The sequence below is a fragment of the Nannobrachium achirus genome (genome assembly GCF_963921795.1).
Source record: "Nannobrachium achirus genome assembly, chromosome: 4".
Lineage (NCBI taxonomy): Eukaryota > Metazoa > Chordata > Actinopteri > Myctophiformes > Myctophidae > Nannobrachium > Nannobrachium achirus.
This window is the reverse complement of record NC_137813.1, coordinates 69,771,571-69,843,659: the sequence shown is the minus strand read 5'-3', so window position 1 is coordinate 69,843,659 and position 72,089 is coordinate 69,771,571. Positions and strand designations below refer to the sequence as shown.

The 72,089-nt window shown below is 40.3% G+C and overlaps 1 protein-coding gene and 1 pseudogene across 2 annotated transcripts; both read right to left on the bottom strand.

Annotated features, from left to right (window-relative positions):
- Positions 1-6,227: 6,227 nt before the first annotated feature.
- On the bottom strand, positions 6,228-7,401 carry LOC308283165 (zinc-binding protein A33-like; annotated as a pseudogene). The gene has a single exon. The product of its transcript is annotated as a zinc-binding protein A33-like (transcript).
- A 13,603-nt stretch (positions 7,402-21,004) lies between these two features.
- Positions 21,005-47,032, bottom strand: LOC308283164 (fibronectin type III domain-containing protein 7-like; the record flags this gene model as incomplete). The annotated part of the gene is made up of 14 exons (XM_080723544.1): positions 21,005-21,012; positions 21,874-21,930; positions 22,210-22,272; positions 22,566-22,628; positions 23,143-23,205; positions 24,797-25,063; positions 25,547-25,807; positions 25,960-26,223; positions 26,656-26,916; positions 37,409-37,669; positions 38,132-38,401; positions 43,386-43,646; positions 46,126-46,386; positions 46,798-47,032. 14 exons carry the CDS (start codon positions 47,030-47,032, stop codon positions 21,005-21,007), a joined length of 2,595 nt encoding a protein of 864 aa, XP_080579670.1.
- Between the last annotated feature and the right edge of the window lie 25,057 nt (positions 47,033-72,089).

The window sequence follows — 72,089 nt, the reverse complement described above, 5'->3', positions numbered from 1 at the left end:
GATTAAACCCACTTAAAGTCCCCTAACAGTCCTATAAACATGTATTGCTGTGTGTAGATATTATGTTTACACTATTTCTTTCAGCAGTTTCAGAAAAATGTAAATGTTCTGTAACACAAGTTTCTATGAAGCCCATAACTATATTACAGTCACAACATATATGCTTTATAATCTGCTTATATCACTGTATGTTAGATACTCATCATGATCCATGATAATAATTATTAACACATTATAAAGCATTTCATAATGAGTTATGGACCAGTAATATTATTATGTAATAATAGCTAAACGCTCCCAGATATCTTTTGGTAAATATGTATTGTTTATATAATTGTTATTAGTGTGATTAAAAGTGACTTTATGTGGTCAATGTGTGCTTTAATTCAAGTAATTTCTGAGGATGTAGGTAGCCTTTGTGTATTTATTTATTTATTTATTTGTTTTACCTTACTTAAAACACCCAATGACCATTACAGTGAAATACTATCACACTATAAGGCAATATAAGTATGATGCATAGTGAAATTATTATAATGGGTTATGGCTATGGTAATTATAACACACAAAACCCATAATAAACAGTAAGTGACCAGTAAAGTACTTGATAGTCTACTTGAAATTCTTTATAATTCTATCATTTTTTTGTTATAAAGCCTTCTTCAGTGCTCAACTTTTCATGCAGATCATAATGCATTATTAGTATTTTTTACTGTTTAAGGCATTATAAACAAGGGCTTCATAAGTATATCACAGGTCATCACTACATGTCACTAAAATACAAGAGGTCTCAGATATCTTACCTGCTTCAGTGTTGAAATCCTGGTGTAGGTCTGGAGAGACTGAGGAAGTATGAAGACAGGCTATACAGTTTCATCAACAAGGACCAGCTCACTGACACATCTCTGATGTCTGCCTGCCTTGTATATTTCTGTAATCCCTTCAATGGAGAGAGTCAGAGATCTATCTCTATTAGCCCTATTCATGGCCCGCCCACTCAGCAACTTCCTGGTGATGACGTCACGGTTGAAGGGTAAACCCTACTAAAAGTCCATTAACACAGAAATTGCAAATTTAATGCAATTTCCGAATATTAAAGTAGGCTATAAAATACGGCTAGCATGATCAAGAACACAAGATAGTAAAAGGCACAAAGCATTATAATTTACTTTACCATTCGAACTAATGATTTGTTGGCTTTAAGTCCAGCTATTTCTGTTATAGTTTCCCCTTCAAAACTGACGTCAGCACCAGGAAGTTGCTGGGAAATTTGCAGAGTGGGCGGGCCGTGAATAGGGCAAATTGTTTACATGAAGTGAGGCCATTCATTATAAATAGAGTGAAGTGATCACTGACCTGATTAATCAAAGTTCAGTCTGCGCCACTGAGAGAAGGGATTGATTGATTGATTGATTGATTGATTGATTGATTGATTGATTGATTGATTGATTGAATAATTCATTAGAAGTTTGCATGGGAAAGGTACAGTTTCATGACAGTACAGTTCACTGGTACAAGGTCAACTAAAAGTAATTTTACATTGAGATCTTTTTTGTAATACAACATTCATATAACATTGGATGACAGACAGATGGAACACAGTACTATGCAGAAAAGAAGAGGAAAAACTGTTGTGAAAACACGAGGCAAACATAAATGGTATTTACAATATAAGGTCAGGGAAGATAACAGCACAGTAACAAAATCAACAATTGAAGCAATCAAGCTTCAGTGCTTGTTTTGTACCCGATGGTTAGAACAATCAGTGTGCAATGAAAGACTCCCCATCACGACAAGGGAGATCCTGATTTATTTTAAAGAGTTCCAACCAATTAGTATGTAACATGATTTTTAAGATAACATTATATAGTTTCCATTGAGCATTTTAGTGTGATGAGGATCTTTAAAGTGTCTTGATATAAGGCATCTTTAATCCACTTCAGACTGGGGTACGTGTGCTTGTTTGTTGAGGTTGTGGAGTGTTCACGGTTTTAAAGTCCCCAGAGAATTAATCAAGACCCACAACAAATGTGGACTCCAGTGGTAAATCAGAATGGGAAGAATATGTATAATATAATTTTTCTAAGTAAACTGCAATTTGTTTGAGGAATATGACAAGTATACAACGTCAGCCACCGCAGCTATAGTGTCATTGACTTGGCAGAGAAGCCCCCAGGACATCAGACATGGCATGGAGGATGCAGTTGGAGGGCTTCGTATCGGCACTAAACAGCTAGAGAGCCTGGTGATCCAGACATACTGTTGGCCCAGCAGTGAGCAGGACCTGGAGGTGAACTGTGGCCAAGGGCCTCAACACTCAGTGAGGAGAAAGCAGAATCAAGTTGGGAGATGAATGTAAAAAAACAACATGAAAAGATATCTCAAAGCCACATGACAATGTTTCCTTAAATAAAATAAAAAAATATATACAGAATTTTAGATTAAATGCAGAATGGCCCAATGTTTTCCCCCCGGCATTTGATAATCTATCCTGCCTGCCTGCCTCCCAGCAGAAAAGAAAAATTGGAGCTGTGTTGTTTTTTGAGAATTAGACGATCTACAAGCTCACAACATGTCAAATGCAATGCATTATGAGCTTGCAGATTTACTATTTTCCCTATTGTTGTGCAACAAATGAAGTCTGTGCCAAATGCAATGCATTATGAGCTTGCAGATTTACTATTTTCCCTATTTTTGTGCAACAAATGAAGTCTGTGCCTAGGACATTCATTTACTGAGAAAACAAAAACATAAAGAACAAATTCACCACTTTTCAACCTATCTTCATATAATTGTTCTTCACTAATGTTCATGATAAAATATTACAGTTCTTTCCTACTCGGTCTGTGTCTCTTAGGAGGGCTGTGGGCAGTTCAGAAACCCGCCTACTAAATATGGTCAGAACAACAACAAAACAAAACTAAAACAAGCTATAATTTAATAAAACAATGGTTTATTGTGTTCCCTATTTTGGACATGTCTCTAACAGCGAAAAGTGTCTATGGGGTTGTGTGTCGATTTTGATATAAGATGTCACTTTGCACAACTCACAGCAGGTTACAAGCTGTTGAGTACAGTCCACTAGAGGGCGCTATCACACAGGAGAAAACAAACAGTATGGCAGATTGAAGCTTAGACTGACCTACAGTCAGTTTATTAGTAGGGGTTCGTGCCATTGTCTCTATCAAATGAATGCTGGTGTTGACAACACTGAGCTAGCTTCTCGTTGGCTTCCTTTCACTCTTTTCCAGAGTCATCCTTCTGTTTTCGCTCACTTATTCGCTCATTTCTTCTGCATGTCACTCTTTCTATTTGATATTATTTGTTTCGGTTTGGGTTTCTTCTGTATGATAATCATCATAATCATAATTATAAAGTTCTGATTAAATGTGTCCTGATGTTAACAATAACATTTCATGTTACCGGTACATATTAAACAGATGTTTCATATTGTGTGTCCTTACAAGTGATGAGGCTCAGGCTGCCAGCCTGCATGCCACACACAATATTGCCACGCTCAATATTCTTTTCAAGCCTTTATTTCATGTTTCATTTTAGAAGAAGTCATTCTTTTTTCAAAGTTGTCCATTCAAGCCCAAAGATGTATATGTAAATGTAAAACATTTACAATCCAAGCCTGAAATCGATCAAAACACATGAGTAGAACCCATTGAAATATGTACAACCCTACACATTCCAGGAATATTACACATTACAAGAATAACTCAACATGAAAGCTAAATATCTGTTATAATATTACATCAATATGATAGTTCGGTTGTACAGTAGATTCCTACAACATTGTAGTTAATGTCCTGATAAAATATAGAGATAGGCTACTTGTGATAAGTAACACAATATTCTCACCAGCTGAATGAAGCTGCTTTACAAGGTTTGAATTTTGTGTTGAATGTAAATATTTAATTTGTTTTTCTTTCTGGCAAATTGTTTCAAACGTAAAAGTTCAGTTCATTTTGTGAATGAAAACAAACTCAACTTCAGTTCATTCAAACAAAAACTACAAACAAACAGTTTATGACACACAGTCAATAGATCAGTCAGTCCGTCAGTGTGAGAATCCAGTCCAGGTGTTTGTGTTGGTAAACAGTGAGCAGAGTGGATATCAAGATGATTTGATCATAGATGACTGTCAGTGATGATGAATGAACACTTTGATAAACAGTGGCGGCTCCAGGCAATTTTTAAAGGGGGTGCTGGAAGGGAGCTTGGCTATTAATGGAGGTGATAAGTTAGTAGTTGTGGTCGTGGATATAGCCTACCAATTTGAATATACAAGAGCCTCAACAAACACAAAACCATGCACATTATGTAGGGACCAACAATGGCATCTTTAAACAACATATTTGTATTTTATTTGTATTTATTTTGCTGGGCTCCACTAGCCTACATAAAGCCAAAAATCTTAATAAACAGCAGTGCAAAATCCACTATTCTGCTAAACAAAACAAACAAAAAAATAAATAAATAGCATAGTGTACTATTATTGAAAAGAAAAAGTCTTTAGTGAAATCACTGTTCAGTCAAGAAATGGCCATCAACAAAGGACCCCATGATATAGGTCCAGGCACAGACAATTTCTGTTATTTTCTCCTAGAACTAAGCAGGAACTGTTATCCCTGTGCCAAACTTACTGTATTACAAAACAAATGTATTTTACGACAATTTCTGACAACTCTTTTTCCTAGAACTAAGCAGGAACCCTTATCCCTGTGCCAAACTTACTGTATTACAAAACAAATTTCCCTTTTATTTATTTTTTACATCAAGGTACACAATATAGGTACAGGCCCGTATAACCAATTTCTGACACAACTTTTTCTCCTAGAACTAAGCAGGAACCATTATCCCTGTGCCACACTTACTGTATTACAAAACAAATATAGTTAGGCTGTGCTGCGGGGGGTTGTGTGATTCCAGCTTTCAGGCTCAGCTCATTTGCTCGCTTCCTAATATCGTTCCATTCAACCTCAGTGCGTTTTTCGGAGATGGAACTGATAACGGACTCGGCCAGGTCTCCTGCTGCTGCTAGATCGAGACTGGGGGACTGCAACTGATCAGACATGAATTTTGTCAGTTTGAATAAATCTTAGAAGAGAGTCAGGTGCAAAACAAACGTCTCGTCTATGATAGCGGATAAAGCCCTGGCCTCAGCATTCCTGCGTAGGTTTGGCTGGCTGGTCGGAAAAAAAAAATGCCTGCATGCAAAACAAAAGGCTGCGTCCCGGGTGACACTGTATTCCAGCCAGACGTAATCATCATACCAGTGCTTATTGACGCTCATTTTCTGATTTCCAAACGTCTCAGCTCGGTATGATTTCAACATTGGACGCCTTGGTCCTTCATTTGGCTGTTGGCTGACATCCAGGGTATCAACACTGTCACTGGCAGCCGCCGTGTTGTTGTTGATCATGTCATCATCGCTGAATGTAGCAGCACCACCACCGAGCTCCCCCTCCTCCTCCTCCTCCTCGTCTTCGATATTGATATTGTCGTCTTCTTCTAACGGAGCTTGAGACTTCTCCGCCTCCATAGGATTGGCATTTTCATCCACATTTTCCAAAACGCGAGGCCGCCTGACCAAGAAACGATCCATTTTCTGTGTGCTCTGTGTTGTGTAGCATCAACAAACCGCCCGCCGCGTGCAATTACTTCCGCTTCCCAGCTTCAAAGCTTGTCAGGTGCTACCGATCAGGTACCGTAAATAATGTAATATAGACTGTGTCAAGTCAGTCAGTCAGTCAGTCGATAATACATTCAAGAGCGCCAAACCTTCGCCTATTAATACATAGGATATTAATAATATGACCAGTAAATAATAAATAATGATAAATAATGTCACAGATTTTAACAAAGATTATTTTATTTGATGACAGTGAATGAGTGAAAATATATATATTTTGCTTGAGCATTTCTTGGGGGTGCTACAGGGGTGCTATGGGCTTTTTTGGAGGTGCTGAAGCACCTGCAGGCCCCCCCCCAGCGCCGCCAATGTTGATAAAGGAGCTTATGTACAGTATATAACTCTAATGAGCTGCTGCTGCTGTATTAAATATCTGACCGTTTTGCTGCACTAATGAGAGAGTTGCTCCACTGATCCTCTCTATTGCTAAACTGAAATACTGAATGACAGATAAACTTTATTTTGTTACTTAAAGTCATACTAGTGTAATGCGGCTGTTTTTGTTCTGTACATCACCTCAATGCAATCACTTTAACATCCCAAAGAGAGATGCATCAACTTGAAAGACTTTGATATCAGTAGTTGTGTTACCACCTGTATTTCCAACAGAGATATATGGGTACAGTTTCTCATTGAAAGTCTTTATGAGTATAGATGTGAGTCATAACTTCAGGGTTGTAGAAGGACACCTCCCCCCTGTCATAGTCCAGCTGGACTTATCTTCAATGCGAGGGTTTTTCTAAGCCCATTAGTGTACTTCCCACTTCTCTGCCATAAACACCAAAATCCATATTTTGGTGAGACATTGGGTATCTCTCCCTTCCTGTCAACTGACTCTTTAGCCAAACCTATATTCCAGTCAGAATTCTCTCCCACCTCGACCTCCCAGCTGTGTTTTCCTGAACTGAAGCCCTCTGAACCCAGAACAGTGGCATACTTAGTGAACCTCTTTGGGTTGTCTGGATGCTGCTGCCTTGTGTCTGCAGACTTTGCACGTCTCACACTGAGCAGGTTTTCAGACAAATAGAGCCAGCGGTTTGCTGTGTCTGGGTCCAGAATGACAGGAGTTAACTTGACCTTCTCCTTCATCTTCTCCCACACTCTGAAGGTCAGGTTTTCCAGGTGTTTGGCCACGTCTATCAGCGCTCCAGAGACCAGCTGTGGTTTTGACAGTGTACACTGGATTCTGGCGTTGGTCTGAATGCGTTTATAACTGCTGAGAAATGACACACTGGGTTTCTGCAGCTCCTTTTCTACAGCAGAGATGCTGTCTGAGAGAGAGGAGATCTGATAATAAATGATCATCAACTCTCTTCTGACAATCTCCCCCTTCTGCTTCTCTTCCTCCCTCAGAGCAGCCAGTCTGGTCTTCTCTTCCTCTCTCAGGAACTGGTGCATCTTTTCAAACTCTGCTATGATCTGCTTCTCTGTGGTCACCACATGCTTCTTGTTGTGTTGAACCACTTCATTGTATGTCTGTTCAAACTCTTTATATCTGTTCCTCTTGTCCTGTAGAGACAGAGGTCAGGCCTCAGTTGGTCCTTCAGGTTATTGACTGCTTGTCCAATAGGAAGCAGCTTGTGACCACGGTGGTGAGGGAAGTCACAGAAATGACACACAGCTCTCTGTTCTTCCTCACAGAACAGCTTAGCTTCCTCTCGATGTTCACAACGCAACACCTTGACTGTTTTCTCTGCCATTTCCTTTGGTGTGCAAAGTGTCTTATATAACAAGACTGGCCAGTTTCACATCCAACCTCAACTCAGTGATCAGTGATGTTGCCAAACAGCGCTGTAGAGAAAACAAATGTTTGTCAGGTTTTCTCAAGTGTTCAATAAGTGTGATTATCTCATTTGCTTCAATATCTTTCAATGAATGACCAGATTAAACCCGCTTAAAGTCCCCTAACAGTCCTATAAACCTGTATTGCTGTGTGTAAATCTTACTGCTTACAATTGCATCACAGCGAAGTTTAACAATGATAACACTAACGTTAAAGTTATCTTTAACCACGTACATCCTATAGGCTTACAGTAGCTGATCATATCCCCATGGGCTACAATAACTATCTTGTCCCCCCCAGATTATAGGGCTGCCAGGTCTCAAGTTTTTATGGGCTCAATATTTGTCATTTATGTACACAATAAAGTATGTAGCGGTATATCAATTATTATACATAATTTCATGTCTTACAGATACTTAGATTACATTTTAATTCACTAATTAATCAAATCATTGGCAATGGCAAGATATTATTCTTACACTATTTCTTTCATCAAGTTCATACAAATGTAAATGTTCTGTAACACAAGTTTCTATGAAGCCCATAACTATAATACAGTCACAACATAATATATGCTTTATAATCTGCTTATATCACTGTATCTTAGATACTCATCATGATTTATGATAATAATCATAACAGATTATAAAGCATTTTATAATGACGTATGCACCAGTAATATTATGTAATAATAGCTAAACGCTCCCAGATATTATTTTGGTAAATATGTATTGTTTATATAATTGTTATTGTGTATTATAGTGTGATTAAAAGTGACTTTATGTGGTCAATGTGTGCTTTAATTGAAGTAATTTCTGAGGATGTAGGCAGAAAGCCTTTGTGTATGTATTTAATATTTCTTTACCTTACTTAAAACACCCAATGATCATTACAGTGAAATATCACACTAAGGCAAAATAAGTATGATGCATAGTGAAATTATTATAATGGATTATGGCTATGATCATTATAATACACAATTATACTATCCATAATAAACAGTAAGTGACCAGTAAAGTACTTGATAGTCTACATGTTATTATTTTTTGTTATAAAGCCTTATGAGTTCTCATACAGATTATAATGTTGTATATGTATTCCTTACTGTTTATAATGAATTGCATTTTTATAGCGCTTTTCCAAGTGCTCAAAGCGCTTTATAATGGTTCATTCATTCATACATTGGGAAGTGAAGCGTCCTCACTTCCCACATTCACACACCAATGGTGGCAAGCTTGCACCAACCAACTCATTGGGGGCAATGTGGGGTTCAGTGTCTTGCCCAAGGACACTTTGACATGTTGAGTGGAGGAGGCAGGATTTGAACCTCCGACCATCTGATCATTGGCCAACCCGTTCTACCTCCTGAGCTACAGCCGCCCCCTTAAATGTTTAAGGCATTATAGACAAGGGCTTCATAAGTATATCACCTATCAGTTCACACTACAAGTCACTAAAATGCAAGAGGTCTCAGTGTCTTACCTGCTTCAGTGTTGAAATCCTGGTGTAGGTCTGGAGAGACTGAGGAAGTATGAAGACAGGCTATGAAGTTTCATCAACAAGGACCAGCTCACTGACCCATCTCTGGTGTCTCCCTGCCTTATATATTTCTGTAATCCCTTCAGTGGAGAGAGTCAGAGATCTATCTCTATTGTTTACATGAAGTGAGGCCATTCATTATAAATACAGCGAAGTGATCACTGACCTGATTAATCAAAGTTCAGTCTGCATCACATAGAGAAGGGATTGATTGATTGATTGATTGATTGATTGATTGATTGATTGATTGATTGATTGATTGATTGATTGATTGAATAATTCATTAGAAGTTTGCATTGGAAAAGGTACAGTTTCATGACAGTACAGTTCACTGGTACAAGGTCAACTAAAAGTTATTTTACAATGAGATACTTTTTGTAATACAACATTCATATAACATTGGATGACAGACAGATGGAACACAGTACAATGCAGAAAAAAAGAGAAAAGCTGTTGTGAAAACACGAGGGAAACATAAATGGTATTTACAATATAAGGTCAGGGAAGATAACAGTAACACAATCAACAATTGAAGTAATCAAGCTTCAGTGCTTGTTTAGTACCCGATGGTTAGAACAATCAGTGTGCAATGAAATACTCCCCATCACGGCAAGGGAGCTCCTGATTTATTTTTAAAGAGTTCCAACCAATTAGTACTGTAACATGATTTTTAAAATAACATTATGGTTTCCATTGAGCATTTTAGTGTGATGAGGAACTTTAAAGTTTCTTGATATAAGGCATCTTTTATCCACTTCAGACTGGGGTAAGTGTGCTTGTTTGTTGAGGTTGTGGAGAGTTGGTTTTAATGTCCCCAGGGAATTAATCAGGACCCAGAACAAATGTGGACTCCAGTGGTAAATCAGAATGGGAAGAATTTGTATCACATATCACAATTCTTTCCTACTCGGTCTGTGTCTCTTAGGAGGGCTGTGGGCAGTTCAGAAACCCGCCGACTAAATATGGTCAGAACAACAACAAAAACAAAACTAAAACAAGCTATAATTTTATAAAATAATGGTTTATTTTGTTCCCTATTTTCGTCGTTAACAGTGAAAAGTGTCTATGGGGTTGTGTGTCGATTTTGATAGAAAAGATGAAGATCACTTTGCACAACTCAACTCACACAGCAGACTACAAGCTGTTGAATGCAGTCCACTAGAGGGCGCTATCACACAGGAGAAAACAAACAGTATGGCAGAATGAAGCTTCCACTGACATGCAGTCGGTTTATCAGTCAGAGGATACATTACAGAGAACACATAGATTCATGTTTTAACCCTTAAGTTCTGTTCAGATTCACTACACCTTCGTTCTGTTCGGGTCATTTTGACCCGGGGGATATTTGGTTTATAAAAAACAACACTAATATAAATTTTAACTTAACAAATCATCATGATACATTGACTTTGACTCAATACCAAACAATTCATATGATATATATGGTAAATGTTTGCATTTCTGCTTTGCTATATCACATTAAACACTGAATGAGCTAGGCGTTTTTACTGATTTAGCTGGAATTCATGTAAAAAAACTAATTTATTTAATACTGGGCAATATTGCTCATGCTTATAGGAAAAAATGAAAATCAGACAGGGGGGCTTCGGAAGGGGGGTGTTAGAAGGGGGGGGGGGGCTGTGTGTCTGTGTTTTGGCACAATAATGTGTATTTCTGTGCATAATTATGTGCTTCCGGGTCAAAATGACCCGAACAGCACTTAAGGTTCAAAAAATATGAGGGGGGTGTAGCTAGGGTGACCAGATGTCCCCCTTTGGGTGGGACAGTCCCACATTTCCCTGACTTTTCAGGCGTCCCCCAAATCCCACATTGTGACTGTCAGGCTCTAATAAATCAAGCTAGTCTGGACACATTTATTTTGTTGAGAGACAAACTTCAAATGACACGCTGCAGCATCGTTGATCTAAACAAAGGCGAAATATGTGGTGTAATAAGTAGTGTACTATAGAATCAAGTTAGAACACATTTAGGTCTACATGTTAGTTTTAAAAATTAAACAATGTAATTGTTGTATTTTTCCTACACGATATGTTTTAAACCAGTAAAAATAACATTAGAAATATCCTCAGGCTATAGCAGGTTAATACAAAAAAATTATAGGCAGTAGGTATATTAGGCCTATGGACGGTCGACTATAGCCTATGACATCAAGGAATTTAATAGCAACTTAAGTAATAAGTTGCTATAACCCCATCGCCCGCCCGTCCCACATTGTCCCACACAAGCGGTACTTCTGTCCCTCAAATGAACAATTTGGATCTGGTCACCCTAGGTGTAGCATGGGTGTAGTGCAAAAATATTTTTTGTACACGTTCATCTCAGAAGAATCTTTAAGGCCAGTGAGTTTCAGGTGGAAAAGATTGAAACTTCTACCTTTTTTTTCAAATGAAAATGTAAAACGGGTCAAAATGACCCGAACAGAACTTAAGGGTTAAAGTCTATTCCGACCTGCAGTCAGTTTATTAGTAGGGCGTTCATGCCATTTTCTCACACTGAGCTAGCTTCTCGTTGGCTTGATTTCACTCTTTTCCAGAGTCATCCCTCTGTTTCTACACTTATTCACTCATTTCTTCTGCATATCACTCTTTTTATTTGATATTATTTGTTTCGGTCGGTTTGGGTTTCTTCTGTATAATAATAATCATCATAATCATAATTATAAAGTTGACTTATAAAGTGTGACTTGACTGTTCAATAAATGTGTCCGGGTGTTATCATTACATTTCATATTACATATCAGATGTGTCTATATTTCAGAATGTTGTCCTTACAAGTGCTCAGGCTGCCACACATGTTTATTTTACAGTAACAGAATGAATCAATGACATGTTCAAAATTCTCTTCAAGCCTTTATTTCATGTTTCATTTTAGAAGAATCATTCTTTTTTTAAGTTATCCATTCAAGCCCAAAGATGTAGACCTACATGTGTAAAACATTTACAATCCAAGCCTGCAATCGATCAAAACAGATCTACTATTTCAACAGATCCGAGACAAAAATAACGACTAAAGTATAATTCTACCACTTTCCTTTCAACAACAAAGAGAATATCATGTCCTGAACAGGTAGAGAACCCTTGGTCTACAGCAGGGGTTCCCAAACTTTTTTGTCTCAGGGCATCCCATACATATTCTTTTTAATCCGAGGCACCCCTACATTATAATTTTCACTCCCAGCACCTTATATTTATAGCATATTGTTGTTGTCGGGTGGAAACCTTGTATGTCCAAAACTTTCTTTTTGTATTTATCATCTATAAAATGTACTAAACTAGTGAAAACAGCCGATCTACAAGCACACAACGCCTCGTATCGCGAGGCATTGTGTGCTTGTAGATCGGCTGTTTTGACAATATTTTAGTGATTATGTTGCGAGGAAAACATTGAGATAATAGCCATTTTGGTTAGAACTGACTGAAAATAATGTTGTACTTTAAAATGATACTAAATATTTCTTTAAGTGTCCAAATAAATTCCAAATATTATCAAATGATCTTGCGGCACCCCTGGACTGCCGTCACCCACTTTGAAAACCCCTGGTCTACAGTACAGAACGTCTACAGTGGGAAGAGCAGGACGCCACAGAAAGTGACGCGGTGGACAATATAGTCAGATATTTGATAACCGGGCCCCAAAGTGTTCAGATTCACTCTGTCTCTGGCATTGAGTGACAGAATCATTGCTCCGCTGGTGGTGCCGTCGTCCTTGTATTGATAGATGCTGACTTGATGCCGACCGTTCTTCATCAGCTGGGCGCCTGAGGGGGTATGATCCCAGCCGAACGTGGTGAAGGTGAACTGGTACGCCCCCTTCCGGGGTGCAGTGAATATGCCTGAGACACACAATATGGAATCATTAGAGCCCTGTCTGTCCTAGGGCATTAACGAAAAAGTCGACAAGTCGACTCATTCGACTTCATTACACAAGTCGACTCCCACCAGAGAAAGTCGAAAGTCGAAGTCCTTTTTTATTTAATATTACAGTGTTTCTCAACCTTTTCAGGCTGCGACCCCCAGAATAATCATATTTTAACTAGGGACCCCCACCCTGACAAGCACTAAGAATTGAGGCGTTACATTTGGTATAACACGGTTCTATTGTGTATAGCAGATCTACATGCTCACATCGCCTCGCATCTAAAAATGTCAGTTCTACAAGCTCTCAAGGAGTTCTTTTTTTTGAGGTTTGGTTTGAAGGGAATAAAGAGCAAACCAAGGAGAGAGACAAAGGTGATGTTTACTAAATATTGACGGTTTAAGTGGTTAAATGACATGAATCCATTCATGACAGTTATTTCAAACCAGTCTATTAAACCATCTATGACAGAGTTTAATATATGTATATTAATTTATATTTAATATATATGTATATTTAATGTCCCTGCTTCATCTCCCTCTCAGCTAAGGGGGGGGGGGGGGGGGGGGGGGGGTCCCTGCTGCTTCATCTCCCTCTCAGCTAAGGGGGGGTCCCTGCTTCATCTCCCTCTCAGCTAAGGGGGGGTCCCTGCTCATCTCTCTCTCAGCTAGGGGGTCCTTGGTGTGAAAACATTAAAGAGCAGTTCTCTGAGGCTCTCAGTACCCAGGGGTGTCACACCACATTCTGGGCCCTGGGTACAAGGATTCACTGCGGGCCCCCCATGAATGTTCTTCATAGGGGGAGGGGGTTTAACCCATTTAGACTGGGAACGCAATGTTACGCATTATTTTGTGCTCTAACTATTGAAAAAAATAGCAGATCTACAAGCTCACAGCGCGGCACAGAGTATTTCTCAATAGCTGAAGTATAAAATAATTATACCCCCCCCCTTGTGACACCCCTGTACCTGTGCCAGGGTTGTAGTGGTTGCCGTAGTTGAAGAATACATCCTTGAACACGATGGTTTCGGATGGACCAAGTCCCACGTACACACTAGTCCTCCTATCTGACATTGCTGCTGAAAAGGCCACTTTGGGACCAACTGAGAACAAAAGAGAAAGAAAGCAGGGATGTGAACGGCTTCTGAAGAACACGATATGACTATATAAACTGGGGAATGAAAACGGAATAGAAACTGATATGGATTGGGTGACAGGATCGCTCTTAAAATAAAGTGACTAAACGGCGGCTGTGATATGATATTAAGTCACACAATCCTATGATTTGCTCCTTCCTTTTCTTTTTCTTTTGTTTTTTGTTTTACTTTCCCTGTATTGACTTTCTCTCCCTGTATTGACTTTCCCTCTCCCCCCTCTCTCTCTCTATCTCCGAGCAATGGTGTTTTAGTTTTTTTTTTTTTTTTTTGTAACTTTTTGCTCTTTTTGAAAAGATTAGGAAAATATATATATTAAAATTGGGGCGGGCTTTTGGAAACCCAGGTCACACTTTAATTGCTCCTCGGGTATCTGAGGATCAACGGTCCTTGTGTCTTATACGTAGGGGGAGGGGGGAAAGCTTATGGGGTTGATAGGGGAAGTGGGTCTTTGTGTGTTCTTGTTGTGTGCGTGGATGAGTGAGTGTGTGTGTGTGGATGAAGAAAGGAAGCCACCTGCAATGCTTTCTGTTGTTGTTTATTCTCAGTATATATATATATATTTTTTTCTGTTTTGTTTCCATAGGTTTACAAGTTCATAATGATGAAAAATTTCGGATATTAAAATTACAAGCTGGAATGTTCGGGGAATGGGAAAATTGGCTAAACTAAAACAAGTAATAAATAGGGATGTGAAAAAAAATCAAAAATCGACTCGAAAATCGACTAATGCTGACCGTGACTGAGAAAATGCGAGTCGTGAGTTGATCGTTTTTTGTATTTTTTTTTTTTTTTTTTGTATTTTTTTTTTTAATGGCTTACATCTTTGGTCAAATGTTTTCCAAATCATTTTACAGGCGGAACTGTACGAGTGTGTCTGCTGAGCTAGTCCATCTCTGTGCTGCTCTAGTAGGGTCTATGTCTCGTGTGCACGGTATGCTATGCGCTGCTGTTGTGTTTATTTCCTGCTTGTGGTGGAAGCTGGATGGTGGTAACATGGCATCTGCACAGAGGAGCAGCGTTTGGGATCACTTTGTAAAGATTGACGACCACACTGTGAGATGCACAATTTGCAACAAAAAGTATGCATATCACTCTTCAACAACGACGATGTCAAATCACATAAAAGGTAAACATCCACAGTGTCAGCAGCGACCATCAAATCAAACCCGCATGGACAACTTCGCCGTGGGCAACCGTCATTGTGATGACCTGCGGGCTGAAAAAATCACAGCGTTGATTGCCAAGATGATAACGGGAGATATCATGCCAATTTCTGTTGTGGAGGGGCAAGGCTTCAAAGATCTGATCGCATTTCTCGAGCCAGAGTATGTCCTGCCTTGTCGCCAAACGATGACAACACGATTGGAGGACATGTACACTGAGGCCGCCGCTAAACTAACTGACGAGCTGTCGAAAGCCGACAAAGTGTCTCTCACCACTGACGCGTGGACTGGGTTGATGACAGAGTCCTATGTGACTATAACAGCTCACTACTTTGACGGCTGGGAATTGAGGAGTGTCATTCTACAGACACAAGCGATGCCAGAGAGGCATACAGCAGAAAACCTGGCCAACGTCCTGCGGGTTGCAGCTGAGAGATGGGGCATAGCTGACAAAGTCGATGTCTGCGTCCACGACAACACAACTAATATCGTGTTGGCAAACTCGCAGTACCTGGGGTGGGAGTCGCATCGGTGCTTTGCGCACACACTCCAGCTCGCCATCAATGATGGCTTCAAAGTGGTAGCAATCGACAGGGCTATCGGGGCCGCAGCTCGCCTTGTTACCCATTTTCATCACAGCACAGTGGCGACGGAGGCGCTGAAGAGGAAGCAGCGGGACCAAAATCTCCCCCAACACAAACTCATCCAACACGTCAAAACTAGGTGGAATTCCATCTACGACATGTTCGAGCGCCTGCTGGAGCAGCGATGGGCCGTGGCTGCAGTACTATCGGACCGTGATGTCACTAAACTCACAGATGCCCCGTACCCTGGAGCTTGCGGATGGAAACTGGCACATTATGGAGGAGTTGTTGCCCGTCCTACATCAGCTAAAGTACGCCACAACAGCAGTGTGCGGGGAAAAAGAGGTGTCGATCTCAACGGTCTATCCAATCACAAACACGCTGCTCTCAAGGTAAAATATATATATATATATATATAATAATAATAATAATAATAATAATCATAGGCTACTAAAACCCTGTTACCATTATTTTGTATATTATGTATCTGTGCCACCGTGTTTTTTTGCAAACTGTTAATAAAGTATTTAATTTAATCAAACAGGGATCTACAGCTGGCAGATGGAGAGTCTGCGAAAGTGGCGGAGTTCAAGAGAAAGGTGTCGGAGTCTCTCAGCACTCGCATGCAGCTTGACAAGGCCGAGGAGGTGGTAAAGAAGGCGGCTATTATCGCTTCATTTTTGGATCCACGGCACAAGCATGTCAAAGTCTCCACCGACCACATGAGAGAAGCTGTACAGGAAAAGGTTACTGCTCTGCTGTCAGCTCTCCCTGCCTTGGAGACCGAGTTGGATGCTGAAACGGTGGACGAGCCCGACGAGGACGAGGAGGATGCGGTGATCGCTCAGCCAGCGCAACCAGAAAAACAAGCGAAACGTGCTGATGCAATGATTGACTTCTTCGGGGGTGATTATTTCGCCGAGGAGCCTTTAACCATTCAGGGCGAAATGGAGCGCTACCTGCGTGAAGAAGTCATCTCGCCTGCATCTGACCCAGCTGCGTGGTGGGAACTTCACCAGGACAGGTACAAGAATCTCTCACGCTTGGCAAAAGGCTACCTATGCATCCCCGCAACATCTGTGCCAGCAGAGAGAGTTTTCTCTGCCGCGGGATTGATTGTTAATAGACTTCGCACTCGCCTTACCAGTGCAGGACTTATCAACGGGCTTAGGGTGCTGCAGCACGGGGCATCAACCACAAGGGGGCACCATCCTCAAGGCTCAAGCATGCTTTTTTCCCCCACAATGTTTTTTTTTTCTCCCCCCATCAGCATAGAGGTCTAGAGGTTTGTGTGTGTACGAGTGGTTTTCCCAGTGCCCCCCTTCTTTCCTTCTTTTCCCCTGGTTGATTCATTGTATTTCATAGTATTTGTATAGTGAAGAGAATCGGCTAGTAATGCCTGTAATGACCTACTCTGAGATGGACTCCAGTCTTCTATGCTACAGACCATTGCATGAGAGAATACATCTGTGTTGTTCCATACACTCTTCTGGTAAATATGTGGAGAATACATAATGGTTCATGCTATGCCCAGCAGTCTGTGTTTTAAGTACTTTGGAGAGGAAATTACATTATTATTGTTTGTAGTGTTTTCTCACTGTGAACACAAAATATTCACATGAGCTAAGCTAAGCTAACGTAGCTGTCTGTAATGACTGGTTAGTGGTTACACTTAAGGGTTTTGAGGAAACGTTTGGTGGATAGAGTAGTATGCACAACTCTAAAATAACTGGTTGGAGCGCCTCAGTGTGCTGCAGAGTTAAGGTGCTAGCTATAAGTTTGCATAGGAAAAGGTACAGTTTCAAAGTTCACTGGTACAAGGTCAACTAAAAGGAGACCCTAAAGCTTTTTGGCTTATTTGCACAGGAAACCTTAATATAACAACTGAGACCACACAATTAAGTAATTATGCGAATGTATGGACAGAATATAAGAAATGGGAAACATTGTAATGAGTTGGAGTTTAAAAGTAGTAATAATTCATGATGTATTTGTATTGATACAAAATGCAATTAATGAAAAAGTAAAAATTATGAATATGAATACATGCTTGTATTGCCTGGCGGTTCTGGAATGGAAGTTACTGTATGTTTACACACTTACCTGGTTCTGGTCCTGTACCTGTAATGATAATACGTACCTGGTTGTTCTGTGATGATGAAGATACTTGTTATGCAATTGCTTCAAACAAACCTTTGAATGGAAGGAGAGACGTCTCTGTTGTTTCATACACCATCTTCGGGCATATTCTACACTATTGTTGTAATTGTATTTAGCTTGACCTTGATACGTGTGGCTACCTGATTGATTGATGTTTTTGTGGGATAGGGAAAACTTAGACACTGCTGTGCTGTTGAAACAATCTATAAGCTAGCTATGTGGTATGTTGTTGGTAGGGGGGGAGGCCAGGGCTTGTAGTTACTGGACTGTAGAAATTGTAGCTACCTGATACTGTATGCAGCTGGTGGAGAAGGGGGGAAAAATCAAACCAACTTTGAAGTGAGCAGTGGTGTGTGTGTGTGTGTGTGTGTGTGTGTGTGTGTGTGTGTGTGTGTGTGTGTGTGTGTGTGTGTGTGTGCGCGCGCGCGCGCGCGTGTGTGTGTGTGTGTGTGTGTGTGTGTGTGTGTGTGTGTGTGTGTGTGTGTGTGTGTGTGTGTGTGTGTGTGTGTCCTCATAATGACTATCTGTTCCTATCTATGGGGGGGGGGGGGGGGGGGGGGCACCAAACCAGGTCCAAGCACCGGGCACCATGAAGGGTAAATCCGGCCCTGCGCCTTACCCCCGAACATGTGGACATGCTTTTGTTTTTGAACAAGAACAAGTCATTGGTTTGGGCCTATGTCTAGAATGATAATTTGGTAAAGGATATTTGACACAACTTAAGCTGCTTTTTCTTTTCATTGGTTAAAAATCTACAGGCTATAGGCCTAGCGTATAACTAACTTGGAGTGTTGGGCTGTTGGCCTTGCAGCGCAGCCTTGGGCTGTCTGTCAGAGTTGAGTTAATTTAATTTAATTTATTTTATTTTGTTGTGCAGTGCTTGTTGGTCTAACGATTTATTTGATAATCATTATTTTCTGAACTTTGAAGTCTGCTATAGGCCTATTTGATTGTTATGTCAGTATTTAGGGCTAAATGGCTAATAATGTCCAAGAAGTGATGTTTTGGCCTCGCAATATATAGTCATGTTAATGATAATTAGGCCCATTAGGCCTATAGAATTTGGATGCTATCTATGTGTCCATTTATTTTGGAACGGCGGCACCGCCGGCAAGTGCAGCTACGTTTTATAATAGGCCTACATGTTTAATTGTACACGTTTCATTTGTTTTATAATAGGCCTACAACATGTTTAATTGTATGTATCCAGGCCATATTTGCAACATATTGTTGAAGGTACTCTGGAGTCTGACACTGTTCTATTTGTCAAATGTCGGCTTTGTTTGATAGCCTGCTGTAGCCTATGGCTTAACTGTTCCGTGTTTAATAAACACATGTTTACAAAATAAAGTCTCATTTATTATTAGGGCTTTGATGCAAGTTCTAAACATGATGGGTGCAGCTGCATAAGTAGTTTTGCTTAAAGTAATTAGCCGTTGTGTTCTCTCAGAAGCTGCTTTTTGATTTTCGGCCGCGACGCGTCGACTCGCCAATAATGCGTCGATTAACATCCCTACTAGGATAAAATATCTTAAATCAAAAATAGTTTTTCTACAGGAATCACATTTGATAGCATCAGATATAAATAACTTGAAAAAAAATTGGACAGGTCAGATATTTTATGCATCTTACAATAGTCATGCAAGAGGTGTAATTATACTTATACAAACATACATCAATACCATTTAAAATAATAAAAACTATACAAGATCCAGGTGGGAGATTATTCTGAAAAAAACCTATTTGAAAACCTATTTATAACAATATCAGCCTTGGGGGGTCATTATGTGATCGGGGGAGATTTTAATATTGCCCCTGTACCGGAGATTGATAGATCAACACAAGTAAACACAACTCATGTATAAACTAGGAAAATATTGTTTAATTACATGAAAGAACTAAGACTAATTGACGTTTGGAGATCCCAAAACCCAGATAAAAAGGAGTACTCTTGTTATTCAAGTACGTATACAACCCAATCACAAATTGACTTCTTTCTTATCTCTAGTGCTGTGCCTTGTTGCAACACGCACGCAGCGCACACACACATACAAACAAACACATTGTGTCATCCACTCACTCAACACAACCTCACGCAAACAAAAAAAAGCTCCAATATGGTAGGCTAGTTGTGTCCCATTCTGATGATAATATGAGTTCACTTTGACACGTTTCATGTCCACCCATGGATAAACTCTGACATTCCCCCTCTCTCTCCACTGCTAGTCAAGTGCTGCGTGATTTATAATTAGTCTATGTGTAGCGCACAGAACATATCAGATCTCCAAGACCAAACTGTGTCTAGATATACTGTATGGTCTGTATTTTCTATCTGTCCCCCGCTGCTGCTGTTCCAGACCTGTAGTGATCCCAGAAAAAATATCAAACATTTTTGAAAAGAGTCGGGCTGGTCCTGATCGCCCTCCGAGCCACTCTGCAGGGCTCAGATTGGATCTGTGAGCCCTCACGCTAGACGACATTTACGATAATCAGGCCCGTTTCAGTCGGAGGCAGCCCGATTGTCGGGAGGGTAATTAAATGCCCCAGTTATCGGCTAGTGTACGGCCAGCTTAAGGTGAAAAAATGCTGGTATAATAGTATAGTAATCAGTGACCATGCTGCTGTATCATTGGAGATCAATTTGGGCCAGCTAGAATATTGTCCAAGATGGAGACTACAGGTTGACCTGCTACAAGATACAGCTTTTGTCAGTTTTGTTGAAAGTCGCATTGATACATATTTTGAATTAAATACAGGCGAAACCTCAGCCAGTATTAGATTGGAAGCATTTAAAGCGTATATAAGAGGAGAAATTATAAGTTATTCAAGTTCTAGAAATAAACAGCAGAAACAAGATCTACAAACATTGGAAAAGCAAATCAAAGAGGCTGAGAAAGAAGTGTATAATAACAATGATCCTGGGAAATTACATAATCTATCGATTCTGAGAGCAAAATTTGATAAGTTAACAACTGACAAAGTAGCAAAAAGTTTAATGAAGACTAAGCAGTTATACTATGATCAAGGGAGAAAGCGGGGAAATTACTGGCCTGGAGGATAAAGAAAATGCAATATGAAAAAGCAATTGATAGTATAAAGTTAAAATCCGGTGACATATCAATGGATCCAACAGAGATTAACAATTAATTTAGAGACTTTTATAAAGTATTATATAAATCAGAATATACCATAAATAAACAAGCACAAACTACATTTCACTATCGGTTACAATTTCAGACTATATCAGAGGAAGAAAAAATAGAATTGGATAGCCCATTGACGATGAATGACCTTAGTGAAATTATAGGGGGAATAAATAGTGGTAAAGAACCCGGACCTGACGGGATACCAAATACCAATAGAGTTTTACAAAATTTTAAAAGACAACTGGTAAAACCACTTTTGGATATTACGAAGAATCATTTAATAAAGTAACACTTCCAGACTCCTTGAGATTAGCCACAGTAATAGTGATACAAAAACCACATAAAACCTCAATAGAATGCTAGTCATACAGACCAATTAGTTTAATGGGATGTGATATGAACATTTTATGTAAAGCCCTCTCTACAAGACTATACAAATACCTACCCCAATTAATTAATGAGGATCGACAAGGCTTTATACAAAAAAGACAAGGATATCATAATATTAGAAGAGTTTTGAATATCTTACATGAGAAACATAATGAAAAAGACACAGCAATGTTATCAGTTGATGCTAGCCAGGCTTTTGATAGGTGTGTGTGTGTGTGTGCGTGCGTGCGTGCGTGCGTGCGTGCGTGCGTGCGCTTTGGGTCACAAGCTGAAAAGTTTGCTCTATCATCATGTCACCAAGACAGACCCGTCCAATTTGTCACATTTCTGGCCTGGCTGGCTCCATTTAATTATTTGTATCAAGGCATAACTTACCATATGTCTTGAGGAGTCCGAGGTCTCTGTTGAAGGTGGTCAGATGTGACGTGAGATCTGTGAACACATTAAGACATATGCAGTAAATAAAGGCTTCACTGAATGCTTTTGTTAAAGCCCCACTGCAGTCTGCACAGCGAGCACAAAATTATCTACAGTTTAGCATTACAACTAAGATAACATTCTCCAGGGCTGACCAATCTTTCTTCAAGGCTGTAAACACATGAATTTAAACTTAAACATTCAATTAAATAATATATTTATTTAATAAAAATAAATAGATCGAGGTCACATGTCAAAAAGACTGTTATCCGCAGACACATTTTATGAACTCACCTGAGTTCTGTGTCTTCAGAGCTGACACATCATTCTCCAGTGCGGACAGATCCTTCCTCAAGGCTGTAAACACATGAATTCAAACTTTTAAAGATTTATTTTTGTGGGGCCTTTATTTTGATGCCTTTATTTGACAGGATAGTAGACTGACAGGAAATGGGGAGAGACGGGGAGTGACACGCGGCAAAGGTCGTCCGGAACGGGAATCGAACCGGCGACGCCACCAGGCTACACAAAGCCTATGTGGTATGCGCCCAGACAAGTAGGCCAGCGGGCGCCCCGAATTCAAACTTTTACAATACATTTATTTAGTAAAAAGAAATAGATTAACATCATAAGTCAAAAAGGTTGGTTACACATAATGGCCATCTTCAGAGTTGACACGACATACTCTAGGGCTGAGTCATCATTCTTCAAGGCTGTAAACACATGAATTAAAACTTTTAAATTCATTTAGGCAAAATAATACATTTATTTAGTAAAAATGAATAGATGGAGGACACACGTCAAAACTCTGGAGACACAGCAGAACCATCTGTGATGAGTATGGATGAACACAGGCGCACTGATATCTGACGCACTGATTGACGCTGTCGCAGTGGTAGAAAGCGTACTTCACTTAAAGGGACAGGACACCCCAAATCAATTTCCTTATATTTTAACAAGTATAAATGTGTTGCTTGTGATAGGGAGCAATGATATATAGCCTATTCACAGCACGGCAGGAGAAAGTTGGCTTGTTTGTAGAAGACTTTTACATTTTAGCAATATTAAGCCATTCAGTCTAAATTGGCTCCCAGGGGGACCAACTGTAGCAGTGCAACCTAAATTTGAAATTATTAATCTTTTTAAATAAACAAAGGATGCACTCTAGAGGTCAAAAGTAGCATTACATTGTCTTTGTCTTACAGTAGGCTATGTTCTCTGTCTTACCAGAGCTGAATGTCAGGGTCTCACTCGGGGCACTGGAGCAGTTTCCATTAATAGCCTTCACCGCTACATTGTAGTTGGAGCCACAGGTGATGCTAAGAGTACAGTTGAGATCAGAGGACAGGCAGGTGGCATTGCCTTGACTACCCCAGCTAGAAACAGAGTACTGTCCAGCCCCCTTGCTGGCAGACCAGGACACAACAGCAGTGCTGCTGATACAGTCAGGAGATACCGAGACGTTGGTAGGAACACATGGCACTACAAAGAGAGGATGGATACAGAGTTAAACTTTACACAGCAATAATATGATAAACTAACAGAGCAAGGTGTTGTAAAAAAAAAAGGAAAAAAGAAAAACAATATAATTCTCAAAGGATTTTGCATTGTGGGTAACTAACTTATCTTTGCCTTCCATGCTCGTATCCACATCTAAATATTAAGCCATTCAGTCTAAATTGGCTCCCAGGGGGACAAAAAAATCTAAAGCAGAGATACAGTGTCTTTGGTGACCATCTTCTCACCTGTTGTCAGTACCACAGCTGAACTTGGCTTACTGTGACAACCTCTATCAACGGCTACAGCAGTGACAGTGTAGTTTTCACCACAGTGTAGATCAGTGAAAGAGCAGGAGTTTGCAGAGCTTGAGCTACAGGTCTGGGTGTGTCCATCAGGTGCTGTTGCTGTTGCTATGTATGATTCTGCTCCTGGAACAGGGGACCAGGACACTGTGCTTGCCCCACATGCTGTAGAAACATGAACATTACTGGGAGGGCAGGGACCTGGAGAGATGGAGGGAAGAAGTGGAGAGAAAGAAATATTATTCTATTTCATGTTTCATAGAACTAATCAAATAAAAGATACAGTGTGTTGAGCTTGAGAGTGGAGACTGTTCAGATTCATAGATGGGTTTCATATTGTGTGTATCGCTGCGTACCTGCAGCGAAGTGATAAGGACTGCTGGGATTCCCAGCACAAAAGTCAGCATACGGTGTCACTGTGATGTTATAGTTCTGTCCACAGGGCATGTTGGGTATCTGACAGCTGGTACTGTTGGCGTAGCAGTAATGTATGTGTCCATTCTGATCCACTGCTGTCACATTGTAAGCTGTGGCACTGGAGCTTCCTACCCAGGTCACATTGGCTGAGTTGGGACACGCCAGACTGGCACTAACACTCTCTGGGGCACACAGGACTGAATGGGACATCAAATAAGGAGAAATGATCGGTTAAGTTATTTAAAATTAATTGCTTCTCGCATAGTTATTTACAATTAATTGCTTCTAGCATTTAGGGAGCAGACTACATCCTACCTTAAGTACAGTACTCATATCTGCAAATTAATCATAGCCTACTTGTGAATCTCAACATACATTGATCTTAATAAAGTTAAGCAATCAATAACAATCACATTCTCATGTGTCTTTTACCTACATTTTCCATTGTGAGATCCATGCATTTATTCTTTCAGACAGACATTCCGAACAGTGCTATCTTTTTGTTAAACATTATCTCATACGTAAAAAAAGGAAAGAAAAAAATGTAAATGAAAAAGAATGTCTGAATGATATTGAAACAATTTAAATAGAGACTGAAATGTTGTGTACAAGGGAACTGCTCAATCACAGGCGCCCGTCCTTAAGCAAGCCGACTCCAGTACCTGAGTTCAGTTTGATCGGCGTTGAGGCGGGGGAACACGATCCATCAGTGTAGGTGACAGTGACGTTATACGTCTTCCCACAGGGCACCGAAAGGATTTCACATGTGTTGACCGTGTTGGAGGTGCAGCTGAGTTGAGCGCTGCTGTGGTCCTGTATGACTGCCGTGTAGCTGCCTGTGGGCTGTTCTCCCAGGTTCTCCCAGCTTATATCGACGTGATTGGACGTACAGTTTGCGACTGCTTGAACGCTGCTTGGAGCGCAGGGTCCTGGGGAGGAGGCAGGAAGAATTAAGAATAGTTATGTGACATTGGATTGCTTTAAAAAAATGTATAAGGCAAATGGTATGTATGGCAAAAGGAGTTTTTGTTGTGCAATTGCTTTGTAGCAAAACCTCTTTCAGATATTCCAGAGTAAAAAGATACATCATTCTTAACCATATAGCATTTTCCTCATGTCACAATCAATCCAACTCTTCTATGCCAACATTTTAGTTCAGGAGACCCTGACTATGAAGGTTGTTCACTGAAATTCATGGACTTTGCATGAGGATATGCTCTTCTTTGGGTGTGTGCGACAATGTGACACTTTGAAGGCATGAATATGAATGGGTATATATATACAGTATACATGTTGGATGGATGTTTTGACATGGTACGATGACATTGTCATGATTTTTGGAGCATGTGATGCAAGACACATTTCCATGTATTCGGACAATCATTTATAATCTTATCTTCCTTCTGGCCTACCTGTTGTAAACGGCACCGTCTCATTAACGGTGCTGTTGCACCTGAAGTTAGTGCCGATGACGGTGCCATTGTAAGTTGTCCCGCACTCAAGGCCCTCAACGATACAATTTGTTAATGCTGAATTGCAGCTGCGCACGATGCCGTTCGCATTCTGAGCCAGGGCCATGTAGAACACAGCTCCCTTGCTTATTGTCCAGTTAAATGTTGCAGAATTCTGGTTACAGCCCACTGCCAGGGACACGTTTGTGGGTTGACAGGGTGCTGGAAGAGAGAGAGATATTCGTCAACATCATCACAATATAGCAGTAAACAATTTTGCAAAGTAGAAGCCCACCAAAAGCCTCAGCACCCATGCATGATGTTAAATGGTTGACAGTATTGGACATGGTGCAGTCGTATTTTCCAGTGCCTACCAGTCACAGCCACTTGTCCCAGCACCCTGTTGGCACATTCACCGGCATCGTCAAAGGCGGTGACCCACACGCTGAGGTGTTCACCGCATGGAACACCTGCCACTATACAGGTGGTGCCAGTAGTGCTACAATTATATTCATCTCCTCTGTTCCCATAAACCTCCACCAGGTAAGATCCTGCACCGGCCGCAACATCCCAGCTTAAGGTCAGGTTGTCAGACTGGCAGTCGGATGATGTAATCACATTTGTTGGTCTGCATGGAGCTAGAGGAGAGACAAGGGGAGGAGGAACAAAAAACGTCAGATTTAATCTGAACATCCATCATTCTGTGTAAGGAGGATAATAAGTTAGAGAGTTTACTAAAAGTGAATTTTGAATTTGATCACCAAACCTTTTTAGGCCTAGAATTATTGAATGCTTTAACCAGTGAAAAATAGCAGATATACAAGCTCACAGCTGACATAGAAACATAGGTTTGTCCAAAAAACCTTAGAAGGATTCAAAAGACACTTATAGAATCAGGTCAAAATTCGAATTTTCACAACTTTTAAAAAATAGCAGATCTACAAGCTCGCAGCGCGGCACTCGGTGCCGTGCTGTGAGCTTGTATATATGCTATTTTTCAATAGTTAAAGCACAAAATAATAATACACTATAATGTGTACCTGTTCTAAATGGGTTAAATGGATACTCACTGGCAGGTACTGTTAATATGGCGCTGACTTCACTGTCACACTCTGTGCTTTTGGCGTACACAGTGTAATTGTAGGATAGACCACAGTGAGTGTCGGTGAAGTAACATGCCGTTTCGGTGGTCCTGCACTCAACAGTCTCCCCACTGCTGCTCACAGATTTGGCCACGTAGTAGATGGTGTTGTTGGTGGCCTCCCAGCTGTAGACGACCACTTTGCTGGCACATTCTCTGTATGCCGTGCGATTCGCCGGTGAACAGGGAACTGAACAACAGAGAAGAGAGAAAATGTGTTACCACAGCGAGTGTGTGTTCTTTGTGACCTGGGAGTTGTGGAGGATGAGTTTAATTTAGTTTTTCAATGTCTACTGTACAATGGGGAAAAATCCAGGATAAATATGTTAAGTTGGCCTTACAGTAAGTAAGGTTTTGTTTTAGTAAAATTCATAGAGAGGGCATGGCAGTTGTGGTGGAGAACGATGTACAGTATCTGGAACTCAAAGCCTGGACAATCAAATTATGTTTAGTTCATGTATTCTGTTTGTGTATGTTAATTTTGTTGTGAGTGTCTTGTAACCCTGTGTGGGCTAGGCACCTTATGGTGCAGGACACTATAATAAAATATTCTATTTACACATAGTTTGAATGGTGTTCAATCATACACCCTCGTCAATATTAAATCTATTTATTTCAGTCATGCAATGATATATAGTGTTTGGTAGCGTGGCTCAGCAGCTCATGTGATTCTCTAAAATCGTCCAAGCAGGACAAACTCTGATTTCACAAACCACCCAAAGCAGGGCCTACAAAATGCTATTGTATTAAACAAAACAAGCATGATAATAGATGAACCGACAGAATACACACATAATTAAAAGAACACGATACAATACATATGAACCTGTATTGAATGATATATTGACTTGGTGTAACCCTAAATGCTACTCTCTGGGGAGGGAGTTTGTTCATTGATAAGCTGTACTGTAATTTGTAAGAGTAATGTGGTTAAATAAACTACACAGAGAGAAGGTTTAGGAGTGTGGCCGTATGTGATTGAAGAGCATATGAGTGTGGGACCTTCTCGTTATGTAAACATTGAATAAAATAAAAGCTTGATTACATTGTCCCACTTGTTTGCACAGTTATTCTTGATCAAGTCCACAGTAGGCCACTCATTTTCAGTATAAAAAATATATATGACCACCAAGATTATGTACACAATCCACTGATGACAAATAGACTACATGGCTCTCAGGCTGTACAGTATCTAATGCAAATCTCAATATGAGGCTTCATCACCAGACCACCAAACCAACTGGGACTGTTTCCACCAGAGATGGGAAAAGTACTCACATTCTGTACTCAAGTAAAAGTACAAGTACTTGTGAAAAAAACTACTTTGGTAAAAGTAAAAGTACTCAACTAAAAACTGTACTCAAGTAAAACGTAAAAAGTACCGGATTTGAAAAGTACTTTTGAAGTAAAAGTATTTTACCGTATGTTTCTGTGCAAAGCCAATAGAATTTGAAGGATATTAAATTGAAGTAGGACTGTCATCTAAGGGGTAGCCTACTGTCATTTTAAAAAGTAATCTTACAATACTAGTTAACCCTTAAGTGCTGTTCGGGTCATTTTGACCCGTTTTACATTTTCATTTGGAAAAAAAAGGTAGAAGTTAAAAATGTTTCCACCTGAAACTCACTGGCCTTAAAGATTCTTCTGAGATGAACATGTAAAAAAAATATTTTTGCACTACACCCATGCTACACCCCCCTCATATTTTTTGAACCTTAAGTGCTGTTCGGGTCATTTTGACCCGGAAGCACAGAAATACACAGTATTATGCCAAAACACAGACACACAGTCACCCCCACTTCTAACACCCCCCTTCCGAAGCCCCATTCCGAACCCTGCCCCCCTTCCTATAAGCATGAGCAATATTGCCCAGTATTAAATGAAGTAGTTTTTTTTACATGGATTTCAGCTAAATCAGTAAAAACGCCTAGCTCTTTCAGTGTTTAATGTGATATAGCAAAGCAGAAATGCAAACATTTACCAAATATATCATATGAATTGTTTGGTATTGAGTCAAAGTCAATGTATCATGATGATTTGTTAAGTTCAAATTTATATTAGTGTTGTTTTTTTTAAACCAAATATCCACCGGGTCAAAATGACCCGAACAGAACGAAGGTGTAGTGAATCTGAACAGAACTTAAGGGTTAATATGTTTATGATGTCATTGTGAGAATGTGCTATAGTGTTGTAGTCGAGTCCACCTAAAGTGTCCAAGTCAAGTCCAAGTCCTAGGGGGTTCGAGTCCGTTTTGTCTTATTAAAAAGAAGGACAAATAAGACTTGGACTTGGACTATATGTGAGAGACAGCCGCTGGCCGCCGCGTCCACGTCCATGGACGCGGCCGTGGACGCGTCCATGGACGCGGACGCGAAAAAAACGTCCGTGGACGCGAGGCCGCGTCCACGGACGCAAACGGCCGGCCGTCCCGGCCGTGGACGCGGCCGTGGACGCAGACGGCCGGGGACGCGGCCGTGGACGAGGCCGTGGACGTGGACGCAAACGGCCGGCCGTGGACGAGTCCATGGACGAGGCCGCGAAAAAAAGGCAAGGTGTCTATTGTATGTATTTTTTGATGGAGAATTCAAATATGACCTTCTTTTTTGCATAGGACAACTCTAACCTGCATCAATTGGTATTTTATAATTGCCAATTGTACCCTATCCATCTGAAAAACAAATTGGATGTCTATTGTATGTATTTTTTGATGGAAAATTCAAATATTACCTTCTTTTTGGAATAGGACAACTCTAACCTGCATCAATTGGTATTTTATAATTGCCAATTGTACCCTATCCATCTCAAAAACAAATTGGATGTCTATTGTATGTATTTTTTGATGGAGAATTCAAATATTACCTTCTTTTTGGAATAGGACAACTCTAACCTGCATCAATTGGTATTTTATAATTGCCAATTGTACCCTATCCATCTCAAAAACAAATTGGATGTCTATTGTATGTATTTTTTGATGGGGAATTCAAACGTTACCTTCTTTTCTAGATAGGACAACTCTAACCTGCATCAATTGGTGCATCAACCTACTATCTATCTATCTATCTATCTATCTATCTATCTATCTATCTATCTATCTATCTATCTATCCATCTATTTATTTATACTTCACCTTTAGTCCAGAAGAGAGTTCAGCATCAGGAACTTGCACACATGGAACTGTGTCATGACTGTGTCATGGAGCTAAAACAGGGCTATGTTAAATACTCAAAATGACTCTGATGGACCAATCAGGGTGGTGGTGGGGGGAGGGATCAACAATAGACAGAAACTGGATAATGCTTTGTTAACTGTCCCACCTAAGTCCCTGCTAGTCTGAACAAACATCACCTTCCCTCTCATAACACTACTACTACATTTATATAAAGCTGCTCTTGCATTTGAATTCAAGTCTGACACAAGTTAAGGTTAACTTAGGTAGTATTTCATTTTGCTGGCTTTTAGGGTCTGTGTGTGAGTGTGTAGGCTCGCAAATTATTATAATTGTCATTAAGTGACTATATCTATCTATCTATCTATCTATCTATCTATCTATCTATCCATCTATCCATCTATCCATATATTTATTTATACTTACTGTTTACATTTTCTATAAATATTTATTTCTATATAAAACTCAGTTGTGTGGAGTTATTGTGTGCCTTTTCTTGTAGCTAAAGAGTCAATTTGTTCACTAGACATTAAGTCAAGGTTACTATTTTGAGTTGAAGCTAAGTGTTTTATTGCTTTGTGGTTTAACATGATTTAAAAGGCAAATTCATTGTTATGGTTACTTTAGAAGACTGCTTTTGCATTCATGAGTTAAAAAGAGAGCCAAGCTAATTTAAAGAGTTAAGTTAAAGGAACACAAAACATGACCTAACTCGCTGCCATTGGACAGACAGTTACAACATAGGCCTACTCTTATCTTTCACAGAACAGACAATTATCATTTGTTTTATCTATTTGAGACTATGTAGCTGCTCTATGGGAAATAGAGCATTATATCAGCCTATTCAATTGATAATGACCAATGGGTGCCAGTTTCTAAGTAGTTAACCATATTAACATAACAATATATGTGGCCTAGACATGGATATTGCCCAATCAACTCGTAATCTACAGAAATGTCCACCACATCACACAGTATAAAACTTAGTAGGCTCAGTGGATTCACCTATGTTAAATCATGTCAGGTTAGTTTGGTTCAAGGTTCAAGTATAATAATTTATGAGACAAAAATGTAAACAGCACAAATGTACAATCACATCTCGGCTAGAATGATAACATAAAGTCCTGACTACTCCTTGTTATTGTGGTCCTAAATACTACAATGATTAGTTTGGATGCATTGCTTCTATCATGTCCAATTAAAAATAAATACATTACATACATACAGAAATCTGCCTTCTCCTGTATTGTATTAGTGACATTCATTATAAATAGTAAAATAACAGGACAGAGCAAAAAAGGCCTCTGTTGTGTCTTTATCTGATCACATGCAATCAGACACTCACACTGCACAGCAATATATAAACTTTATTACAGGCTCAAGGCCCACAGGGTAAGAAGACAATACATTACAAAGATAATAATTTAAAAAAACAACAACAGAGAGTACATTCACAAAGCCCCACCGGAGCTAAAGAGGCACTCATGCCACTCATGCCAGTGTCCACTAATGGTAGACGTGTACCTGACAGAGCTACATCCAGGGTCTGTCATCAGTCTCTGGAACAATCTGAAACAATGTATCTTTCCTGTGGCTGTTATAATGAACACAAACAGATCAGAAAGTAATTTAACATACAACAATGTAAGGGATTCCTTTCTATTAAAAGCAAAATCATAACTGGGTCAAAGTTGCTTGGTTCTCCCCATATAAAGGCATGTAGGTAACAGTAACATGATATTATGTCATGAATGATAAAAGTAATGTTTAAACACGTTGATGTGTGTGAGTTTATCTGGAGACTTACTCAGTCTGTGACTTACAGAGATCTTGATGGTCTTTGGGTTCCACCCGTTCATCAGAATTGCCGCTGGTGCCGTCTAGAGATTTCATCTTCACTTGAAGTCTGGAGTCTATTATGTACAGTGTATTCTGGACAGTTGTGGACACTCTGCAACTAACCTAACCTAACACACACTATGTGTTAATGTTGATCAATATAATAATGTAAAAATACAAAGTTAAGTAGACCTAAGTAAGAAATAGTAAATACATTGTAATAATACATTGAAGGGGAAAATGTAGGAAAACAAATGCAACTCAGCATTGAATTTATGGCAAACATTTTGCTAACCCTTTCCAAATAATATACAATTAAGAAGTGGGATGTTACACTTAGTAAGAGAAAGAATTAATGAAATATTACATTTTTAAAAAGCTAGAAGACTCACCTATTATAGTAACCATGTGAATTGCTAATAATGTTATGGGTCAGATGTGTAAAGATCTATCACATTGTATTGTTCTTTTCAGACTCAACAATAATAATGATGATGTTACTTAAATGCTGATCAATGTGTGAATCTGGCTCTTATCAGGTGTGTGTTTTCTCTCCCTGTCCTGTGCTGTCCTCAGTTAAACCAAGACAGTGCTGTTGTGACCAATGTGGAAAAAGCCTTCAGCTCAATTTATTAACTCAAAGTAGACTAGAGAATTCATACCGGAGTGAAGCCATTCAGCTGTGAACAATGTGGGAAGTATTTTGCTCGGTCTGGACAATTAAAAGATCATAAGCGTTCACATACTGGAGAGAAACCTTATTGTTGTGACCAGTGTGGGAAAAGATTTGTTCAAAAGGGGATTTTAAAAGAACACCAGAGAATTCACACTAGAGAGAAGCCCTATTGCTGTGACCAGTGTGGGAAAAGCTTTACTCGATTGTCTTATCTCAAAATACATGAACGAATTCACACAGGAGAGAAACCATACAGCTGTGTCCAATGTGGGGAAAAGTTCAGTTTAATGGCTGCTCTGAAAGTACACCAGAGATTTCACACCGAAGAAAAGCCTTACTGCTGTGAACACTGTGGCAAACGTTTCACTGTAAAATCTAGCCTCGTACAACACAAGAAGATTCACACTTGAGAGAGACCTTACTGCTGTCACCAATGTGGGAAAAGGTTCACTCTGAAGACGGCTCTGAAAAGACACCTGAAAATCCACACTGGTGAGAAGCCATATACTGCTGTGTCCAGTGTGAGAAAAGGTTCAGTGATATGCATCATCTCAAAGCACACCAGAAAAATCACACTGGAAAGAAACCTTATTGCTGTGACCAGTGTGGAAAGAGCTTTCCTAGACTGGAACATATCAAAATACACCAACAAATTCACACCGGAGAGAAACCTTATATCTGTAACCAATGTGGGGAAAGCTCTGTCAGGTACACGTCTACCGTTAGAGGACACTGGCATGAGTGCCTCTTTAGCTCCGGTGGGGCTTTGTGAATGTACTCTCTGTTGTTGTTTTTTTTAAATTATTATCTTTGTAATGTATTGTCTTCTTACCCTGTGGGCCTTGAGCCTGTATAAAGTTTATATATTGCTGTGCAGTGTGAGTGTCTGATTGCATGTGATCAGATAAAGACACAACAGAGGCCTTTTTTGCTCTGTCCTGTTATTTTACTATTTATAATGAATGTCACTAATACAATACAGGAGAAGGCAGATTTCTGTATGTATGTAATGTATTTATTTTTAATTGGACATGATAGAAGCAATGCATCCAAACTAATCATTGTAGTATTTAGGACCACAATAACAAGGAGTAGTCAGGACTTTATGTTATCATTCTAGCCGAGATGTGATTGTACATTTGTGCTGTTTACATTTTTGTCTCATAAATTATTATACTTGAACCTTGAACCAAACTAACCTGACATGATTTAACATAGGTGAATCCACTGAGCCTACTAAGTTTTATACTGTGTGATGTGGTGGACATTTCTGTAGATTACGAGTTGATTGGGCAATATCCATGTCTAGGCCACATATATTGTTATGTTAATATGGTTAACTACTTAGAAACTGGCACCCATTGGTCATTATCAATTGAATAGGCTGATATAATGCTCTATTTCCCATAGAGCAGCTACATAGTCTCAAATAGATAAAACAAATGATAATTGTCTGTTCTGTGAAAGATAAGAGTAGGCCTATGTTGTAACTGTCTGTCCAATGGCAGCGAGTTAGGTCATGTTTTGTGTTCCTTTAACTTAACTCTTTGAATTAGCTTGGCTCTCTTTTTAACTCATGAATGCAAAAGCAGTCTTCTAAAGTAACCATAACAATGAATTTGCCTTTTAAATCATGTTAAACCACAAAGCAATAAAACACTTAGCTTCAACTCAAAATAGTAACCTTGACTTAATGTCTAGTGAACAAATGGACTCTTTAGCTACAAGAAAAGGCACACAATAACTCCACACAACTGAGTTTTATATAGAAATAAATATTTATAGAAAATGTAAACAGTAAGTATAAATAAATAGATGGATAGATGGATAGATAGATAGATAGATAGATAGATAGATAGATAGATAGATAGATAGATAGATAGATAGAGTCACTTAATGACAATTATAATAATTTGTGAGCCTACACACTCACACACAGACCCTAAAAGCCAGCAAAATGAAATACTACCTAAGTTAACCTTAACTTGTGTCAGACTTGAATTCAAATGCAAGAGCAGCTTTATATAAATGTAGTAGTAGTAGTGTTATGAGAGGGAAGGTGATGTTTGTTCAGACTAGCAGGGACTTAGGTGGGACAGTTAACAAAGCATTATCCAGTTTCTGTCTATTGTTGATCCCTCCCCCCACCACCACCCTGATTGGTCCATCAGAGTCATTTTGAGTATTTAACATAGCCCTGTTTTAGCTCCATGACACAGTCATGACACAGTTACATGTGTGCAAGTTCCTGATGCTGAACTCTCTTCTGGACTAAAGGTGAAGTATAAATAAATAGATGGATAGATAGATGGATAGATGGATAGATGGATAGATAGATAGATAGATAGATAGATAGATAGATAGATAGATAGATAGTAGGTTGATGCACCAATTGATGCAGGTTAGAGTTGTCCTATCTAAAAAAGAAGGTAACATTTGAATTCCCCATCAAAAAATACATACAATAGACATCCAATTTGTTTTTGAGATGGATAGGGTACAATTGGCAATTATAAAATACCAATTGATGCAGGTTAGAGTTGTCCTATCCCAAAAAGAAGGTAATATTTGAATTCTCCATCAAAAAATACATACAATAGACATCCAATTTGTTTTTCAGATGGATAGGGTACAATTGGCAATTATAAAATACCAATTGATGCAGGTTAGAGTTGTCCTATGCAAAAAAGAAGGTCATATTTGAATTCTCCATCAAAAAATACATACAATAGACACTTTTTTTTTTTTTTCCGCTGCCTTTTTTTCGCGGCCTCGTCCATGGACTCGTCCACGGCCGGCCGTTTGCGTCCACGTCCGCGGCCTCGTCCACGGCCGCGTCCCCGGCCGTCTGCGTCCACGGCCTCGTCCACGGCCGCGTCCACGGCCGGGACGGCCGGCCGTTTGCGTCCGTGGACAGGGCTCGCGTCCACGGACGTTTTTTTCGCGTCCGCGTCCATGGACGCGTCCACGGCCGCGTCCATGGACGTGGACGCGGCGGCCAACGGCTCTTGCTGCTATATGTAGTACAATATCCCAAATCACAGACGATAATTATCCAGTCTAATATCATGATATGGATACAAAAATAATATGAATTAAAAAAGAATTATAGGTTATAGGTCTACTACTGTAATCTATAACATTTTTAAACATTGCTGTTATAGCTGTGTCATTGTAATAAAGCTGCATGATTATGGCAAAACTTATATTATCAAACAAAATCTTATTTTAATATTTTTTAATAAAAGCTAAAATAAATAAATAAGGTTTCCCTATTCAAACACATAGCAGTACGTGCATGTCTGCATTTCATTGTTTAAGGTGAGAAATGTACCTTATGTCATTAGTCTGATGCCTTCAAGTATATGCAAAGCAAAAACATACCCCATGTTACTGCTTCAAGTTGTTTTGATTCGTTTTAACCTCTCTACAGAGACTTACAATGTTACACTTCTCTCTATTGATCAGTGCACTTTAAAACGTTCGGACGAGGCTAACGAGTTGTAATAGGCTACACCTGGAAAGACAAAAAGAGAAAAGACGTCAATTCTTAATCCAGCTGTACGGGTGGATTAATGATCACAAAGGCTGTGTTTGGAATTGGAAGCTGTGTAGGCCTACTGTTTAAATAAGGACTTATTTATTTGGGAACATGTCGAGGATGTCCTGCAGGCTGCAGGTAAGAGGAAAGCAGAGAGAGTTGTCTGTTGGCGAAAAAAGAACTTTTGGGAACTTGCTTGCTGCTGCTGCTGCTGAGCGGAGGGGCTCTGCGTGTGTGCCTGTGTGTGTGTGCGTGCGACTGTGTGTGCCTATCAGATGCGCATCAGATAATTCAGATATGCTCCGGCCCAAGATTAATAGGCTATATACCATTAAAACCAAAGTAACGAGCCTGTTTTGAAAATGTAGCAGAGTAAAAGTACAGATACTTGTGTTAAAATGTAACGGATAAAAGTAAAAAGTACTCAGACAAATAACTACTCAGTAAAGTACAAAGTACTGAAAAAAGTACTTTGTTACAGTAACAAAGTATTTGTACTTCGTTACTTCCCATCTCTGGTTTCCATCACTGAAACCCATTGTCCGCAAGTTATCTAATTCAGCCTACAAAGAAACTGTCTCCTTTTGTGGGAGTCCTCTATTGTCTACTTAAAACATAAACGTCTGTCGTAAGCACACAGACTAGGAGACTAGGAACCTTTTCACTTTCCAGGCTGAAAGCTACGGCTGACCTTTCACAAACACCCTCACTTCAATGACCCGCAGAGAACTCTAGATCAGCTCCCGGTGGCTTAATGACAGGGTGTGTTCCTCTGCTAAGGATGGGAAAACAACACAGGACACCACAGAAGGAACCTGAGCCAGCTCCCAATGGACTGACTTGACGACGAGGGTCGGTTTTGACGGGAGCTTACAGTAACGACGCGTGAGACGATGTACAGAGATGTACAGAAATCACAGTGTGAGGCAGGTGACGGGAACATGAACACTGAGAACAAAGCATGAATGAAAGTACGTGGAAGTGACACTGCCATGTTGACCGGTCCATGTGATTGTGTTTCCCCCGGCCCAAAAAACAAACAGGCACGCATGCATGCACACACATAAACACAGGGGTGTCACAAGGGGGTGGGGGGGAAGTGGGACTGAGTTACTAGGGCTCAACGTAACAGGGGCCTGGAATTATTTTTTACTTTTATCACTTGGTGCCGCGCTGTGAGCTTGTAGATCTGCTATTTTTGGAAAAGCCGTGAAAATGTGTGCAAATCTTGGAATATATGTATGTTTTAAGCAAACATTTGTAACTTCTTGCTTCTGGGGGGTCCCTGGAACTAAATATTTTGAGATGGGGGTCTGTGGCCAAATACATATCATTTTGGGGGTCCTTCACATGAAAAAGCTCATGAGGGGCCCGCGGTGAATCCTTGTACCCAGGCCCCAGGGAATCTGGTGCGACACCCCTGCACACACACACACACACACACACACACACACACACACCTGTGTCGAAGAGGGTGGTGGTGTTGGAGAGGCTCGTGCAGTCGTCGGAGACGGCTGTGACGTGGACCTGGTACTTCTCCCCGCACTTCAGACTGGTGATGTTGCAAATAGTGGAGGCGGAGGTGCAGTTGAGCTCTGCGCCCGTGCCGTCGATGACCAGGGCCTTGTAGGAGTTGGCCCCAAACACCGCTCCCCAGGTCACCGTCACCATGCTCGTCGTACAGATGTATGACACGGAGATCGAACTGACTTTGTCTATGGCTGTGAGGGGAGGAGAAACATAAACAGAGTTTAATGAAAAAGGATAGTGCATTTTTGTGGTAGGAAGATGAAGAGAGGAGGGAGAGGGAATGTCCATAGTACATTTAATTTAGAAAGAATCTGCATAATTTTATATGCACATCCAAATACATATCATTCTGGGGATCCTTGACATGAAAAAGTTTGAGAACCACTGATGTAGCAGCATAGGTTTTTCAGAAAACTGTTAGGATTTAGAAAGCATTTGTAGAATCAGGTCTTGATGGGTTAAATTAACATCCCCTGGTTCTACACAATGTACACAATGCTCAAGCCGTGGACGCACTTAAGCCGTGGACGCACCTATGGCAGCACTGCAGCAATGTTGGTTAACAGATTGACTGGTTGATTGATAAACACTGCAACAAGCTTGTTGCAATGCAGTTTGGAGAAACCGTGCTAATCAAATGATGAAATGCTCACTCTGGGTTGTGTGTGAGATGTTGGCAGGCTCGCCGGCCACCAGGAAGTTGTTGACTGATGACACGCCGACAGTGTAATCGGAGCAAGGCTGAAGATCAGTGAGGTCCATCGTTGTATCTGAGGTTCTAATGACGACCGGGGTGACGCTGGGGTCATTGTTGTCACTGAGTTTCACTTCATACTTCAGGACGCCAGACAAAGCATTCCACAAGACCGTGGCAGTGCTTTTCCCCATTGACACGAGTTGCACACCCGTTGGTGGCTGTACCACTGTGAGGAGAGAATATGAGCTGTTGAATCTGTACATTTCAAGTTCCCCGCCATTTACAAATGTCAATGAAGTGTCATTTCTAGTTTCCCTTTACATTTTACAGTTTGCACACTGGCATTAACTAACAGTAGGCCTATGTATTTGGGCAACTTCTAAATACAATATAAATTCATTCAATAGGGTGGCCTATAATCATTAAAACATCAGTTCTGACTTACATGTTGTGATTGTCTTAGATCCACTCTTGGTCCCATTGCCAGCACTATTAGAGGAGTAAACATTGCAACTGTAGGTTGTGGATGGAATTAGACCAGACACCTGTGCACTGGTGGTTGTGAACTTTTGGTTGTAGATCGGTGCACCCATGCCTCTAAAGACGCTCAAAACCAAGAAGTACTCGGTCGCCCCCGTCACGGTGGACCATTCAAACTTTATCGAGGTACTGGAAATGGCTTCGGAAAGGGTGAATCGGGACGCGGCCGGTACTGTAGGAAAGTAATATCAAGGATTTATAGTTAATTAGTTGTGAAGCTTCACTTTCTCTTACATTTTATTTCAATGTTAATTTTGAAAGCAACCTTTCTATGTGTACCTGTCCATGCCATACTCGTAGTTGTGGGCTCGCCTGAAAGGCGAGCACACTTTAGATATTGTCATTATTTATCTATCAGTCAGTCAGTCAGTCAGACAGACAGACAGACAGTTCTCCTCAAAACTTCGGTATCTTACTACTCCTACATACTTAGACAGAAAATGGAAATAAAGACATCAATGTCTTCAGCTTACTGTGGCGACGTGTGCTATAATTTTTTACAGCAATCGGCCAAATGGTGGCGCTGTAGGAAGCCTTCGAATGTGCGAACTTTGAACAGATAGAGCTCATGCTCTGTTTGAGGTACAACCATGAAACCTGTATACACGTATGCGTCTCCTCATGCCGAACAACTTTTATGCTCTGACCTTTAACCTCTGACCTTTAGATCCCCCAGAATTTTGAATTATATGAAAAACAGTAAAGTCTATCTCCTCCTGGCATTTTTGCGTTACGTGCACGAAAACTTTTTCACATGAACTTTGGACTAATATGGTCAAACTGTCTGGTCGGATTTCTTTTAAAGTGAAATATTTTTTTTTAATAATTCAATCAATATTGCGGTTTTATACAAATTATTCTTCGGCCTCTAAATCATACATGCAAAGTTACACATTCATGGCATTTGGCAAAGATGTAGAGGGTTAGTCAAAGTATCACTGAAACCAATTTTATTCCAATCGGCCAAAGGGGGGGCGCTATACGAAGCGTTTGGAAATTCAAACTTTAAACGGGCATAAGTCATGCCTCGTTTCGTTTGAAGACATGCAACTTGCTTACACGCGTGCTTTGACTCAAGCGGAAGACATCTGTGTCTTTGTTAAGTAAGCTCCGCCCTTAGATTTTCCGCCATTTTGAGCAGTTTGTAAAACGCTCTCGGGCACACAAAGAAAGACGCAGCGATGATGTCTTCTCGTAATGGAACAGCCGGCGCTAATGGGAAGCTAACGCTATACAGCGTATCTCACATCTCAGCCTCTCGTCTGTGGTAAAAAATAAAACCCCGCCACTCACGAACGCTTCTTACCTTTTGTGAACATTCTGTCCAAAAAGTAAAGGTCCTATACACTTCTCTCAACTGTTTACTTTTCAAGTGTGGAAGAAAATCCAATCAGCGTGTTGAAATAAAGAGTTTATATCACTCATTTTGTCAGCCGGTGCATTATTTTCCCCTCTATTATTCGTTGTGTCAATACCACGTGACCAGGGGAGGTAGCGTGTCTAAAAACAAAGGACCGGCTGACAAAATGAGCGATATAAACTTTATTTCAACAAGCTGCTTCGATTTTCTTCCACGCTTATGAAGTAAACAGATGAGAGACCGGCATAGGACCTTTACTTTTTGGATATAATGTTCACAAAAGGCAAGAAGCGTTTGAGAACGGCGGGGCTTTATGTTATACTACAGACTAGTGGCCGAGCTGCGAGATACGCTATAGCGTTAGCTTCACGCTAGCGCTGGCTGTTTATTATGAGAAGCAGTGGCTAACGGCTAACGCTAACGTTAGCTAGCGCTAGCTGCAGGCTAACGCAGGCATCGTATACACAACTGGAATTGTTGCTCTATTGTTGCTCTTCTACAAGCTCACAACGTGAGGCGGTTAAGCCTGTCAGAACCGTCAGATTATCCTTCTGACTGAAGTTACACAAACACTGATGATGTTACATGTAGCACAGTTAGCACAGTTAGCCGACCAATTTCGATAGGTCACGAGTTACGGTGTTGCGCACGTGCATTCCCGTAGAGCAACGTGGACTGACGAAAACTGGTGCCCCATAGAACTTTGTGCCACTATAGGAAAAAATACTTTCCTTTTCTCATTTACTTGAGTAAAAGTATCAGTAGGCAGTAGCACTGCAAATTAGATATACTCTGTTACAAGTAGAAGTCCAGTATTAAATACATATATTTTTAAGATAGCAGATCTACAAGCTCACAATGTGAGCTATTTTCAAATGGCCAAAATGTGTATAGGCTACAATAACAGCTGAAGTGGTTAATGTATGTTTTGGACTATTAAAATCAAAATCTACAAAGCAATAACTAAAGTTTAAAACATACATAAACCACTTTAGCCCTATGTTATACCAAGGCTATTTGAAAATAGCCGATCTACAAGCTCACAACGCATTGCGGTGCGACGCGTTGTGAGCTTGTAGATCTGCTATTTTCAAACATTTTGTACTTTTACTTTTGGTACTTTAAGTACATTTGGATACCAATACTTTTGTACTTTTACTCAAGTACATTTTTAATTCTGGACTTTTACTTGTAACAGAGTGATTCTACATTGCAGTATTGATACTTTTACTTAATTATAAAATGTAGGTACTTTTGTAATACACTATTTTAGTGAAAAATAAAAACTACAAAAAGAAGAAAATGACAGGATGAGCATATAAGGATGGGAGGAGGTAGAAAAGACCACTGGCCACTATTTCTGACATGGCTGCAAGCACTATAGCACAATATATTACCACAGGTCTACTACTAAATAGTAGTTTTAAATAATTGTAGTGGAATAAAAGTAAATTTGAAGTTGACAGCTATACCACTGTGGGTGTGGTTTGACTTGGGGGGAGTGATTTAGGGGTGTAGGTAAGTACCTATTGTCCCTCCCATTGTCACACCCACTTCTGGCTACCTAGAGGTGTCAAAATGTTCCTTGCATTCAAATGGCTTTTTAAGCACTTTGGGTTTTATGGTGCAACAAGTTTAAAATGTCCATAACTTCTTCAAATATGCTCCAATTCCAACAAATGATACATCATATGAAAGCTTAGATTCTGTACTTGGATAATCTGTACAAAAAAGAAAAATGACCAATGCAGACATAAGGAACAAAGTACCAGACCTAGTCACAATTTTAGAAGCTTAATTTGTCTTTTTCATACATTTTACGTTAGGAGATTAATTAATTCAGCAATTAAGTCACTTGTCCTTACTGTACCAACTGTAGCAGCGCAACCTAAATTTGAAATTATTAATCTTTTTAAATAAACAAAGGATGCACTCTAGAGGTCAAAAGTAGCATTACATTGTCTTTGTCTTACAGTAAGCTATGTTCTCTGTCTTACCAGAGCTGAATGTCAGGGTCTCACTCGGGGCACTGGAGCAGTTTCCATTAATAGCCTTCACCGCTACATTGTAGTTGGAGCCACAGGTGATGCTAAGAGTACAGTTGAGATCAGAGGACAGGCAGGTGGCATTGCCTTGACTACCCCAGCTAGAAACAGAGTACTGTCCAGCCCCCTTGCTGGCAGACCAGGACACAACAGCAGTGCTGCTGATACAGTCAGGAGATACCGAGACGTTGGTAGGAACACATGGCACTACAAAGAGAGGATGGATACAGAGTTAAACTTTACACAGCAATAATATGATAAACTAACAGAGCAAGGTGTTGTAAAAAAAAAAAGGAAAAAAGAAAAAGAACATAATTCTCAAAGGATTTTGCATTGTGGGTAACTAACTTATCTTTGCCTTCCATGCACTTATCCACATCTAAATATTAAGCCATTCAGTCTAAATTGGCTCCCAGGGGGACAAATAAATCTAAAGCAGAGATACAGTGTCTTTGGTGACCATCTTCTCACCTGTTGTCAGTACCACAGCTGAACTTGGCTTACTGTGACAACCTCTATCAACGGCTACAACAGTGACAGTGTAGTTTTCACCACAGTGTAGATCAGTGAAAGAGCAGGAGTTTGCAGAGCTTGAGCTACAGGTCTGGGTGTGTCCATCAGGTGCTGTTGCTGTTGCTATGTATGATTCTGCTCCTGGAACAGGGGACCAGGACACTGTGCTTGCCCCACATGCTGTAGAAACATGAACATTACTGGGAGGGCAGGGACCTGGAGAGATGGAGGGAAGAAGTGGAGAGAAAGAAATATTATTCTATTTCATGTTTCATAGAACTAATCAAATAAAAGGTACAGTGTGTTGAGCTTGAGAGTGGAGACTGTTCAGATTCATAGATGGGTTTCATATTGTGTGTATCGCTGCGTACCTGCAGCGAAGTGATAAGGACTGCTGGGATTCCCAGCACAAAAGTCAGCATACGGTGTCACTGTGATGTTATAGTTCTGTCCACAGTGCAAGTTGGGTATGTGACAGCTGGTACTGTTGGCGTAGCAGTAATGTATGTGTCCATTCTGACCCACTGCTGTCACATTGTAAGCTGTGGCACTGGAGCTTCCTACCCAGCTCACATTGGCTGAGTTGGGACACGCCAGACTGGCACTAACACTCTCTGGGGCACACAGGACTCGGCGCGGCACTCGGTGCCGTGCTGTGAGCTTGTATATATGCTATTTTTCAATAGTTAAAGCACAAAATAATAATACACTATAATGTGTACCCGTTCTAAATGGGTTAAATGGATACTCACTGGCATGTACTGTTAATATGGGGCTGACTTCACTGTCACACTCTGTGCTTTTGGCGTACACAGTGTAATTGTAGGATAGACCACAGTGAGTGTCGGTGAAGTAACATGCTGTTTCGGTGGTCCTGCACTCAACAGTCTCCCCACTGCTGCTCACAGATTTGGCCACGTAGTAGATGGTGTTGTTGGTGGCCTCCCAGCTGTAGACGACCACGTTGCTGGCACATTCTCTGTATGCCGTGCGATTCGCCGGTGAACAGGGAACTATATGAACAACAGAGAAGAGAGAAAATGTGTTACCACAAAGAGTGTGTGTTCTTTGTGACCTGGGAGTTGTGGAGGATGAGTTTAATTTAGTTTTTCAATGTCTACTGTACAATGGGGAAAAATTCAGGATAAATATGTTAAGTTGGCCTTACAGTAAGTAAGGTTTTGTTTTAGTAAAATTCATAGAGAGGGCACGGCAGTTGTGCTGGAGAACGATGTACAGTATCTGGAACTCAAAGCCTGGAAAATCAAATTATGTTTAGTTCATGTATTCTGTTTGTGTATGTTAATGTTGTTGTGAGTGTCTTGTAACCCTGTGTGGGCTGGGCACCTTGTGGTGCAGGACAATAAAATATTCTATTTACACATTGTTTGAATGGTGTTCAATCATACACCCTCGTCAATATTAAATCTATTTATTTCAGTCATGCAATGATATATAGTGTTTGGTAGCGTGGCTCAGCAGCTCATGTGATTCTCTAAAATCGTCCAAGCAGGACAAACTCTGATTTCACAAACCACCCAAAGCAGGGCCTACAAAATGCTATTATATTAACTCATATGCTGCCAAAAAAATACCCCTTTGTACCCACTTCTCTGCCATGCCCGTAGAACCCGTAAATGTAATAAAAATTAATAAAAACATTTTTTTTATCGAAGCGGAACTAAAATTCCGGAACTAATGTTCCGTGATCATCGTTTCTACACGGACACATTATTGAGCGGACCAGTTTAACATTGAGCCCTAAACCGGAAGCGGGTGGTCCGTCCTCTATTTTGGCCCGTTAGCTTACTGTGTGAACTCCGCGGCTTACAGATGGAGAACGGATTGATCAATTTTCAAAATTTCAACGGATTTGAGAAGCTGATGGAATACGCGAACACACGATGCATAGCAGTGTCCGATCGCGCACGATGGGAATTGGATGAGCGCCCGCGTTAACAGGTAGGAGAAGCCAGCAGTGAAAGACATAGAGAAATCTGCGGGATTTACGGGCGAAAACTACGAATGAGTTAAACAAAACAAGCATGATAATAGATGAACCGACAGAATACACACAGAATTAAAAGAACACGATACAATACATATGAACCTGTATTGAATGATATATTGACTTGGTGTAACCCTAAATGCTACTCTCTGGGGAGGGAGTTTGTTCATTGATAAGCTGTACTGTAATTTGTAAGAGTAATGTGGTTAAATAAACTACACAGAGAGAAGGTTTAAGAGTGTGGCCTATGTGATTGAAGAGCATATGAGTGTGGGACCTTCTCGTTATGTAAACATTGAATAAAATAAAAGCTTGTTTACATTGTCCCACTTTTTTGCACAGTTATTCTTGATCAAGTCCACAGTAGGCCACTCCATTTTCAGTATAAAAAATATATATGACCACCAAGATTATGTACACAATCCACTGATGACAAATAGACTACATGGCTCTCAGGCTGTACATTATCTAATGCAAATCTCAATATGAGGCTTCATCACCAGACCACCAAACCAACTGGGACTGTTTCCACCACTGAAACCCATTGTCCGCACGTTATCTAATTCAGCCTACAAAGAAACTGTCTCCTTTTGTGGGAGTCCTCTATTGTCTACTTAAAACATAAACGTCTGTCGTAAGCACACAGACTAGGAGACTAGGAACCTTTTCACTTTCCAGGCTGAAAGCTACGGCTGACCTTTCACAAACACCCTCACTTCAATGACCCGCAGAGAACTCTAGATCAGCTCCCGGTGGCTTAATGACAGGGTGTGTTCCTCTGCTAAGGATGGCAAAACAACACAGGACACCACAGAAGGAACCTGAGCCAGCTCCCAATGGACTGACTTGACAACGAGGGTCGGTTTTGACGGGAGCTTACAGTAACGACGCGTGAGACGATGTACAGAGATGTACAGAAATCACAGTGTGAGGCAGGTGACGGGAACATGAACACTGAGAACAAAGCATGAATGAAAGTACGTGGAAGTGACACTGCCATGTTGACCGGTCCATGTGATTGTGTTTCCCCCGGCCCAAAAAACAAACAGGCACGCATGCATGCACACACATAAACACAGGGGTGTCACAAGGGGGTGGGGGGGAAGTGGGACTGAGTTACTAGGGCTCAACGTAACAGGGGCCTGGAATTATTTTTTACTTTTTTCACTTGGTGCCGCGCTGTGAGCTTGTAGATCTGCTATTTTTGGGAAAGCCGTGAAAATGTGTGCAAATCTTTGAATATATGTATTTTTTAAGCAAACATTTGTAACTTCTTGCTTCTGGGGGGTCCCTGGAACTAAATATTTTGAGATGGGGGTCTGTGGCAAAATACATATCATTTTGGGGGTCCTTCACATGAAAAAGCTCATGAGGGGCCCGCGGTGAATCCTTGTACCCAGGCCCCAGGGAATCTGGTGCGACACCCCTGCACACACACACACACACACACACACACACACACACACACACACACACACACACACCTGTGTCGAAGAGGGTGGTGGTGTTGGAGAGGCTCGTGCAGTCGTCGGAGACGGCTGTGACGTGGACCTGGTACTTCTCCCCGCACTTCAGACTGGTGATGTTGCAAATAGTGGAGGCGGAGGTGCAGTTGAGCTCTGCGCCCGTGCCGTCGATGACCAGGGCCTTGTAGGAGTTGGCCCCTAACACCGCTCCCCAGGTCACCGTCACCATGCTCGTCGTACAGATGTATGACACGGAGATCGAACTGACTTTGTCTATGGCTGTGAGGGGAGGAGAAACATAAACAGAGCTTTAATGAAAAAGGATTTTTGTGGTAGGAAGATGAAGAGAGGAGGGAGAGGGCGTGTCCATAGTAAATTTAATTTAGAAAGAATCTGCATCATTTTATATCCACATCCAAATACATATCATTCTGGGGATCCTTGACATGAAAACGTGCCGCATAGGTTTTTCAGAAAACTCGAATCAGGTCTTGATGATTGATTAAATTAACATCCCCTGATTCTACACAATGTACACAGTGCTCAAGCCGTGGACGGGGTCCATGGCAGCACTGCAGCAATGTTGGTTAACAGATTGACTGGTTGATTGATAAAACACTGCAACAAGCTTGTTGCAATGCCGTTTTGAGAAACCGTGCTAATTAAAATGATCAATGATGAATTGCTCACTCTGGGTTGTGTGTGAGATGTTGGCAGGCTCGCCGGCAATATCGAAGTTGTTGACTGATGACACGCCGACGGTGTAATCGGAGCAAGGCTGCAGATCAGTGAGGTCCATCGTTGTATCTGAGGTTCTACTGACGACCGGGGTGACGCTGGGGTCATTGTTGTCACTGAGTTTCACTTCATACTTCAGGACGTTAGGCAAAGCAGTCCACGAGAACGTGGCGGTGCTTTTCCCCATTGACACGAGTTGCACACCCGTTGGTGGCTGTACCACTGTGAGGAGAGAATATGGGCTGTTGAATCTGTACATTTCAAGTTCCCTGCCATTTACAAATGTCAATGAAGTGTCATTTCTAGTTCCCTTTACATTTTACAGTTTGCACACTGGCATTAACTAACAGTAGGCCTATGTATTTGGGCAACTTCTAAATACAATATAAATTCATTCAATAGGGTGGCCTATAATCATTAAAACGTCAGTTCTGACTTACATGTTGTGATTGTCTTAGATCCACTCTTGGTCCCATTGCCAGCACTATTAGAGGAGTAAACATTGCAACTGTAGGTTGTGGATGGAAATAGACCAGACACCTGTGCACTGGTGGTTGTGAACTTCTGGTTGTAGATCGGTGTACCCGCGCCCATAAAGACGCTCAAAACCAAGAAGTACTCGGTTGCCCCCGTCAAGGTGGACCATTCAAACTTTATCGAGGTACTGGAAATGGCTTCGGAAAGGGTGAATTGGGACGCGTCCGGTACTGTAGGAAAGTAATATCAAGGATTTATAGTTAATTAGTTGTGAAGCTTCACTTTCTCTTACATTTTATTTCAATGTTAATTTTGAAAGCAACCTTTCTATGTGTACCTGTCCATGCCGTACTCGTGGTTTCACACAACGTGGTCCAAAACGCCATAGCCTTTAGTTTTACTTCATAGAAACGTCCTGGCCACAGTCCTTGGACCTGTTTTGACGTGGTACCGTATACAGTCACTATAACTGGAGCTATGCTTGTTGAGTTGACAACTCCGAGGTCCAATATATAACTATATGCACCAGAGACAGCGTCCCATTCAACTTGCAATGACGATTTTGAGGGCGATGATATTGAAGTAATAGCGCAACCTGGGAAAGAGAAATAAGTCAATAATTAAGTATACAAGCCACAACTGAGACATTATTTAAGCATTGTAAGAAATTCCAAAGGTCCAGATCAGAAATCGAGGTTCTACAAGAGTCTGGAGTTTGAATGTTTTGTCCACAGTTTTCTCTGGGGGTCCACACAAAGGTCTTAGAATCCAATCTGTGGTTACTGAGGTGTAGACACTCCTCCTGGCAGTTACTTAGGTTTTAGCACCCTGTAGACAATATGCCTTCCGGTGTGTTCCAAAATTTCTAGCAGAAGGCTGCGTTTAACGGACGTTACCTCATGCGGTGCGGGTCTGTTTACATTCCCCAGCGAAAAAACTAAAATAGATTGTAGCTCTTAACTCACTCTTAATAGATGTAACATTTCTTGAATCAATGTTTTTGTTTGTATATTGTTTATTGCGAGCGCAACCGACGGAGCAGGAGACGTAGACAAGAGTTAATTTCGTGCGAATACGTTTGCAGGAACACCGCACCGTGAAAAAATACAGCTTCCGGTGAAATTCCTACGGCGGAAGTTGAACGCTTTCTGCCTTCTATTGTCACCAGGCTTTTCTCTTCGGAGATGAGTAAGCCTGGCTACGCGAGGCTAAGGTTTTAGAGGCCTTTGGTGCCCTCCGGAGAATGGCAGAGCCATTTTGGCAGCGACCACTCAAGAACTTCCCCTTCGAGCTAGAAATGAGAGCTACCAAGATAATCCATCCAAAAGCGTTCTGTTCTTCGGCAAAAAACAAGCGCCATAGAAGCTGTAACTTCAATGTTACTTTTTTTGTATTGTATTTGTCATTCAATCGTTTGATTTGGACATTTTCATTACATTTGTAGCTCTAAGATGATAGGCATAATTGTGGGAAATGATTTTCTTTAAAACAAACTTAGTGGGAATGTGCTTGCAAGATTTCTCGCAGGCTGTGTTCATGATTTGAGGTGTTTTTGGCAACTTTATCGCTGCTTGCAACAATATTTATTATTATTTTATTATTTTTTTGTGTGCACTTTATCGGCATGTTAGATAAAGGTCCTTAGATTGTGTGTAGAATGTTTCATGCAAATTGCAAAAATATCCCAGAATAAAAACTGTTTTATGCATTTCACAAACTGCTCAAAATGATATAGCGCCCCCCTTTGGCCAATTGGGGTAAGATTGGTTTTAATGATATTTGGACTAACCCGCTACAGTATTTCATCATGAAAATGTGACTTTGCATGTATGTTTTAGAGGCAGAAGAATAATTTGCATAAAACTGCAATATTCATTGAATTATTAAAAAAGCATGTTAAAAAAAATCCGATCCGACAGATCTTTAGATATTGGTGCAAAGTTCATGTCAAAAAAGTTGTGTGCACGTGACGCAAAAATTACAGAATAAAAGCGGGTTTAAGCGTTTTACAAACTGCTCAAAATGGCGGAAAATCTAAGGGCGGAGCTTACTTAACAAAGACACAGATGTCTTCCGCTTGAGTCAAAGCACGCGTGTAAGCAAGTTGCATGTCTTCAAACGAAACGAGTTATGACTTATGCCCATTTGAAGTTTGAATTTTCAAACGCTTCGTATAGCGCCCCCCTTTGGCCAATTGGAATAAGATTAGTTTCAGTGATATTTTGACTAACCCTCTACATCTTTTCCAAATGCCATGAACGTGTATCTTTGCATGTATGATTTAGAGGCAAAAGAATAATTTGCATAAAACTGCAATATACAATGAATTATTAAAAAAAGTATGTTTCACTTTAAAAAAAATCTGGTTGATCAATTTGACCGTATTGGTCCAAAGTTCACGTGAAAAAAGTTTTGTGCGCGTAGCGCCAAAATCCCACGTGGAGATAGATTTTTACTGTTTTTCATATCATTCAAAATTTTGGGGGATCTAAAGGTCAGAGGTCAAAGGTCAGGCGTAAAAGTTATTCGGCATGAGGAGACGCAAAAGTGTATACAGGTTTCATGGCTGTACCTCAAACAGAGCATGAGCTATACCTGTTCAAAGTTTGCACTTTCGAAGGCTTCCTACAGCGCCACCATTGGCCGATTGCTGTAAAAAATAATAGCACACAGCGCCACAGTAAGCTGAACACATTGAAGTTTTTATTTTCATTTTCTGTCTGTAGGAGTAGAAAGGAACCAAAGTTTTGAGGAGAACTTGATATGTCTGACTGATAGATAAACTAGAAAATATTGTTCCTTCGAAACAATTGTGGGCTCGCTTCAAGCCAGAAAACAGTGGCTATAAAAGTACAAAATGTCAAGATCGCAGGCAGTGCTCTCTTTGACGTTACTGACGTCAAAGATTGGTCCATTTTATTCCAAAAATGTGTTGTGCAAAAGTTGACTCGCTGGTGGCGCTATAACAGGCCAATGTAAGAAGGGTGGTATCTGTTCCTTGACCTATTGGGAATGTGCTTGTAAGATTTCACGCACATTGCAGGCTGTGTTCATGATTTGAGGTGTTTTTGGCTTTGGCCACTTTATCGCTTCTTGCAGCTATATCCCACAACCTTAATTAGAATTGCCCTGTGTGTTTGTGTGTGTTTCCATCTGTAACTCCACGTTCAGCAGTTGTTCAATTGTCTAAAAAACATAATACAAAAATCAATAATGCATGTACCTTGCCCAACATCAACTTTATCACCTTCAGATGTGTCTCTACTTCTCATAATCCCCAAATGTTTAAAATATTTTCCCAAATTTTGGCCTGTAGGCGGCTTTGTCCTGTGATGCGATTTACATCACAAATGGGCGTCAACAATCCCAACTGCCTGCAAGCAGACATGGAGTGAGGGGGAGGGGCGCAGTTCCAGAGAGTGAGAGCAACATCACAGTCTGTCTGCTTCACACCAAGGGGCTGTAGGCTAGTCTATTATTATTATTATTATTTGTGTGTGTGTGCACTTCATAGGCATATTAGATAAAGGTCCTTAGATTGTGTGTAGAATGTTTCATGCAAATTGCTAAAAAAATCCTAACGGTTTAAGCGTTTCACAAACTGCTCAAAATGATATAGCGCCCCCCTTTGGCCAATTGGAGTAAGATTGGTTTTAGTGATATTTGGACTAACACTCTACATCTTTGCCAAATGCCATGAACATGTTACTTTGCATGTATGATTTAGAGGCAGAAGAATAATTTGCATAAAACTGCAATATTCATTGAATTATTAAAAAAGCATGTTTCAATTAAAAAAAAAATCCGATCTGATAGATCTTTAGATATTGGTCCAAAGTTAATGTAAAAAAAGTTTTGTGCACGTAACGCAAAAATTCCAGAATAAAAGCGGGTTTAAGCGTTTTACAAACTGCTCAAAATGGCGGAAAATCTAAGGGCGGAGCTTACTTAACAAAGACACAGATGTCTTCTGCTTGAGTCAAAGCACGCGTGTAAGCAAGTTGCATGTCTTCAAACGAAACGAGGCATGACTTATGCCCGTTTAAAGTTTGAATTTTCAAACGCTTCGTATAGCGCCCCCCTTTGGCCGATTGGAATACAATTGGTTTCAGTGATACTTTGACTAACCCTCTACATCTTTGCCAAATCACATGAACGTGTAACTTTGCATGTATGATTTAGAGGCCGAAGAATAATTTGCATAAAACCGCAATATTGATTGAATTATTACAAAAATATATTTCACTTTAAAAGAAATCCGACCAGACTAGTTTGACCGTATTGGTCCAAAGTTCATGTGAAAAAAGTTTTGTGCGCGTAACGCAAAAATCCCAGGAGGAGATAGATTTTCACTGTTTTTCATATAATTCAAAATTCTGGGGGATCTAAAGGTCAGAGGTTAAAAGTCAGAGCGTAAAAGTTGTTCGCCATGAGGAGACGCATACGTGTATACAGGTTTCATGGCTATACCTCAAACAGAGCACGAGCTCTTTCCTGTTCAAAGTCCGCACTTTCGAAGGCTTCCTACAGCGCCACCATTTGGCCGATTGCTGTAAAAAATAATCGCACAGGTCGCCACAGTAAGCTGAAAACATTGATGTTTTTATTTTCATTTTCTGTCTAACCCTCTAAGGCCCGCATTAAGAAATACTTGAAATAAAAATTTGAAAAAAATCAGATGGTGTTGTAGGAGTCCTATTAACACATGGGCGGCCAAGGTTTATAACATTTATAGCTGTTGCTGGTGCCACCATTGACTTACGTTATGTTTTGATGAGCCCCGCAAGCTTCGTGCGTGTGCACGTGCGTGTCCAGAGAAGATTGAGGAGGTACTCCATTTGTTTACAAACGCTCGCGAAACTCGCGGTAAAAAAATCGCGGTAAATTCGCGGTAAAGTGTCGCCGTGAAAACAATCAGCTCTCTGCCTCCATGGGGCTGTTTTTACCTCATTCTCAGATAAAGCCGTTCTTATGTTTCAAAGTAGAATCTAAAGCCATGTAAAATCCTTCCGTGTGGGGAGAGACAGGGGGCTTCCTGCCCTGGCTGGGTGACGTAATGGATTCAGGGCATGCAAAGGGAAGCTGCGGTCTCGAAAAGTTAACTATTTGTTGACTCGTCCCTCGACGATATAACTTCCTGTGGCAGGGTGACATCTAGTGGCCATAACTCGTCCCTGAACGCGTTTGGCTCCCCAAGTGTTAAGAGGAAAATGTAATGTTTTTTTCAAAAAAATGTTTTTGTAAGATTTTATAGCCATAAATCAAAAATCATAAATCATGCTCTAATTTACATATGGGGGATATTTTTCACAATAATAACATATGTACATGTTCTAGACATTCTAATGATCACCAAAAAAATAGTACAGGCATTTTACTTATGTTTTTGTGAGGTATAGCTTCCATGAAAAAGTGAGATGTTGTTCGTCAAAACTCTGGAATTTCAGCGGGTGTGGCGGGTGTGAATGTCAGCCCCTGTGGGGGGTATTTATATGCAAATATTGTGGCCAATGGCATTGTAATACTAAACAATAGAATCCAATGGTGGTGTTTAGGTGGTAGGGGGAGCTAAAATAAAATGATTTAAACCTTTTTTTGGATAAAATACAAACGTTGTAATATTACAACCGTGGGCCTTAGAGGGCTAAGTATGTAGGAGTAGAAAGGAACCGAAGTTTTGAGGAGAACTTGATATGACTAGTATGCCTGCCTGCCTGATAGATAAATATCAGGCAGGCCTTACAGGCGAGCCCACAATAACTAGAAAAGCAGTTCCTGCAGAAACTGCGTGGGCTCGCTCAAAACTGCTGCAAATTTTATGATGTAAAAAAGTACTCATAAAAGTACTCATTGTGAATTTGAGTTTAAGTACCCAAAATACCAAAGAGTAAAACATATCATTAAAGTGTCAAAGTTAACACATCTGTTGCCATGGCTTATTTCTGTCTGTACTGTGCTCTTGCCATGTTTTTGACCAACTTCGAAGACAGCCTCCGCATTCAGTTTTATCGTGACAAAATCACACAACACATCGAATGAAAGAGGAGATTCTCTAGTTTCACCCGGTCCAAGAACCATGTTTCTACGATGTTCGCTTCTGTATTTATAGGCCAGACAACAAAAAAAAAAACGGCCAAAAATGACCCCTTTTTAGACCTTGTTTTGAGAAAAACAGCTTTTAGTGAATGATACTGTATCAGGCTGAAAACTCACTTGATCTTTTTAGCTTTGATTTCAATGACTTCAATATTGTATTTACAGTATTTTTCCTTCAAAGAAATACAAAAGAATAAGACAAATAAGTGTTTTTTATTTTGTTTCTTTACCGTTTTCAATCAAGTGTATTCTTGCTAGTTCAGTGTTTCTCTGGCTTGTTCACATTGTTTCTCACATTGTGTGTCTGCGCGCGTGCATGCGTGCGCCTGTACGTGTGCACGTTCACAGTTCAGAGTCTGCATGCATGCTCGTGTGCGTGTGCATGTGCATGTTCACAGTTCAGAGGCTGCGTGCGTGCACGTGTGAGTTGAGATGAGGCCGGTCAGAAACAGCAGGCAGGCCAAGGAAAGTTTTCAGTTCTCCAAAGGGAAGTCAGCAGGCTCCTCTGCACGAACCACTACCTATAAATATAGAAAAATAAAATCCATTTACAATACAATACAATGTGTCTCACACGCACGCACGCACGCACGCACGCACGCACACACACACACACACTATTTCTCTCTCCCCTCCCTCTCTCTCTCACACACACACACAACAATAAATACTTTTTCTCTCTCTCTCTTCCTCCTTCCTCTTTCTCTCACACACAATACATTCTCACTCTCTCACTCACTCACTCACTCACTCACACACACACACACACACACACACACACACACACACACACACACACACACACACACACACACACACACACACACACACACACAATACATTTCTCTCTAACCCTCTCTCTCACACAATCAATCACACAGTCAATTCAATGGAGCTTTATCCTCCCTCCCTTCTTTCTTTCTCTCTCTCACACACACACACACACACACACACACACACACACACACACACACACACACACACACACACACACACACACACACACACACACACACAATAAACACATTTATCTATCCCTCCAGCCCTCTCTCTCTCTCCCCCTCCCAGATGGGAGGAAAAAAAACACAAATCAATTTACACCTTTAGCCTAAAAGTTTTAGCAGACACATTTATCCTACCCAGAGCGATTTAGATTATAAAAAATAAATTGATTCATCTGACGATTATATAGGCTATATATATATAAAATACAAACTCACTGGAAAGTTGTGGTCTGGGTCTCTGGGAATGGGATGTGTGCCTTCGATCTCGCTGTGGTTTCCACTCTTCACCGAGTCAGTCAGGGGACTACACAACGCCTCCCCATGCGAGGCGTTGTGTGCTTGTAGATCGGCTGGCGTTGTGTGCTTGTAGATCGGCTGTTTTAGACTGCGACTTCTGAGAGCTGAATGGACTCGCGTTAGCGACTGGTTCCGCGCACCACCGCGACCAGCTGCTGTTGTTAGCGCCACCGTCTTTGAAGGAGGTGACATTGTTGTAATGAAATAGAACACGTTTTTTTGTCACAGTGACCCACTAACAGGACATTCACAGCAGCCCGTGATAGACTAGAGTGTGTTGTGATGATGATGATGATGATGATGATGATGAAGAATATGTTGTTTGTCACCGCGACCGACTAATTCTTGTGGGGGTCCGCTCACTATCCCGACGGGCCGCTGTTCCGGCTAGCGTGGGCAGGTTTTTAGTTACTGAGGTAAGGTTACTGAGGTGATGATGAACCACAATCGTTTGGAGTGGACCAGGAGGAACCAGGACATCACGGCGTGCGGACAATCGGTCCGGCCGACGGCTAAGCAGCGTGAGGACCGGGACATCACGGTGCGTGATCGGGACATCGTGGTACGTTGACCAGGACGACTTGACGGCGACCCGCGAAGGAGCCGTATCACGGCGTTTGGAACCGAACCGGCCCAGCTCCGCGTCACCGTTTGGAAGAGCCTGCCCGCTTGGAGTTGATCGGCGTCTAGAGAACCGAACCGGCCCGGCACCGCGACGCCGCTTGGAGAAGACTGCCCGTTTGGAGTTGATCGGGGACGGGGAGAACCGGCCCGGCGACGCGGCGGCGGCACCGCAGCCAGCACGTTTGAGCCACTTACCCAGCGAACTATCACCGTTTGCCGTTTGGAGCAGTCTGCACCGTTGGAGTTGATTGAGCAGCGCTCAAACGGTGATCATGATGATGATGAGTAAAATGGATAGTCCCGCTGCTGTTGTAGCGCAGCGTCGCCATCTTTGATGGTGAAGTAGAAATTACAGCGACCCACTCGTTTGTTTGATGTGATGATGAAGCTGCAGAATAATGTAACGATAGGCAGGCAGACTAGAGTTGTTGGTGGGTGATGATCACAACACAAGTAGATAGTGTGTCACAAACACACACCCTGGCTGGCTTGCTTCAGTCCATTGGTTTCACTTCAGCAGGGGGTACACTAATCTGACAATGGCGCCATCGTGTGTAATAAAGGTGAAATTGACTAGCCTGGACCTTTTATATATACTCTATGGCCTGGACGCACTGAAAAGCATTTCGTCATAGCGAGTTATTATGAATTTCATATTTGAGCCATTTGAGCCATGGTTTAGCAATATTGTGGTTCATGGGAAGCATTTGTCTTTGTTTTTGGTCACATTACTTGTTGAATATGTGATTTCTGACTTATTTTTTATCACAGAAGCAACAAACTTTGTCACAAGATGGGTGAGAGTGTAATTAACCTAATTAAGTAATTAAGGCCAAACTCGGGAAACTCGGGGTTGGCACAGCGGTCTATTTGAAAACAAACTCGGGAAACTCAGGGTTGGCACCATATGTGTTAAAAGTACACGTTAAGGCTGCCCTCACACCAAAATACCTATGAGAGTGGAATCCACGTTCCGCCAATGCATTTCAATGAGAGTGAAGCGGTTTCATGCCAGCAGAGGATTTCTGCAAAAAACGCTCCCTTATCATTGGTGGAACGCGGATTCCACTCTCATAGGTACTTTGGTGTGAGGGCACCCTAAAAATGGAAAAGTACTCATTTTGAAGAAAAAATATATTTGAGTAAAGGTACTCAAAATACCAAAGAGTAAAAGTAATGTTAAAGTATCGAAAGTAAAAATACGCGTTAAGAATTGTAAAGTACTCATTATGAAGTAAAATCATATTTGACTAAAAGTACTAAAAATACAAAAGAGTAAAAGTATTGTTAAAGTATCAAAAGTAAAAGTACTTGTTGAACATTGAAAAGTACTCATTATTAAGTAAAAGCATGAGTAAAATAACTCAAAATACAAAAGAGTAAAAGTACTAAAAATACCAAAAAGTAAAATTAAGTAGAAGTATATTTGAGTAAAAGTACTCAAAATACCAAAGGGCACATAGTATCAATAAAGTATCAAAAGTAAAAAATATTTGAGTAAAAGTACTCAAAATACCAAAGAGTAAAACATAATCATTAAAGTATGAAAGTCAAAGTACTCATTAAGAATTGAAAATGACTCATTATGAAGTATAACAATATTTGAGTAAAAGTACTCAAAATACCAAATAGTAAAATTTAGTATAAAGAGTAAAAGTATTTATTTTGTATTGAGAAATACTCATTGTGAATGAAAAAATATTTGAGTGAAAGTACTCAAAATACTAAAGAGTAAAAGTATTGTTAAAGTATCGAAAGTAAAAGTACTTGTTAACAATTGAAAAGTACTCATTAAGAAGTAAAATTATATTTGAGTAAAAGTATTAAAGAACATAAGAGTAAAAGTACTCAAAATACAAAAGAGTAAAAGTATTGTTGTAAAATATTGTCGTAAAAGTATTGTCGTAAAAGTATTTTCATAAAAGTATTGTCATACAAGTATTGTACTACAAACGGTATATGAGTAAAGCCAAATAAAGTTTCAGCCAATCAGAAGAGGGGGTGGGGCTAAGTTAAACCAATTAAGGTGAACGACTCTTAATCAAGTCAAATGACACCACAAATAAGTTTGTACGACAAACAGTTGATGAGCCAAAGCCAAATAAAGTTTAGGCCAATCAGAAGGGGGGGGCGGGGCTAAGTTAAACCAAATAAGGTTAAGGACTCTTAATCAAGTCATATGACACCACCACACATCTGTACGACAAATGGTTCATGAGATATAGAGGCACTTCCTGTTTGGCGAAGGGCACTTCCTGTTTGGCGAAGGAAGCACCAATTAAGGTTAATGAATCTTAATAAAGTCATATGACGCCACCCACGCGTCTGTGCGACAAACGGTTCATGAGATATAGGGTCACTTCCTGTTTGGTGAGGGGCACTTCCTGTTTGGCCAAATAGGCCCCAATTAAGGTTAAGGACTCTTAATCAAATCATTTGACACCACCCACAAGTCTGTACGACAAACGGTTCATGAGATATAGGGTCACTTCCTGTTTGGTGAGGGGCACTTCCTGTTTGGCGAAATAGGCCCCAATTAAGGTTAAGGACTCTTAATCAAGTCATTTGACGCCTCCCACAAGTCTGTACGACAAACGGTTCATGAGATAAAGGGTCAGTTCCTGTTTGGTGAGGGGCACTTCCTGTTTGGCGAAATAGGCCCCAATTAAGGTTAAGGACTCTTACTCAAGTCATTTGACGCCTCCCACAAGTCTGTACGACAAACGGTTCATGAGATAAAGGGTCACTTCCTGTTTGGTGAGGGGCACTTCCTGTTTGGCGAAATAGGACCCAATTAAGGTTAAGGACTCTTAATCAAGTCATTTGACGCCTCCCACAAGTCTGTATGACAAACGGTTCATAACGTGAAGCCAAATAAAGTTTCGGCCAATCAGGAGAGGGGGCAGGGCTAAGTTAAACCAATTAAGGTGAAGAACGACTTAGATCTACAAATCATGGGGATGGGACTGGTTTTAGAATTAGATCTACAAATCATGTGGATGTGAGAGGTGATGGATTTAGAGCTACAAATTATGGTATGGAACTGCCGATGGAATTAGATCTACAAATCATGGGGATGGGACTGGTTTTAGAATTAGATCTACAAATCATGGGGATGTGACTGGTTTTAGAATTACATCTACAAATCATGTGGATGTGACAGGTGATGGATTTAGAGCTACAAATTATGGTATGGAACTGCCGGTGGAATTAGATCTACAAATCATGGGGATGGGACTGGTTTTAGAATTAGATCTACAAATCATGTAGATGTGACTGGTTTTAGAATTAGATCTGCAAATCATGTGGATGAGACAGGTGATGGATTTAGAGCTACAAATTATGGTATGGAACTGCCAATGGAATTAGATCTACAAATCATGTGGATGTGACAGGTGATGGATTTAGAGCTGCAAAATTATGGTATGGAACTGCCGATGGAATTATATCTACAAATCATGGGTATGGGACTGGTTTTAGAATTAGATCTACAAATCATGTGGATGTGACTGGTTTTAAAATTAGATCTAGAAATCATGTGGATGAGACAGGTGATGGATTTAGAGCTACAAATTATGGTATGGAACTGCCAATGGAATTAGATCTACAAATCATGGGGATGGGACTGGTTTTAGAATTAGATCTACAAATCATGTGGATGTGACTGGTTTTAGAATTAGATCTACAAATCATGTGGATGTGACAGGTGATGGATTTAGAGCTACAAATTATGGTATGGAACTGCCGATGGAATTAGATCTAAAAATCATTGGGATGGGACTGGTTTTAGAATTAGATCTACCAATCATGTGGAAGTGTGTGTGTGTGTGTGTGTGTGTGTGTGTGTGTGTGTGTGTGTGTGTGTGTGTGTGTGTGTGTGTGTGTGTGTGTGTGTGCGCGCGCGTGCATGTGAGTATGCATGTGTATGTGTGCATACATGCGTGCGTGTGTCCATGTGTTCCCTGGACCACACTTTGAGAACCAGATAAATAGCCGATCTACAAGCTCACAAAGTTACACAGTGCAACTTATTGTGAGCTTGTAAATCATGTGAGACCACTGACTCAGCACTGTAATTAAAGTTAATAAGGAGCACCTTTGCTTCTGAGCTGTAGAACTGTTTGTTCAAGATATGGGCCATATCCATTGGTTTGAATAGGGAGCGCAAGTGTACTGATCGCTCTCCCGGAAACACGAAAAGTTGAAAACACATAGTCTTTGCTCGGGGAGTGGCTTTAGATATTGCTCTACGAACGTTGCGATTTTGATGTTAAAACGATCAATAATGTGCGCATGAGAGCAAGCTAGAAATGTTTGGGGGAAAATAAAAACATTCTGAGAAGCAGAAGAAAATGAATGGAGGTTAATGGGGCGTCTGAGGCGCGACCCGGCACTCAGAGGGCCATAGATGAAATTCTGTAAGTCTCTGTTGTATTTTAGTCGCACTGTACGAAACACGACGAGTGTGGCTACAAACGTGCCAAAAAACATGCATACATTTTGAATATTTTGGCCGTGAGGACAATACATTCACAGAAAATCTGGGAACAAGAAAAAATCTCCTCCACTCTAGCCACACTCTAGGAATGGTTTTCCCGCCAAAAATACCCCCAAAATACCCCAAACCACTCTACCTTTGGACTGCGATTGTGGAAGAACGGTATGACGTTTTCGAATACCGTTTGAACCATGAAGAAGTCCAAAAGCGTGTGAGCGTTTTTCAAGTTTGAATCGCGTTCCTACGTAAATGTATGCCAGAGTAATGAGGCTGCAAGTTGTTGTGAAAAAGTGAAAATTTTAAAGTCAGATCCCATTCATTCTCTATGGGATGAAAGATTTATGAATAAAGTTAAATATTTCAAACAGTATAAACTTTTAAAAAATTTCTAAAACAACAATGAAACTTCAAACCTCGCTGAACATTTCAAAGTTGGAACAAGGTTTTTATCTGAAAGTATGAAAGAGATATAAGAGCACAAAGAATTTGCGCCAGAAAAGTGGGCACTTTTCTACATAGACTCCCATTATAAGGAGGAAAAATAAAAGTTTAAAAGTTAAATATTTCCAAAAATATGAAATATTTTGAAAAGAAAAATACAAGCACACATCACTGTAGAAAGCTGAACATGTTGAAGTTGGAACGAAGTTTGTAGCACAAAGTGTGAGGGAGTTGAAAGCGGACGAAGAAAGGGTACGGAACCTTGGAAGTTATAAAGAAAGAAAGAAAGAAATATAAACTGGGGTAGAACAAGGTGGACTCGCCTTCAGCGAGCCCACAATAAATATAAACTGGGGTATAACAAGGTGGACTCGCCTTCAGCGAGCCCACAACTATAAACTAGAAAAGCAGTTCCTGCAGAAACTGCGTGGGCTCGCTCGAAACTGTTATGAAGTAATAGTAGAGAATGCATTTAAGCACAAGGTTGTAAAGTACACAAATCTGTGTCTATAGTATAAAGTAGTTATGTATAAATAGTATGACAAGTTCAAAAGCAAAAGTACTCTTTAAGAATTGAAAATGACTCATTATGAACTAGAAATCTATTTGAGTAAAAGTGCTCAAAATAACAAGAGTACAAGTATTGTTAAAGTATCGAAAGTGAAAGTACAAAAGTACTCAAATTACAAAAGAGTAAAAGTACTCATAATACAAAAGAGTAAAAATAAGTATACAAAGTGTACTAATTATTAAGTAAAAGTATATTTGAGTAAAGTACTCAAAATACCAAAGGACACAAAGTATCAATAAAGTATCAAAAGTAAAAGTACTAGTTAAGAATTGAAAAGTGATCATTATGAAGTAAAACCTATTTGAGTAAAAGTCCTCAAAATACCAAAGGGTAAAAGTATTGTTAAAGTATTGAAAGTAAAAGTATTTTAAAAGTTTAGCATTAGCATTTTTAGAATTAGCATTAGCATTTTTAGCATTAGCATTTTTTGAATTAGCATTAACATTTTTAGCATTAGCATTATTAGAATTAGCTATTTTTAGCATTAGCATTTTTAGCATTAGCATGTTTAGCATTAGCATTAACATTTTTAACATTAGCGTTAGCATTTTTAGCATTAACATTTTTAGCATTAGCATTTTTTGCATTAGAATTAGCATTAGAATTAGCATTAGCATTTTTAGCATTAGCGTTACCATTTTTAGCATTAGCATTTTTAGCATTACTATTAGCATTTTCAGCATTAGCATTTTTAGCATTAGCATTTTTAGCATTAAAATTAGCATTAGCATTTTTAACATTAGCATTAGCATTTTTAGTATTAGCATTTTAAGCATTAACATTAGCATTCAAATGACTCCACCCACACGTCTGTACGACAAACGGTTGACGAGATAATCCCAGATAAAGTTTTGGCCAATCAGAAGAGGGGGTAGGGTTAAGTTAAACCATTAGCATTAGCATTTTTAGCATTAGCGTTAGCATTTTTATTATTAGCATTTTTAGCATTAGTATTAGCATTTTCAGCATTAGCATTTTTAGCATTAAAATTAGCATTAGCATTTTTAGCATTAGCATTAGCATTTTTAGCATTAGCATTAGCATTCAAATGACTCCACCCACACGTCTGTACGACAAACGGTTGACGAGATAATCCCAGATAAAGTTTCGGCCAATCAGAAGAGGGGGCAGGGTTAAGTTAAACCAATTAAGCTGAGGGACTCTGAAACAAGTCAAATGACTCCACCAATAAGTCTGTACGACAAACGGTTGACGAGATAAACCCAAATAAAGTTTCGGCCAATCAGAAGAGGGGCGGGGCTAAGTTAAGCCAATTAAGCTGAAGGACTCTGAAACAAGTCAAATGACTCCACCCACAAGTATGTACGACAAACGGTTCAGTTAGATCTACAAATCATGGGGATGGGACTGGTTTTAGAATTAGGTCTACAATTCATGTGGATGTGACAGGTGATGAATTTAGAGCTACAAATTATGGTATGGAACTGCCGATGGAATTAGATCTACAATTCATGGGTAAGGGACTGGTTTTAGAATTAGATCTACAAATCATGTGGATGTGACAGGTGATAGATTTAGAGCTACAAATGATGGTATGGAACTGCCGATGGAATTATTTCTACAAATCATGGGGATGGGACTAGTTTTAGAATAAGATCTACAAATCATGTGGATGTGACTGGTTTTAGAATTAGATCTACAAATTATGTGGATGTGACAGGTGATGGATTTAGAGCTACAAATTATGGTATGGAACTACCGATGGAGTTAGATCTACAAATCATGGGGATGGGACTGGTTTTAGAATTAGATCTACAAATCATGTGGATGTGACTGGTTTAGAATTAGATCTGCAAATCATGTGGATGAGACAGGTGATGGATTTGGAGCTACAAATTATGGTATGGAACTGCCGATGGAAGTAGATCTACAATTCATGGGTATGGGACTGGTTTTAGAATTAGATCTACAAATCATGTGGATGTGACAGGTGATAGATTTAGAGCTACAAATGATGGTATGGAACTGCCGATGGAATTATTTCTACAAATCATGGGGATGGGACTAGTTTTAGAATAAGATCTACAAATCATGTGGATGTGACTGGTTTTAGAATTAGATCTACAAATTATGTGGATGTGACAGGTGATGGATTTAGAGCTACAAATTATGGTATGGAACTACCGATGGAGTTAGATCTACAAATCATGGGGATGGGACTGGTTTTAGAATTAGATCTACAAATCATGTGGATGTGACTGGTTTAGAATTAGATCTGCAAATCATGTGGATGAGACAGGTGATGGATTTAGAGCTACAAATTATGGTATGGAACTGCCCATGGAATTAGATCTACAAATCATGGGTATGGGACTGGTTTTAGAATTAGATCTACAAATCATGTGGATGTGACAGGTGATGAATTTAGAGCTACAAATTATGGTATGGAACTGCCGATGGAATTAGATCTACAAATCATGGGTATGGGACTGGTTTTAGAATTAGATATACAAATCATGTGGATGTGACTGGTTTTAGAATTAGATCTGCAAATCATGTGGATGAGACAGGTGATGGATTTAGAGCTGCAAATTATGGTATGGAACTGCCGATGGAATTAGATCTACAAATAATGGGGATTGGACTGGTTTTAGAAATAATCTACAAATCATGTGGATGTGACTGGTTTTAGAATTAGATCTGCAAATCATGTGGATGAGACAGGTGATGGATTTAGAGATACAAATTATGGTATGGAACTGCCGATGGAATTAGATCTACAAATCATGGGGATTGGACTTGTTTTAGAATTAGATCTACAAATCATGTGGATGTGACAGGTGATGGATTTAGAGCTACAAATTATGGTATGGAACTGCCGATGGAATTGGATCTACAAATCATGGGTATGGGACTGGTTTTAGAATTAGATCTACAAATCATGTGGATGTGACAGGTGATGAATTTAGAGCTACAAATTATGGTATGGAACTGCCGATGGAATTAGATCTACAAATCATGGGTATGGGACTGGTTTTAGAATTAGATCTTCAAATCATGTGGATGTGAATGGTTTTAGAATTAGACCTGCAAATCATGTGGATGAGACAGGTGATGGATTTAGAGCTGCAAATTATGGTATGGAACTGCCGATGGAATTAGATCTACAAATCATGGGGATTGGACTGGTTTTAGAAATAATCTACAAATCATGTGGATGTGACTGGTTTTAGAATTAGATCTGCAAATCATGTGGATGAGACAGGTGATGGATTTAGAGCTACAAATTATGGTATGGAACTGCCGATGGAATTAGATCTACAAATCATGGGGATTGGACTGGTTTTAGAATTAGATCTACAAATCATGTGGATGTGACAGGTGATGGATTTAGAGCTACAAATTATGGTATGGAACTGCCGATGGAATTGGATCTAAAAATCATTGGGATGGGACTGGTTTTAGAATTAGATCTATCAATCATGTGGAAGTGACTGTGTGTGTGTGTGTGTGTGTGTGTGTGTGTGTGTGTGTGTGTGTGTGTGTGTGTGTGTGTGTGTGTGTGTGTGTGCGCGCGCGCGCACGTGCGTGTGAGTACGCACATGTATGTGTACATGCGTGCGTGCGTCCATGTGTTCCCTGGACCACACTTTGAGAACCAGATAAATAGCCGATCTACAAGCTCACAAAGTTACACAGTGCAACTTATTGTGAGCTTGTAAATCATGTGAGACCACTGACTCAGCACTGTAATTAAAGTTAATAAGGAGCACCTTTGCTTCTGAGCTGTAGAACTGTTTGTTCAAGATATGGGCCATATCCATTGGTTTGAATACGGAGCGCAAGTGTACGAACTGATCGCTATCCCGGAAACACGAAAAGTTGAAAACACATAGTCTTTGCTCGGGGAGTGGATTTAGATATTGCTCTACGAACATTGCGATTTTGATGTTAAAACGATCAATAATGTGCGCATGAGAGCAAGCTAGAAATGTTTGGGGGAAAATAAAAAAATTCTGAAAACCAGAAAAAAATTAATAGAGGTTAATGGGGCGTCTGAGGCGGGACCCGGCACTCAGAGGGCCATGGATGAAATTCTGTAAGTCTCTGTTGTATTTTAGTCGCACTTTACGAAACACGACGAGCGTGGCTACAAACGTGCCAAAAAACATGCATAAATGTTGAATATTTTGGCCGTGCAGGACGATTCGTTCAGAGAACTTCATGACTTTAAGAAAAAGTCTCCCACACTCTAGCCACACTCTAGGACTGGTTTTCCCGCCAAAAATACCCCCCAAAAAAAAAAGTTTTTTGAAAAAAAAAGTTTTTTGAAAAAAAAAGTTTTTTGAGAAAAAAAAGTTGGTATGGAACTGCCGATGGAATTAGATCTACAAATCATGGGGATGGGACTGGTTTTAGAATTAGATCTACAAATCATGTGGATGTGACTTGTTTTAGAATTAGATCTGCAAATCATGTGGATGAGCTACAAATTATAGTATGGAACTGCCGATGGAATTAGATCTACAAATTAGATCTACAAATCATGGGGATGGGACTGGTTTTAGAATTAGATCTACAAATCATGTGGATGTGACTGGTTTTAGAAGTAGATCTACAAATCATGTGGATGTGACAGGTGATGGATTTAGAGCTACAAATTATGGTATGGAACTGCCGATGGAATTAGATCTACAAATCATTGGGATGAGACTGGTTTTAGAATTAGATCTACAAATCATTTGGATGTGACAGATGATGCATTTAGAGCTACAAATTATGGTATGGAACTGCCGATGGAATTAGATTTAAAAATCATGGGGATGGGACTGGTTTTAGATTTAGATCTACCAATCATGTGGAAGTGACTGTGTGTGTGTGTGTGTGTGTGTGTGTGTGTGTGTGTGTGTGTGTGTGTGTGTGTGTGTGTGTGTGTGTGCGTGCGAGTATGCATGTGTATGTGTGCATACATGCGTGCGTGCGTCCATGTGTTCCCTGGACCACACTTTGAGAACCAGATAAATAGCCGATCTACAAGCTCACAAAGTTACACAGTGCAACTTATTGTGAGCTTGTAAATCATGTGAGACCACTGACTCAGCACTGTAATTAAAGTTAATAAGGAGCACCTTTGCTTCTGAGCTGTAGTTCAAGATATGGGCCATATCCATTGGTTTGAATAGGGAGCGCAAGTGTACGAACTGATCGCTCTCCCGTAAACACGAAAAGTTGAAAACACATAGTCTTTGCTCGGGGAGTGGCTTTAGAGATTGCTCTACGAACGTTGCGATTCTGATGTTAAAAGGATCAATAATGTGCGCATGAGAGCAAGCTAGAAATGTTTGGGGGGAAATAAAAAAAATCCGAGAACCAGAAAAAAATGAGGCGCGACCCGGCACTCAGAGGGGCCATAGATGAAATTCTGTAAGTCTCGTTTTTTACGAAACACGACGAGCGTGGCTACAAACGTGCCAAAAAACATGCATAGATTTTAAATATTTTCCGTGAGGACGATTCGTTCAGAGAACTTCATGACTTTAAGAACATGTCTCCCACACTCTAGCTACACTCTAGGACTGGTTTTCCCGCCAAAAATATCCCCAAAATACCCCAAACCACTCTACCTTTGGACTGCGATTGTGGAAGAACGGTATGACGTTTTCGAATACCGTTTGAACCATGAAGAAGTCCAAAAGCGTGTGAGCGTTTTTCAAGTTTGAATCGCATTCCTACGTAAATGTATGCCAGAGTAATGAGGCTATAAAGTTTAGTGAAAAAGTGAAAATTTGAAAGTCAGATCCCATTCATTCTCTATGGGATGAAAGATTTATGAATAAAGTTAAATATTTCAAACAATATAGACAAAAAATTCTAAAACAACAATGAAACTTCAAACCTCACTGAACATTTCAAAGTTGGAACAAGGTTTTTATGTGAAAGTATGAAAGAGATATAAGATCACAAAGAATGTGCGCCAGAAGAGTGGGCACTTTTCTACATAGAATCCCATTATAAGGAGGAAAAATAAAAGTTTAAAAGTTAAATATTTCAATAAATATGAAATATTTTGAAAAGAAAAATTTAAGCACACATCACTGTAGAAAGCTGAACATGTTGAAGTTGGAACGAAGTTTGTAGCACAAAGTGTGTTGAAGTAGTAGGAGGACAAAAAAAGTGGCGGATACTTGGAAGTTAGAAATAAATATAAACTGGGGTATAACAAGGTGGACTCGCCTTCAGCGAGCCCACAATAAACTGGGGTATAACAAGGTGGACTCGCCTTCAGCGAGCCCACAATGAAAGAGCTATAAGAGCACAAAGAATGTGCGCCAGAAAAGTGGGCACTTTTCTACATAGATTCCCATTATAAGGAGGAAAATAAAAAGTTTAAAAGTTAAATATTTCAAAAAATATGAAATATTTTGAAAAGAAAAATGTAAGCAATAATCACTGTAGAAAGCTGAACATGTTGAAGTCTGAACGAAGTTTCTAGCACAAAGTGTGTTGAAGTAGTTAGATGCCGAAGAAAGTGGTCGGACCCTTGGAAGCGTGAATAAAGTTGGATATAAATATAAACTGGGGTATAAAGCTGGTTGCACACTGCTGCGTTTTTCGTTGCGAAATGCGTTTTTCAGGGCAAGGAGAGAGAGAGAGATAGAGAGAGCAAGGGACCGAGTGGTGCACGAAACGGGCGGCAGTGTGCAAACGTGACTGACATAACGTGCGGTTGATTTTTTTATTTGCGTGCTCCGAAATTCACTCCGATATTCGGCCCGAAAAACGCAGCAGTGTGCAACCACCTTAACATGGTGGACTCACCTTCAGCAAGCCCACAATGACAATATCTAGAGTCAGGCGAGCTCACTAATTAATGGTGTTATGGTTAAATCCAAACACTGAATCATAAGCAGATGAAAACTGGATGGCCTTGAATGTCCTTAGTAGAAACATATCGTCACTGTCGTTTCAAATTTGCATGTTTTTTTTTTCTTCTTTTTTTGTAAAGCCCTGCTTCATCATACAATTTGTCGCACAAAACTTGTGAACAAAGCAGATCTACAAGCACACAACGCCTCGCGATGTGAGGCATTGTATGCTTGTAGATCAGCTATTTTCACTATTTTAAATCATGTTTTTAAATTATAAATACAAAGCAAACGATTTTGGACATACAAGGTTTCCACCCGACAACGACGATATATTAAATGTTACCTTGAGTCCTGTTCTCCATAGTTTCAAATGTCCTAGACAGACACGACAGCATCAGCGTGCAGTGCAGCAGAGTAAGAGCAGCCTTCATCCTCAAAGCTCACCTGTCCTGGTGGTGGATGTGAATGTATAGCAGACAGGTTGGTTCAGCCTTATATAGCTGCAGCAGCACGAGGTCATGATTAGATCATTTCCTGCCAACGTGTATAATTCTTTTGGGGGAAAGCCTGCTGCTCCGTGGCATCAATACATATGTTCTGAAAAGCTGCCACGTAATCCATGGCTCTTCAATAGGTGGTCTGGGACCCCTAGGGAGTCATTAGTGTCACCACAGAGAGCCACCAAGTTTGTGTCTGATATAGAAAGATGTTTTCTTCAAATAATGTAAATCTCAAAATTCAACACCAGTAAGACTCCCTAATCGGGAGATAAGCAACAGTCAGGTCGCATGTATACACGCAGCCTCATGGTGGCGCTAGAACAGGGGCATGTGAGAAATCAGGGCGGAGGTTGTGGTTTGCCAGCCAAGGAGTGTATGTGCAAAGTTTGTCACAGTGAAGTTTGAGAACTAACTTGTTGGACCCATGCAGACCTCAACTCAATACCGTTTGCCTGTAATTGTGCCAGGTCATATTTCTTACAGAAAACTCCATCAACACCCAATCATCCCCAAAATTGGAGTTGCATGTTGAGGGGTCTAGAGTCTAGACTATAGAGTACCAAAGTCCTTACATCACTTGCTCATTCCCTGGGTCAGGAAGCTTTTCACTATGGAAAATTACATTGGGACGTCTTAGAATCGTCTCATATAAGAGAATGGGTTTAATGGGTTATGGATTCATTTGAAGAAGGAAGCAGAAGAAGTGAATTCCTTCTTAACTATTCATTCCCTTTCCGGTTACGGTGACTGCTATGTTCAGATAAGATCACCTTTGGTACAGAAAAGCTGAGATATTACCCGCATCCTTATTGTCACTAGGGATTTAATTACCTAGACTGTAGCCGCTGGTGTGATTGATACCTATGGGTAAGCTACCCATAGTTCACCCTGCAGCAATAGCATCTCATTACAGAAAACAAATACCAAGTTACAGAAATGACACTACTGGGCCTATGGCCTACTTTGTTAAAGCAAGTGCTACACAAAAACAGCTCCCAATGTATGAATGAATGAACCATTGTAAAGCATTTTGAGTAGACCTAGAAAAGCTCCCACAACAAACCAGGGTTTCACTGCTGCAGTGGACCTTGTTTTTGCAACCGTAGGTCGCAAGTACTGTTGTTTCATGTCGAGATTGGCAGATTTCACTCAGTTTTTTTCCTCTCACACACGTCACTTTGTCTACTGACCTCACTCAGCAACAAAATAAAAAGACTAGAAAGGAAAATTTCTACGAAATTTTAAGTGCGCCTGCAGCTCACTAAGTGTGTGCAACCTTGTGTAGTGGTTGGTGTTAGCATTAACATTAAAGTGATAGTTCACCTATTTTTGACATAAAGCTGTGTGAAATACTTGCCATTAAAACAGTGGTTAAAAATGTATTAATTGATTACCAGAGTCCTGTGGTCAGAGTTCTGGTCAGTTTTAGATGAATATTAAGTAGTTCCAATGGGGTGGGGGCCATTTGGCATGGCCCAATCATTGAAAATAGATTAATCCACAAAACTAGCGTCATTTGTATTGTTGGCCTATTTCTACCATATAGAGCGAGGTTTCGTTCTGATCAGCTGACTGCAAAGCATCTTGTTTTGGGGAAATATGTAGTAGTGATACTGGACACAAAAAATAGTACCATGTGACAGAGGGGTCAAAGTTGAACGAAAGTTGGTCTATTTGGTAGAAATAGGTCAACAATACAAATGACGCTAGTTTTGTTTATTCATCTATTTTTAATGATTGGGCCATGAGCCCCTGCCAAATCATCTAAAACTGACCAGAACTCTGACCACGGGACTCTGGTAATGGATTAATACATTTGTAACCACTATTTTAATGGCAAGTATTTCACACAGCTTCATGTCAAAAATAGGTGAACTATCACTTTAACACGTTAGCATTAGAATTTTTAACATTAGCATTTTTAGCATTAGCATTAACATTAGCATTTTAGCATTAGCATTTTATTAGCATTAGCTTTATTATTTTTTGCCTTATCAGCATTTTTTGCATTAGCATTAGCATTTTCAGGATTAGCTAGCATGAGCATTTTAGCATTAGCATTTTTAGCATTAGCACGTGTTAGCATTAGCATTTTTAACATTAGCATTTGTTAGCAATAGCATGTGTAAGCATTAGCATTTTTAGCTTAGCATTAGCGGAAGTAGCTGTTAGCATTAGCAGTTAGCCGTTGGGACTGTGGGACCACCCATCGAGTTTGAGACCGTAACGTGTAGGGAAGTGGAGTTTTGGGGCTTAAGTAATAAGTTCCTAGTGGCCGTTTAAGTCCAGACACCAAGTTTCAAGACGGTACCATGCTGTGAACTGGAGTTAAGGCTGTTTAAAGCCAAACCAATAGGAATACAGAGGGGGCGGCCAAAAAAAGTCCAAAGTCGTGTAAGCGTTTTAAAGTTTAAATCACGTTGCTAGGCAAAAGTATGGCAGATTTATGTGGCGCCAAAGTTTCTGTTTTTTTGTTTTTTTCGGAGTCCCCCATTCGAAGTCAATGGGGTTTTCGGTGGCGTTTTTTGCGAATTACGTCGCCATGGTAACGAGGATCGTCAAGAAAAGTAAGAGCACCCCATTCCCGGCCGAGCCGCACGTTTTGAGGTATATATTGCGGGGGTGGCGTAAATCGTGCAGCAGTTATTACGTGCCGAAATTTGTGGCGACATTACTTACTTACTTAAATAACTAGAAAAAAAAAATTGAAGACATTTTAAGTGTTGTTAGCATTAGCATTTGTTGGCATTTGCATTAGCATGTGTTAGCATTAGCATGTGTTAGCATTAGCATTTGTTAGCATTAGCATTAGCGGTTAGCCTTTGGGACTGTGGGACCACCCACCGAGTTTGAGACCAGTAAAGTGTTGGGAAGTAGAGACATGGCTGTTTCAGGGCCAGCCAATAGGAATGCAGAGGGGGCGGGGCTTAAGCAATTAGAGAGAATTCCTATTGACCATATAAGTACACACAGCGAGTTTCGAGACTGTACCATGCTGCAAACTGGAGTTATAGCTGTTTAAAGCTCAGCCAATAAGAAGATAGCTTAAGAGGGGGCGGGGCTTAAGTAAAAGTAATAAGTCCCTATTGGCCGCTTAAGTCCAGACACCAAGTTTCAAGACTTTACCATGCTGTGAACTGGAGTAGTGGCTGTTTAAAGCTCAGCCAATAGGAATACAGAGTGGGCAGGGCTTAATCAATTACAGCTCATCCCTATTGGCCGGAAAAAGAACAAAGTTGTGTGTGCATTTTAAAGTTTAAATGACTTTGCTAGGCAAAAGTATGGTAGAGTTATGTGGCACCAACGTTTCTGTTTTTTTTTTTTTTTTTTCGAGTCCCCCATTCAAAGTCAATGGGTTTTTTTGCGCGTAGTTTTTTACGAATTACGTTGCCATGGTATCGCGGATCGGAAAGAAAAGTAATAGCACACCATTCCCGGCCGAGCCGCACATTTTGATGTATATATTGCAGGGGTGGCGTAAATTGTGTGGCAGTTATTACGTGCCGAAATTTGCGGGAAGATTATATCCCTAAATAACTATATAAGTATGGCGGATTACAATAAGTTTTTTGCCATTGCATGGCAGGCACACTTAACTAAGTATGGCGGATTACAATAAGTGTTTTGCCATTGATGGCAGGCACACATAATAATAAGGCTAGAACAGGGAACCAGCTGATGATGATGATGTGATGGAAATAATCCCCCCTGCCCAGATGTGTGGAGACTGAGAAAGAATGTGAATGAACAACACTTGGTCGGCTGTGTACACGTACCTGAACTCATTAGCCAAAAAAAACTAATCCATACAAAAAATTTAAATCCATGCAAGGTTGTTAGGGTTACTTTTAAAAAGGAATCCCCTACAGTTACAAGCTACATGCAAAGAAAATGTAGTCAGTAACG